The 60,948-nt window shown below is 52.1% G+C and overlaps 2 protein-coding genes across 4 annotated transcripts; one reads left to right on the top strand and one right to left on the bottom strand.

The window, feature by feature from the left end:
• The first annotated feature begins 1,111 nt into the window (after positions 1-1,111).
• Positions 1,112-17,771, top strand: LTBP3 (latent transforming growth factor beta binding protein 3). 2 transcript variants are annotated; one of them, XM_049892477.1, is made up of 28 exons: positions 1,116-1,723; positions 4,616-4,945; positions 5,039-5,241; positions 5,432-5,537; positions 5,747-5,839; positions 6,010-6,132; positions 6,650-6,808; positions 6,888-7,073; positions 7,535-7,551; positions 7,626-7,698; positions 7,853-7,951; positions 11,000-11,125; positions 11,220-11,351; positions 11,457-11,585; positions 11,810-11,932; positions 12,173-12,295; positions 13,827-13,949; positions 14,194-14,313; positions 15,131-15,259; positions 15,551-15,718; positions 15,905-15,988; positions 16,169-16,297; positions 16,388-16,525; positions 16,619-16,759; positions 16,859-17,020; positions 17,111-17,191; positions 17,266-17,397; positions 17,520-17,771. In XM_049892477.1, the coding sequence occupies exons 1-28, from the start codon at positions 1,408-1,410 to the stop codon at positions 17,669-17,671; spliced, it is 3,897 nt and encodes a 1,298-aa protein (XP_049748434.1). In that variant the 5' UTR covers positions 1,116-1,407; the 3' UTR covers positions 17,672-17,771. The 2 variants fall into 2 exon arrangements, with proteins under 2 accessions (XP_049748435.1, XP_049748434.1); XM_049892478.1 differs by lacking the exons at positions 11,220-11,351; positions 11,457-11,585; positions 11,810-11,932 and having other exon boundaries at positions 1,112-1,723.
• Positions 17,761-30,403, bottom strand: SCYL1 (SCY1 like pseudokinase 1). 2 transcript variants are annotated; one of them, XM_049892480.1, is made up of 18 exons: positions 30,220-30,403; positions 29,723-29,863; positions 29,401-29,523; positions 29,098-29,324; positions 28,588-28,678; positions 28,343-28,498; positions 25,708-25,866; positions 24,677-24,784; positions 23,802-23,915; positions 21,140-21,295; positions 20,450-20,638; positions 20,258-20,333; positions 19,813-19,977; positions 19,442-19,584; positions 18,851-18,931; positions 18,558-18,770; positions 18,421-18,472; positions 17,761-18,302 (listed from the first exon to the last, which is right to left on the bottom strand). In XM_049892480.1, exons 1-18 carry the CDS (start codon positions 30,328-30,330, stop codon positions 18,178-18,180), a joined length of 2,430 nt encoding a protein of 809 aa, XP_049748437.1. In that variant the 5' UTR covers positions 30,331-30,403; the 3' UTR covers positions 17,761-18,177. The 2 variants fall into 2 exon arrangements, with proteins under 2 accessions (XP_049748437.1, XP_049748438.1); XM_049892481.1 differs by having other exon boundaries at positions 18,860-18,931.
• Between the last annotated feature and the right edge of the window lie 30,545 nt (positions 30,404-60,948).

The following is a 60,948-nucleotide window of genomic DNA, read 5'->3' as shown; positions in this document are numbered from 1 at the left end:
ACAACACAACAAGCTCCTTCGACAGGTGTGTCTGAAGGCAAGTTCCGGAACTCCCTCCCCCAGTCAGACTGCCACTGCTGGTGCCTTCCAGGAGAGGGTTTGGTGCTGCCCTGACTTGGCAGTGTCCTGCTCCTGACTCTGGTCATCCCCATCTCCTGCTGAGTTCTGTGAGTCAGAGCCTGAACCTGGGGTCTCTTGGCCAGGCCCCCACAGTGGCCTGGGGCCCAGGAGACACAGCCCTCCAGGGCCTCCCTTCCAGGCCAGTGGACAGGCCTGGCTCCTCCCCAGCCTTGAGCAAACTTAGGGCCGCTCCCCAGCCCCTGGCAGCCCCTGCCCTGAGGCCCTGCTCTGTCCTTCTCCAGCCCCCTGGGCCCTCCAGCAGTGCCCCCCTCCTCCAGGCTCTCAGCCTGGGAAGGGGGCCAGGCCCTGAGCTCAGCCCTTGGCGATTCCAGAGTGTCTGAGGCCCAGAGCCAGCCCCGCCAACCCGGCCAGACAAAGTGGGGGAGGGCAGGGTGGGCACCGGGAAGCCATTTGCAGGGGGCTTGGCATGGAGGCTGGGCTGCCAGCTTTGTTCTTTCTGCTCTTCTTCGGTATCCCGTCCTCCTCCCCCGCTTGTCACTTCACCTCACTGAGCCCCTGCCCCAAGAGTGCCCGATCCCCTCCTCAAAAGGAAGTGGGCCAGTGTTGATGAGAAACGGTTTGGAGGCTGTGAGACCCCCACGTGGACAAGGGCGCCTGGGGCGGGGGGAGGGGGGCAGTGAGGGGCCTGAGTTCCAGCCCCACCCGCTCTCTGGTCTGCGTGTGACCCCAGCCGCCCCGCCCCGCAGCCTCGGTTTCCCGCTTCGCTGGGGCCCCGCCCGGAGGAATCTGGCCTGCGGCCGCGGGTCCCAGGTGAGGCCGCTGGAAGGGACCCAGCGCGGCGGCGGCGGCGGGTTCCGGCGGGGCGGGCACCGGGTGGGGACCGCCCCCGGCCTCCCCGCCCGCACACCCTCTCCTCCGGCGGCCGCGACGACGCTTTCACCAGAAAGAGCCGTCTCCCTGGCGGGGGGCCAGCGCCCAGCCCCCGCGCCGCCGCCGCGCTCGGCCGGGAAAACAACTCCTAGCTCTCGCGTCGCCCGCGCCTGCTCAGGCGGCCGCGGGCGGGCAGCGCGGCCGGGGGCGCGGAGGGCCGCCTTCCTGCCTGCTCGTCCTCGCCGCTGGGAGCCGGCCTGAGTTCGGGGCCTCTGCCGGCCCCCGCGGTCCAGCCTCCGTCGCCACCTCCCCCAGCCCCCGCCCGCGCCGCTGTCCCCCGCTGCCCGCTTCCTCTGTGCCTGTCCCCCCGCTGTCCGCTCGACCTCGTTCCCGGGGCTCCGGGCTTTGCGTCCTCCCCGCGCACCGGGCTAGCCCGCCGGGGTCCCGGGGCCCCGGATGCGCGGGCCCCGCGGGGCTGCCGGCGGCCTGGCCCCTGCGATGCGCGGGCCGGGCGCGGCGGGGCTGCTGGCGCTGCTGCTGCTGCTGCTGGGTGAGGGCGGCGGGGCGGTAGGGGGCCCGGCTGGCGAGCGGGCCGGCGGGGGCGGGGCGCTGGCCCGCGAGCGCTTCAAGGTGGTCTTTGCGCCCGTGATCTGCAAGCGGACCTGCCTCAAGGGCCAGTGTCGGGACAGTTGTCAGCAGGGCTCCAACATGACGCTCATCGGAGAGAACGGCCACAGCACAGACACGCTCACGGGCTCCGGCTTCCGCGTGGGTGAGGGCCAGCGGGCACCGACTGGGGGGAGGACAGGCGCCAGGACAATGGTGGGATGCCCCGCAGAGTCTTGGGCATATGAGACTGGGTGCTGGGCTCCAGAGAGCAGAGATGGGGGACTAGGGTCCCGGGGCCAGAGTTCAGGGGAGCTGCGTGGCTGCCTGGACTTCGCATTTGGAGTTAGGGCTGGGGTCCAGGGTGTGGGGGTAATACTGGGGTCCTGGATGACACTGGCTGCTGGAAGGTGCTGTCTTTTCAGAGGGTTGGGGCCAGAACAGGGGTTTTGAAGGATGTGAGCTGGTGTTGGGACATCTGAATCAGAGAAGGGGTAAATATTCCCCCCAAAAAGCTACTTCTGGAAGAAAAAGGACATTTTTTTAAAGATCTAATGTAGGGCCTGCCAGAAGTAGATGCCTGTGTTTCTGAGAGGAGGGGCTGAGGTCAGGGCTGAGGGGTGAGGGGGTTACTGGTCTGGGATGGGAGGGATGTTGAGACCTTAAAAGTGGGGTACAGGATCAGAGGTAGAAACTGATTCGGGTCCTCAGTCCCTCCTTATCCTGGTGCCCCACCTAAGCCTCCTCCTATACGCCCTGAACAGTTTTCTGCCCCAGGGGCCCTTGAGTCCCTCCTGGCCTCTCCAGTTCAGCCTGGAGACCAGCTTTCCCCAGCATCTCCCTTCAAAGGGCCAGGCCTGGGGCTCAGCTCTCCTCCCCCAGGGCCCTGACCAGTAATTCCCGGCTGTGGGCCAGGCTGGGGGAGGTGTCCCATTGGTAATTACCCCCCTGGATAGGGTAATTAGGCTGGGCCCAGGATGGCACCAGCAAAACAGCCCCTTTACACATTCCCATGCTCACCGACCCGCTCACACTCTTGGAACCCTACTCAAGTGTTCATAGTTCTCATGAGATGACAATGATGATGTGTGTGTATGCATGGCACACACACAGGGCATGTGTGGGCTTTGCGGTGGTACACTGTGATTAAGTGCAGGTTTCTTTGTATTGTTATCTTGGGTGGGTGCCTCCAGTCACTTTTAGTGAGTTTATGAGAGTGTTTATGTGAGTTTGTCTTGGTGTCAGAATGACTGTGTGTGTGTGTCCATGTGCACAGCCTCCCAGGCCCCCGGCCATCCTGCCCAGGCTGCCCACATCCCCCAGGCTCGGTGCCCAGGCCACAGTGGGCGGGTGTCACTGGGAGGTCATCCTTACTGCTATGAGTGACTCACTGGGAGGCAGAAAGGAGAGGATCCTGACTCCCCTGGCCCAGGACACACCCCTCCTGTTCTGGGAGGCCTGGGCCCATGAGGCCAGGCAGGATGGGCCAGGCTGGGTTGAGATGCTTTTAGCCAGGAAAGCTCTAGTCTTAGCTCTGGTCTTAGTTCTTGTCCCAGATAGCAGCACCCCCAGCTTCCTGCAGCCATGGGGCAGGCAGGAGAGGGCTGAGGCTGGTCTATCAGCTCAGGACTCCAAGGCTGGAAGCACATGTCCCGTGCGAGTGCCTGTGACAGAGAGACACAGATCCCATGTACATACCTGTGAGTGTAGCATCGACTCATTCATTCATTCATTTTCCTGGCACCTTCTCTGGTACCCAGAGCTAAGGCAGACCCAGTCCTGCCCTCCAAATCACCCTTCATGGTGCGAGGGACAGACATGGATATAATCAAGCCAAGTGCCAGGCAGAGCTGAGGATAGGAGACAGCAGCTCAGGAGAGGGAGCAGGAGTGGATGGGTCACAAGGAAAGGCTTCTTTCCTGGAAGGATAAGATCTGAACATGCGGAGCTGGGGAACACGGCTCAGAGATGGAGAGACTGACATGAACAAAGCCACAGAGGCAGAAGATGTGGCATTTGGCAGAGAAGGGAGAAGAGTCCAACTTGACTGGGGGATGGGGTGCACATGGAAGGAGCAGAAGGGGATGGGGCTGAAAGAAAGGTTGATGCTGGGCCAGGGAGAGCCTTGAATGCTGAGGCAACGAGGCAAGTGGGGAGCAGGGGGGTGACTATGTGAGACCTTTGCCCAAGGCAGATTTTTCTGGGGATACTGAGAGAGTGGACAGGCAGGAGAGGGAGGAAACCAGCCAGGGGCCTGGGTGGCAAGGCCTGAGCCAGGGCAGGGCAGAGGGCAAGAGGAGGAAGGGAGATGGATTAATGGGAACTACAGAGGCTGGAACCTGGGCAGGCTGGGAGCAGGAGAGATGGCGCCTCAAGGTTCAGATTGGATGACTGGGCGGGCAGGGGTGCCCCAGTACTGGTGTGACATCAGGAGGGGGTGGGGACAGGATACTGATTTCTGAGACTGTCCCCTGGGTAGAGGTGCACAGGAGAGGTCTTGGAGGGGTGGGAGGCAGGAGCTGGAGCTGTGAACATGATTGTCAGTGGGGAGGTGTGGGCCCTGGGATGGCAGGTCCAAGGGGGGGAGAGAGAAAGAGGGTGAGGCCTGGATCAGGGGAGAGTTCCTTTAGGGAGAAGAAGAGGCACCAGGGAGAGGTGGGAGACCCAGGAAAGGCTCCAGGGGAGAGCCAGGGAGGGAAAGGCTGTTCCACCTTCTCACCATCATTTGCTACCATTTATGAAGCACCTTCTGCATACTAGACATTATCTCATTTAATACCCAAACAACCCTGTGATGAGATCCCTAGGCCCAGGGAGGGGTAGTACTGCTCAGGGTCAAGTCCAACAGACTCCAGAACCCAACGCACTGTCTGTATGAGGATGTTGGGGGACCCTGGAAAGGCAGTTTCTATGCAATGGGAGGGACGTGTCACAAAAACCAGCTTCCCGAGGGGGATAGAGCCAGTGGGTGGCGAGGAAGTAGGGAGGAGGGAGGAGAGGCAGGATGTGGGTGAGGGGCTGGGCCGGCGCTGATCTGCCTTCTCTCCCCCCTCCCCAGTGGTGTGCCCTCTGCCTTGCATGAATGGCGGCCAGTGCTCCTCCCGAAACCAGTGCCTGTGTCCCCCAGACTTCACGGGTCGCTTCTGTCAGGTGCCCGCCGGCGGGGCTGGCGGGGGCGCCGGCAGCTCAGGCCCCGGGCTGGGCCGGGCCGGAGCCCTGTCCACCGGCGCCCTGCCACCCCTGGCCCCAGAGGGCGACTCTGTGGCCAGCAAACACGCCATCTACGCGGTCCAGGTGATCGCCGACCCGCCTGGGCCCGGGGAGGGGCCCCCTGCCCAGCACGCGGCCTTTCTGGTGCCCCTCGGACCTGGCCAGATCTCAGCGGAAGGTACCAAACCACGGGCCGACCCGGGAGACAGAGCTGGGCGGGGCCAGCGACCCGGGGGCGGGGCATCCCTGAGGTCGTCCGCCCCGCCCTCAGTGCAGGCCCCGCCCCCTGTGGTGAACGTGCGTGTGCACCACCCGCCCGAGGCCTCCGTGCAGGTGCACCGCATCGAGGGGCTGAACGCTGAGGGCCCCGCCCCTGCCCAGCACCTGCTACCGCACCCCAAGCCCTCGCATCCCCGGCCACCCACCCAGAAGCCCCTGGGCCGCTGCTTCCAGGACACGCTGCCCAAGCAGCCTGTGAGTGACCCCGCAGCCCCGCTGGACCGGCCCTTGTTGCCCTGCCCCAACTCACGGGGATTGCTTAAAACTGGGGGCCCAGGGCACCCCATTCCCTACCCACAGGCTGGGGAGGTGAGGAGGAGCCACAGGAGCGAGGCCGGGTGGGAGTAGGGCGCCCTGTGACTGCTTTCCATGCCCCCCCCCCCAGTGTGGCAGCAACCCCCTCCCGGGCCTCACCAAGCAGGAGGACTGCTGCGGGAGCATCGGCACGGCCTGGGGCCAGAGCAAGTGCCACAAGTGCCCCCAGCTGCAGTGTGAGTGCAGGCTCAGCAGGGTGCCCCCACTGCAGGGCGAACCCCCCTCACGCCCCAACTTCTGCAGTGGGAACCCCAACCCAGAGTAGCCTGAGCCCCCTTGCTGCTCACCAGACTCCTTTTCATCCCACACCGCCCATCCCCCAGAGCCCTCCTTCCCCCCCTGCAGGTCTCCAGACTCCCCCCACCATGCCCCCCTCTTTCTGCAGACACAGGGGTGCAGAAACCAGGGCCTGTGCGTGGGGAGGTGGGCGCTGACTGCCCCCAGGGTTACAAGAGACTCAACAGCACCCACTGCCAGGGTATGGCATGGCCCTGTGAGGGCTGGAGGGGCAGGCTGCTTTCACTGCAGGAGGTCCCAAGGTGGGCAAAGGGAGGAGGCAGGGCTGGGGCAGAAAGCTGGGGTCCTTGGAGCAGCTTGCTGTCACCTTATGGCCTCAGCCTAGAGGGACCAAACTCCTGCTCACCACAGACATCAACGAGTGCACGATGCCTGGCATGTGTCGCCATGGGGACTGCCTCAACAACCCTGGCTCCTATCGCTGTGTCTGCCCGCCTGGCCATAGCTTGGGCCCCTCACGCACACAGTGCATTGGTGAGCCTGGGGGCCAGGTCCCTGGGAGGTCACAGGCCTGGGTGGGAAGGATAAGGCTCTGAGCAGCCAGGGTCAGTGTCCACAAGAGGTCAGGGTAGGGTCCAAGAAGGAGCAAGGCCCAGAGCAGGTGGAATCATGTGGGCAGGTCAGTAGGGTCAGGGATCACATGTGACCTGGGGTTAGAGGTCTCATGGGGTCAGGGACTATATGGGATCAGTCGGATGAGATCATGGGTTTGATGAGTAGGAACGGTGAAGTCTAGAGTAGTGGGGCCAGGGGTCCCATGGGGTTAAAGGGTCACATGAAGTCAAGAGCTGAATGGGCAGTAGAGATGAGGCTTAGAGCAACTATGGTCAGTGGTCACATAGGTTTCAGAGGTCACATGAGATCAGGGTAACAAGTTCAGGGGGTCACGTAGGTTCAGGGGTTGTCTGAGACAGAGGAGCAAGGCCTGGAACAGCTGGGCAGAAGGACAGGGGCCATGTTCAGGCCCAGATCCCCACACCCGCCCCTGCAGTGGACAAGCCGGAGGAGAAGAGCCTGTGTTTCCGCCTGGTGAGCCCCGAGCACCAGTGCCAGCACCCACTGACCACGCGCCTCACCCGCCAGCTCTGCTGCTGCAGTGTCGGCAAGGCCTGGGGAGCACGCTGCCAGCGCTGCCCAGCTGATGGCACTGGTGAGCCCGGGGCAGGTAGGCCAGGGGCTGTCTGGGTGCCTGTTCAGGGAACACTCACTTGTCTTTTGCCCTGGCACAGCTGCCTTCAAGGAGATCTGCCCTGCTGGGAAGGGGTACCACATCCTCACCTCCCACCAGACGCTCACCATTCAGGGCGAAAGCGATTTTTCCCTCTTCCTGCACCCCGATGGGCCGCCCAAGCCCCAGCAGCTGCCTGAGAGCCCCAGCCGGGCACCACCACCGGAGGACACTGAGGAAGAGAGAGGTCTGGCCTGATTCTTTCCATTCCCTGATCAATGATGTGCCCTAGACCTGACCCCTTGACCCCTGATGCACAGCTTTGACCTCAGAATCTAACCCCCAGCTCCTAACCTTGACCCATCCACTGCCCTCCAGATGTATCACTCTACTCCTTTGACTTCTTGATCCCTTTGAGCCATGGATCCAACCCAAATGCTGCCCCCAGACCTGGCCCTCTGACCCTTGACCCAGGGATTTAACCTTGGGCTGGAACCCCCTCATCTTTTATCCATAACCCAAGAACCTGGTCTCCTGACCCTGATGAAGATATTCCTTGACCTCAGGATCTAACCCCTAACTCTTGACCCAGAGACCTGATCATTGAACTCTTGGAGACCCTAACCACAGGTGCCCAGCTGCTCTTCCCAGACCCGACTCCCTTCCCCCAGCCCAGCACTTAAACAGCCCCATCTTCTTGCCTTTCAGTGGTGACCACGGATTCAGTGAGTATTCGAGCCCAGGCGGGAGGGGCGGGAAAGCGAGGGCACCACAGGACTCAGGCCGCTGTCACCCGCAGCCAGTGATCGAGGAGCGGTCAGCACAGCAGAGCCACCCGACCGCCACCACGGCTCCTGCCCGGCCCTACCCGGGTGAGCTGGGCACTGCAGGGACGAGTCACTGCGGGGGGGACTTCACAGCTGAGGCTCTGGGAGGTGGTGGAGCTGGGAGGTGACGTTCCCACCGAGGGCCTGCTGGGAGTGGGGCAGCTAGCCCCCGCTTCACCCCCTGATGTCCTGCCTGCAGAGCTGATCTCCCGCCCCTCGCCGCCCACTGTCCGCTTGTTCCTGCCGGACTTGCCCACGTCCCGCAGTGCGGTGGAGATCGCCCCCACGCAGGTCACAGGTAAGGTCCGCCCGGTGAGGCCACGCCCTGGACAGGCCACGCCCCCAAACTTAGTGCTTTCCGCCTTTCTTCTTCCCTGGTCCTTCCATAATGCTAACAGGCTGTTGGCAACAGCGGTAGCTTTTACCCAGAGTCTGCTGTGGGGTCCGGTGCCTGGATGTGGCAAATGGTCGAGTGCCTTGAAAATCTTATGGAGTAGTTCTACTCTGCACACATGGGGTCTTCATGAATCGGCCCCCACTTGACGGCGACTAAACGGCACTGTGGGGTTGGCTTCTGGGTACAGCAAAAGGTTTGTATTTGATTACTAACCTAAAGGTTGATGGTTCAAACCCACCCAGAAGCACTGTGGGAGAAAGGCCTGGTGTTCTGCCGCTGTAAAGATTATAGCCAAGAAAACCCCATGGAGCAGTTCTGCTCTGCTCACATGGGATTGCCGTGAGCCAGAATCAACTTGACAGCAACTACCAACAACCACAACTTGCCGGGTACTGGTTAGGTGCTGGTGATTCAGCAGTGAACAAAATAGACCAAAAATATGTTGTCCTTGTGCAGCAGACAAACAAACAGATCAATAAGTAAATAGTTAGCCTGTTTTATAAATGCTATGAAAGAAATAGAGAAGGAAGTCTGGGGCTGTGATAATATATAGGGTGGTAATGAACGAAGGCTTTCGGGAGGGGTTTTAAAAGACCGTTAAAGGTTAAAGAAGTGGGGAAGGACTGATGAAGATCAAAGACCACAGCCTTCAGTATGGATTACACCTCAACATAAAGAAAACAAAAATCCTCACAACTGGACCAGCAAGCAACATCATGATAAATGGAGAAAAGATCGAAGTTGTCAAGGATTTCATTTTACTGGCATCCACAATCAACACCCATGGAAGAGCCAGTATTGCACTGGACACATCTGCTGCAAAAGACCTCTTTAGAGTGTTGAAAAGCAAAGATGTTACTTAGAGGACGAAGGTGTGCCTGACAGAAGCCGTGATATTTCCAGTCACCTGACTGGCATGCGAAAATTGGACAATGACTAAGGAAGACTGAAGTAGAATTGATGCCTTTGAATTATGGTGTTGGCAAAGGTTATTGAATATACCATGGGCTACCAGGAGAACAAACAAATCTGTCTTGGAAAAAGGACAGCCAGAGTGCTCCTTAGAAGTGAGGATGGCAAGACTTCATCTCACATACTTTGGACATGTTATCAGGAGGGACTGGTCCCTGGACGACATCGTGCTTGGTAAAGTAGAGGGTCAGAGAAAAAGAGGAAGGCCCTCCATGAGATGGACTGACTTAGTGGCTGAAACTATGGGCTCAAACATAGCAGTGATTGTGAGGATGGTGCACGGCCAGGTGGTGGGTGTTTCATTCTGTTGTACATAGGATCGCTATATTTTGGAACCGACTTGGCAGCACCTAACAACAACAACAATAGGGAAGGAATGAGGTGTGCAGGTTAGGGAAAAGGGACATTCCAAGTGAAGTTTCATCTGGTCAAAGTCATGGAAGCATGAAACCCTGGCAGAGGAGGGCGAAACCACACACAGATCAGTGTTTCTGAACATGCGAAGGGCCAGCATATGGGGAGCCTTAAGAGGCTTGGATTCGATCCCGGAGGCTGTGGGAAATGTCTGCAGGGTTTGGGCATTATAATAATTGTTAGCTCTGACCGAACAATTCCTGTGTACCAGGGACTGTCTTTTAAGAGTTTTACATACCAAATATCATTTAATCTTCTTGCACTCTGTTAAGTGGCCACTGCTAAGCCTCGTTTTCCAGGTGAGAAAAGAGGCTCAGAGAGGTTCAGTAACATGCCCCAAGTCACACAGCTGGGCCAGATTCATGCCCAGGTCTGTGTGGACTTCAAAGCCACCAGGGAGCCACCAGCCTCACTGAGCCCTTGGGCCGTGATGAGCTCCTGGAGTGAGGGCAGGAGTGGAAGGTGGCTGCCTTGGAGGCCTGCATAGCCTGGGTCAACCTAGAGCCAGCCCTGGGGGCTATGGAATGTGGAGGAAAGACATATGGTGAGACTTAGGGAAGGGAGTGTTAAAGAGGCCTAGGGGAGAGGATGGAGAGAGGCACTTCAGGTAGAGGGAACAGCCAGCAAGGCCCACTGGGCAGGTGCCTTTGGGAGGTTGCAGGGTCCAGCTTCACAGCCTGGGTTACATGGGAGAAGGGGACTGGAGATGAGGCTGGTGGGCAGTGGGGACCAAGAAGAGAGAGGTAGAAGGCAGGAAGCCCTGAGACTGGTGACAGAAACAGTGACAGGGTCCCTGGATCTAACTGCCTGTGCACACCCCTTGGGCAAGCCAGAATTCACCAGGGAATCAGCTCCTGCTTGTCTTGGGGCGAGGAAGCAATCAACCATTCTGGAATTGGGGGCTCTGGTTCTGGGGCAAGGGCTGTTGGTGTCACTGGGGTAGAAGATATTGGTGTGACTGAGGCTACAGGGTTTAGCGTATGAGGAGAAGGGGGTTTCAGAACCCCTGGGGTAGAGGTAAGAAGCCCTGGTGGCATAGTGGTTAAGTGCTCAGCTGCTAACCAAAAGGTCATCACTTAGGACCCACCAGCTGCTCTGTGGCAATCTGCTTCCCTAAAGATTTAGGGCACTGGAAACTCTATGGGGTAGTTCTACTCTGAATTGCAGGGCCGCTGTGAGTCGGACTCGACTGCAGTGGGTTTGGTTTTTGGTTTGGGGTAGACGTATTGGGATGACAGAGGGCCCTCAGGGGATGGAAGTATGATGGGGTTTGGGGTGACTGGAGCCAGGGTCTTGAAGAGAGGGGGGATGGAAGTATGAAGGGTCCTGGGGTGAAGGAGCTGGGTTCCTGGTTTGGGGCTATGTGATGTCGTGGAATCGGGATTATCTGGGGTAGAGGTGTCAGGATTGGAATATGGGGGTGCAGGGACCTGAGGTCATGATGTGACCAGGCTCAGGTATTGGGATCATTAGGAACGGGATGTCGAGGTCCCTCCCTGGGGACGCGACAGAGGGTGAGGCCTCCCTGCCCAGGCCCCTGACCTGGCTGGCTCCCGCCCGCAGAGACAGACGAGTGCCGCCTGAACCAGAACATCTGTGGCCACGGAGAGTGCGTCCCGGGCCCCTCCGACTACTCCTGCCACTGCAACCCAGGCTACCGGTCGCACCCTCAGCACCGCTACTGCGTGGGTGAGCGCGGGGCGGGCGGCCGGGCGGGTGGTCCCGGGGACAGCCCTGGGCCCGACACCCTCCTGACGTCTTCCCGCCGGCGGGTCGCCCTCAGACGTGAACGAGTGCGAGGCGGATCCGTGCGGCGCCGGGCGGGGCATCTGCATGAACACTGGAGGCTCCTACAACTGCCACTGCAACCGCGGCTACCGCCTGCACGTCGGCGCCGGGGGGCGCTCGTGCGTGGGTAAGCGCGGGGGCGTGGCCGGGCGGGGCGGCACTGGGCTAATTGGCCCCGGCGGGCTCTCCCTGCGCCACCGCGCACCGCCTCGCGCCTCTTCCTCCCGCTCAGACCTGAACGAGTGCGCTAAGCCCCACCTGTGCGGAGATGGCGGCTTCTGCATCAACTTCCCCGGGCACTACAAGTGCAACTGCTACCCCGGCTACCGGCTCAAGGCCTCCCGACCGCCTGTATGCGAAGGTGGGGAGACCCCGTTCAGGACCAAGGGAGTGGGCTTCTCTGTCTCTCAACTTGGGCTGGGGGCAAGGGCCCGAACTCCTGTCTCTGGCCACTTAGACTTATCAGAAGTTGGGGTCGAGGAGCATGGAGGGCGGGTTCCCTTGCTGATCTAACGGAGGGAAGCCCTGCCGAGGACCTTGTCGGTCCACGGTCCCCAGTCGGGTCCCTTTCCTTCTCCCGTACAGACATCGACGAGTGCCGGGACCCTAGCTCCTGCCCGGATGGCAAATGCGAGAACAAACCCGGGAGCTTCAAGTGCATCGCCTGTCAGCCCGGCTACCGCAGCCAGGGGGGCGGGGCCTGCCGCGGTGAGGGCGGGGTCTCGAAGGCCAGTGGGCGGGGGCTGTCGCGGTGGGGGCGGGGCCCGGGTCAGGGTGGAAGGCGGGGCCTCGGAGGCCAATGGGCGGGGTCCGCTGTGAGGTTGTGGGGAGGTGGCGCCCGGTCCGCCTGGGAAGGGGACGAAGGAGCCCGTGAGAGTGGAGGCCCGGGAGTGAAGGCCCCCACGGCGGCGCGGGGTCGGAGTCCGAGGCAAGCCTTCTCCGCCGCAGACGTGAACGAGTGCGCCGAGGGCAGTCCCTGCGCGCCGGGTTGGTGTGAGAACCTCCCAGGCTCCTTCCGCTGCACGTGCGCCCAGGGCTACGCGCTCGCGCCGGACGGCCGCAGCTGCCTGGGTGAGCCCCAGTCCTGCACCCTATCCGGCCACCCGCTCCCGCGCCAACGCTGGGACCTGGGCACCCTGTCTGTACAACGGGTGGGTGGAAGGTGGCTAACTCATGCCCTGGTTCATTGATCGGTCACTCATTCTCTGAGCGCACCTCACCGAGGAAGGTCTGCCAGAGTTTCTACACAGGGTGTTAGGTGGCTAGGCTTGAAGCTGAGTGTACAAAGCACATTACCTGCATTTGAAGGGGAGAAAAATTGATGTCAAAGAACGGGGGGGACGGTGATAGCCACACACCCCCGCACGAATGTTTATTACGCACCAGTAGAGGGGCTGAAGGCAGGGATTCAGAAAAACTGGGACACAGTATGGAGTTCAGGAGTGTGGACCTGGATGGAGCTGGGATGCTCCCAGAAACACCAGCGGTTTCGGGAGGAGGCGGCCTGAGTCGTCTTAAAGGATCAATAGGAATTAGCCAGGCAAAGAAGGGTGAGCGGGACCGACATGCAAGCAGAGGGCTCAGCACAGGCAAAGGCTCATGTGAGAAACTGCACGGAGAGTGCAGGGAACTAACTGTAAGATCTGAGCAGGGAATTAGGGCTGAGGGACAGGTTCAGCTTCATCCTGAAGCATTTTAAGGGGAAGAGTGGGAAGATTCACGATAGTTTTAGAAAGTTCCTTCCTGTTCACGGTCTCAGGGGTGCTAGAGGGTCATCCACTGAAGAGCCCTGGGGTTCAGTCTGTGGAGAGAAGGGGGTCAGGCAGGAGCTGTCAGAGTCGGGGGGCTCAGGAGCATCTCAGAAATCTGAAAGGGAGGCTCCCAGACTCTGTGGGAGAAGGTGGAGCAGAGAACTGCGGAGGCTGCAGGAAGTGGCCACTGAGATTTCCAAGGTGGGGCAGGTCCAGTGAGGAAAAGCCCCCTCTGCTCCTGAGAGTGAGTGGCTGACACTGAGGTGAGGGAAGACTGAGGGGTTGGGGGAAGTGAGGCCAGAGACTGGGCCTGGTTGTCTACATGGAGGTTGAAAACTCCCGAAGAGGGAGTTTATCTGATGGGCACTGACACAATAAAGAGGGTGGGAGGGGTCTAGGTGTGGGCAACGACCAGCTTCTAAGAGCAGTGAAGCTTGTCTTCAGGAGCAAGCCAGGTCCCTTTACGGTGTGAGTGGGAGAAATTATTCTGTGAGAAGAGCAAAGAGATAGGGTGGAGCTTATCTACACAGGAAGAAGGGAGCCATGATGGGTGAGGGGCAGGGGCTCAGAAGTGAGGTTCAAGGAAGGCCAGGGCAGTATGGAAACAGAGGATGGGGGGAGCTTCTGATTGGTGAGGGTGAGTGAAAGGGGTAGGCAGGGCAGGCATCCTAAATGGCCAGAGCTTTTTAGCCTCAACCTGGCCCCAGGTCCCTGACAGCACCTGGCTTGGTCACCTCCTGCTCGTGGTTCTCTTAGCTCTGCGGGCCTCAGCTCTGGTGCCCTAGGCTATGGGGCAGCAGGGACCCAAGACCACCTCCAGCCTGACCCTCTGACACCTCCCTGCCCTGCAGATGTGGACGAGTGTGAGGCTGGGGACGTGTGTGACAATGGCATCTGCACCAACACTCCAGGCTCCTTCCAGTGTCAGTGCCTCTCTGGCTACCACCTGTCAAGGGATCGGAGCCGCTGTGAGGGTGAGGCCTGAGGGGGGGGCTGTCCTGTCCCTCCCTCCCAGCATCTCTGCTGCCGAAGTCCTGAGACCAGGGGCAACCTCAGACAAGCCAGGCACTCCCAGGTCCAGCCCCCACCTAGACCTAAGATGGGGTCTGGGAGTGTGGGACCACGGGCTCTAAGAACACCTTGGCAGTTCCAGGCTGTGTGTGTGTGTGGAAGGGAGTCAGCCCCTGAGAATGTCCACCCCTTCAATCCCCGCACCAGATATTGATGAGTGTGATTTCCCTGCAACCTGCATTGGGGGTGACTGCATCAACACCAACGGTTCCTACAGATGTCTCTGCCCCCAGGGGCACCGGCTGGTGGGCGGCAGGAAGTGCCAAGGTATGGGGGGAGTGGCTGGTGGGCTTGGGAGGGGAAGTGGCAGGGAGCAGTAAGCCCCCAGGCACACTATTGATGTGGCCTGTCATTCCATCCACACATCCGATCACTTCTTCCACTCATTCACCTGGAGTAACAATGATAACACGAATAATGATAGTTAACATTTACGTGTGCCAGGTACTGTCCTGAGCTCTTTACAAATATTAATTCATTGGTCTTCCCCATCAACTGACCCATACGTGTATTCATCCAATAAGTTTACTGAGCACCTACCAAGCACCGTGCTATGTACTAGGGACTAGACAATGATCCAGGGCTCCCAGCTGGGGGAGGCTGAAATGTTAACCAGGTCTCACAGTTCACAGCGCAGGGTGCCCACAGAAGGCTGAGCTAGGATTAATTGCAAAGGAGAGGTGACAGTTGGACTGGGATTTGAAGGGGTTCCAGGAAGAAGAGTGCATGGAATGGTATTCCAAGCCCAAAGAACAGCACGTGCAAAGCACAGAGGTCTGAGAAGCCAGTTGTGTTTTTAGGAGAGAGTAGACACCCGTGCCCCGAGCATAGAGCCGGGGTTCAGCTGGGGTTGTCAGTGCAGGCCACTGGAGGTTTTAAGCAGAATGACAGCAGTGAATATGCATATCTCTACACATACCCGGACTCACACCAGTGGACTTCCTGTTGTGTGTACTTTGAAATCAAAGTGGAAATTTGGGTTCTGAACTTGTGGGAGGCTATGGGGCACACTCCCAGGGACAGAGAAGCTGGGTTTCCTTATCACTGGCTCCTGCTCCTGCTTCTGGCTCTGTACTCCCCGCAGACATAGATGAGTGCAGCCAGGACCCGGGCCTGTGCCTTCCCCATGGGGCCTGTGAGAACCTGCAGGGCTCCTATGTGTGTGTCTGCGATGAAGGCTTCACGCCCACTCAGGACCAGCACGGCTGTGAGGGTGAGTGCTCTCCAGGCCCCTCCCCACACCAGACATCTCCCCTGAGGCGGAGTAGGGGAGATGGATGACACCTGGTTCCACCCTTGGGAATCTGGGGAACAGGAAGAAACCCCTTTTGCCTGGGGAAGTCTGGTGGGACCAGACCTTGCAGGGCCCTGAATGTCACGTTGAGGAGGCTGGCTCTCACAGGGCAACTGAGGGGAAAACGGGAAGAGGGTAGCAGAGGGCTGTGGTGGGCGGGAAGACAGGGCAGTCTGCCTGCCGGACCCTGAGCTGCGCTCTCCCCAGCAGAGATGGAGCAGCCCCACCACAAGAAGGAGTGCTACCTTAACTTCGACGACACGGTATTCTGCGACAGCGTACTGGCCACCAACATCACCCAGCAGGAGTGTTGCTGCTCCCTGGGGGCCGGCTGGGGGGACCACTGCGAGATCTACCCCTGCCCAGTCTACAGCTCAGGTCAGGAGGCGGGCAGGCCCCTTCCCTTCCCAGAGACTGCTTCGTCCTCTGGAAACGGGGAATGGGGGAAATGGCACCTCCCTGGGTGGTTGGAAATCAGGTGGAGAGCGCCAGCCTGAGCCAGACGCCCAGCACGTGCGCTCGTCCTGCCTCCTTCCCTCCCCACCCGCCGCTCTCTCCCCGCAGCTGAGTTCCACAGCCTCTGCCCGGACGGGAAGGGCTACACCCAGGACAACAACATTGTCAACTACGGCATCCCAGCCCACCGCGGTAAGCTCCGCGCGGCCCCACCCACCGAGCGGGACGGCCCCGCCCGTCACATTACGTCATCGCCGGGAAAGCCCCGCCCACTGAGTGCGCTCCGCTCCGGCAGTAACCCCACCCACCTCCCCGGCGGCCTCGGGCGGGGTCGGTAGAGGGCTTGAGCGCCGGCGCCCGGTCCTCCCGCAGACATAGACGAGTGCATGTTGTTTGGGGCCGAGATCTGCAAAGAGGGCAAGTGCGTGAACACGCAGCCCGGCTACGAGTGCTACTGCAAGCAGGGCTTCTATTACGACGGGAACCTGCTGGAGTGCGTGGGTGAGTGGCCTGCCCGAGTGACCGGGGAGCGGAGGCGTCCCCCCCGACCCGGAGCGGCCCCTGCCACCCGCGCTTCTCCTCCTCCCGCAGACGTGGATGAGTGCCTGGATGAATCCAACTGCCGGAACGGAGTGTGTGAGAACACGCGCGGGGGCTACCGCTGCGCCTGCACGCCCCCCGCCGAGTACAGCCCGGCGCAGCGCCAGTGCCTGAGCCCAGAGGAGATGGGTGAGGCCCGGCCGGCCGGCCGGGGAGGCGGGAGGCGGGCGGGGGCCCTGGCCGAGCTGTGACCGCCACCGCACCCACCCCTGCCGCCCGCAGACGTGGACGAGTGCCAGGACCCAGCGGCCTGCCGCCCTGGCCGCTGCGTCAACCTGCCGGGCTCCTACCGCTGCGAGTGCCGCCCGCCCTGGGTGCCCGGGCCCTCGGGCCGCGACTGCCAGCTCCCCGAGAGCCCGGCGGGTGAGGGCAAGGGTCGTCCTGGCCGTGGTCCGGGGCGGGTGGGACGGGGCAGGGAGTCGGTCCGGGCCTCGGACCTCCCCTGACGCCCTTCTCCGGCAGATCGCGCTCCGGAGCGGCGCGACGTGTGCTGGGGCCAGCGCGGGGAGGACGGCATGTGCTCCGGCCCTCTGGCCGGGCCCGCCCTCACCTTCGACGACTGCTGCTGCCGCCAGGGCCGCGGCTGGGGCGCCCAGTGTCGCCCGTGCCCGCCGCGCGGCGCGGGTGAGCCCACCGAGGGGGATGGGGCTTGGGAGCCCGGGGTGGAAGCGGGGTGCCCCGACGCCGCTGAGCGCACGCACCCGCTCCTCCCAGGGTCCCAGTGCCCGACTTCACAGAGCGAGAGCAATTCCTTCTGGGACGCGAGTCCCCTGCTGCTGGGGAAGGCTCCGCGAGGTGAGGAGGCGCGAGGAGGCGGAGGGGTCGGGGCCCCCGCTGGGGTCGGTGCTGACGCCCGCCTTCTGGCGCAGACGAGGACAGCTCGGAGGAGGATTCGGACGAGTGCCGCTGCGTGAGCGGCCGCTGCGTGCCGCGTCCCGGAGGCGCCGTATGCGAGTGTCCAGGCGGCTTCCAGCTCGACTCCTCCCGCGCCCGCTGCGTCGGTGAGCCTGGGCCGCGGCGGGGCGGGGCGGGGCGGGGCGGCCGCAGAGGTCCCGGCTCGGAGAGGTCCCGGCTCAGGGCACTGCGGCTCCGGCGCCCGCAAAGACCTTACTCTCCCCCCTAGACATCGACGAGTGCCGCGAGCTGAACCAGCGCGGGCTGCTGTGCAAGAGCGAGCGCTGTGTAAACACGAGTGGTTCCTTCCGCTGCGTCTGCAAAGCCGGCTTCGCCCGCAGCCGTCCGCATGGGGCTTGCGTGCCCCAGCGCCGCCGCTGACACAACCCTCGCCGGACCTCGGCGACCACTGCGGTTCCCGCCCGAGACTCGGGGCGAGCTGGAACTCTGCTCCTGCCCCGACCCAGGGTTCCAACCCAGGACCCAGGACCCTCAGCCCGCAGACCCATTAGCGAGCTCTGTGACCCGAAACGGCTGCAGGCCCTGTCAGCATCATGGGCTGATGTTGGGTACCCGGGGGCGCGGCCGTCCCTCCTTCCAGGGAGTGGTCCCTAGAAACGGATAAATCGGATCGTCCGCTTTACTCTTGGCTTTTGAAGCAAATGCTACTGTGGTAGGTGTGGAGTTCCTAGGGTAGCATCAGACCCCAGGCCACCTCGGCCCAGAGTAGGCCCAGGACAGGGAGTGTGAAATAGAATTTACTGTGGCTCTGATTATGTACACTCGGATGTGCCTGGCTGGGGCCGGGCTCACATGGTTTGTACAATAAATACACCTGAAGGGCCTGCTCCCCGCACAGCAAGCCAGGGAGCGCCCACACCGGCGGTTCAGTCCAGCTTCCGGGCACCCAGCTTCATGGGGCCCTTGGCCGCCTTCCTCTCTGCTCGTTTGGCCTCCATCTCCCGCCTACGCTCCTCCCGCTTCTTCCTGGCCAGCTCCGCCTTGGCCTGTCCTAGGGGTGGAAAGGGGAGGCCACTCAGGGCATCTGGGTGGAGTCAGGTCTGCTCCCCAGCCCACACCTACCCTAGGGTGGGAGCTAGGCTGACACCCCTCCCAAGAGAGGCACTTACGGTCCACATCCAGGCTCTCCCAGTTGTGGTCACCCCACGACTCTGGCTTGAGCTGAAAAGGGAAGGGTGGGTTGGGGTGAGGGCCAACTGCCGGCCGAGGTCGGCTCCAAGTCTGCACCCAACCCTGCCTGTTTTACCTGGGAGCCTGTCTCCCGACGTGCGGTCAGGGCGGCGAATGGGTCGCCCTTGTCGCTGGGTTCTGGGTGGCCCCAGTTATACTCGCTGGCTAGCCGTGTGCCCTCAGGGGGTGGTTCTGGAGGGCTTGGTTCCTGCCAGCCCTGCTCCCAAGAGCCCTCAGCCTCCCAGCTGCTCCAGTCCGAATCCAGGGATTTGTGGTCAGAGTTGGCAGCCTGCAGGAAAGGAATGGGGAGGTAGTGCCTGCCCTGCTCCCTACATGGACCCCCCCCCGCCCCCGCACCCCTGCACTGACCAGGCTCACCTGCCCAGCCCGGCCCACTTGGCCGCCCGTGCTCCAGTCATCCTGTTGGGCCAGCACAGACTCGGCCTCCTGCTGCAGAGTGGAAAGAAGTTCATGACCCCCACCCCACACCAAAAAGGGCGAGTAACGGGGCACTGGCCTTCAGCTTTTCACTTCCAGTCTCATTCATTCCTTGGGCCCTGCTTCCCACCTCTAAAGTGTATATGCTGAGCCCTGCCATCACCCCTCTGAGGCTGGAGAAAGATCTAGATGCTCCATGCCCCTCTGGTGGGGGGACTGAGACACCCATCTTCATGGATGGGGGAGCTGGGCCCGGAGTTCTGCCCCCATCCCCTTACCCTTCAGAGCAGCCTCACTCGTCCTCATCCTCATCCTCTCAATTCCCACCCTGCTCCCAGGGGTCGTGGAGTTGAGTGGGGGGCTCAGCTGCTGACTACACAAGAGCCACTCCATGTCACCTCACAGGAATGCTGTGCAGATGAGGACAGGCCTGATTGTAGCCAGGCTGCACATGAGCTCACTGAATAGTAGCCTGTACCCTTTGGGCTAGGGTCCCCTGTGAGTTCCCTGAGCCCCACTTACCTCCAGGCTGCCCCAGTCTTCATCATCCCATCTGTCGGTAGAGCTGGTGTCCTCTGCTGTGTCCCTGCCCTCCTCCTGTGTCTCCCACTGGCCCGAGGCAGAGGGGGCAGCAGGGACAGGGGTGGGGGCTGGGGCAGGCAGTCCTGGGAAGCAGAGGCTCAATGAGCACCCCAGACTGGGCCCCAGAGAGGTCTCGGTCAGGGCAGAGGTCGGTGCAGTGTGTGTGGTGGGGAGAGGGGCACCATGAAGCCCATGGGGTGACTAGACTGTGGCCCCATCCCTTATGCCCCCATCACCACCCGAAGCAGCTCCTGGGTACCCGTACCCTGAAGCCCTCTCAGCCATCAGTGTAGACAGTCTAGGACACTCACCCTCGGGCACTGGCCGCTGGGGGACATTGGTCTCAGTGGGGGCAGCCGTGGGATGTGCACGGATCAACTTGGAGGTGAGCGAGGAAACCCCCGTCACAGCCCATCCTGCCCAGCTGGCTGCAGCTCCTCCCATCCCGGGGCTGGAAGCCGCATGGACATCCTTCTCTGGGCAGTGGCAGGAGAAAAAAGTGGGTGTGACCTCAGCTTCCGGTGAGGAAACTGACACAGAAACCAAGCGACCCAGAGCACGCCCCTGCCCTAGCTAGGCCTGGGTTCTCCCATCTGTGAGTGACAGTAGGGAGGGCAAGGGGGCAGTGTCGAGCCTGCTCTTTAAGGTTCTCCCAGCTTTCTCATACTCTACCTGGCGGGAGGGGAGCAGGACAGGGAACGTGATGGCCACTGGTGTGGCAGGAGGACAGGGGAACATGACTGTGGGCCTACTCACCCACTTCCGCCAGCTGGGTGGGATCTTCTGACACCGACTCCAGTTTGGACAGGAAGCTCCGGATGGCCTTGAAGGCCTGAGGGGGAGCAAGAGGCAGAGCTGGGTCTCAGGCTCCCAAGGGCCTGCCAGGCCAGCAGGCCTGAATCCCCCTCCGCCAGCCCTGGCTCCAGGCCCTCCCCTGCCGTGCCTTACCTGATCCCGCACAGATTTCTCGGGGTCCACAGTGAGGCTGCACAGCACAGGCAGGATCTTGTGCGCACAGTCACTCATCGAATAGAGGTTGTGGGTGGCAGCGAAGCCCAGGACGCCCGCAACCCGGGACGGGGCAAATGGGTCCTTGGTGGCCCGACTGAAGGCGGAGGTGAGAACCCTGTGTCTGGTCTGGGATGGGGCAGGAGAGAGGACTCCTGAGCAGGCAGGGTCAACCCTGGGGACCAAACTGCCAGGCCTTATGCCCCAGAGCAGAAGCTGCCCACAGGGCCCCAGTCTGAAAGATAGGCACTCATCACCAACAACTTAAGATGGGAAGAGGTGACAGAGGTCCTGGCTTCTCCTCACAGATCACTGGGCGCCAGGCTGCCTCAGGGCAACGGGGACATCTGCCTCCCTTCTTCCCTGCCCTGCTGGCCTGATTCACTGATTCCTATTACCTGTCTGGACACCTCAGGCATGAGTTTACAAACCCCGGCTGAGAAGGTCCACACAGGCCATGGGGCCAAGCAGGCCTGGGTTCTAATCTCAGACCCACTATCTACTGGCTGTGTGACCTGGTGCAACTCATTCCACCTCCGCAAGCCCAGACATCAGGCCTTGGTCTCTGGGAGGATGGCGGTTCACCCACATAGGGTGCCCCGCCCAGAAGTGGCCCAAGTGGGCACTCACGCTGGCACTGAGGTAGGAGCCGATCTTGCCCAGGCAGACCGTGGTATTGCAGCGGATGGGGCCCTGCTCGTCCTTGGCCTGTAGCCGTGCAAAGTGCTTCATCAGCTCCACGTTGAGGTTGGTCTCGTTCAGCTTTGGGGCCAGAAGCAGCATGGACTGTGGGGTGGGAACAGCAGAGATTGTGGGCTGGGCCAGTGGGTGGGCAAAGGGCCACATGCAGGAGTAGCCTCCTGGTTGGGTACTGAGGCCCCTGGTAGCCCTCAGCACTGAGCAGGCCAGCCAAAGCCCTGCCTGGAGCCCAGTGGCACCTGCCACAGGGATCAAGTCCGCACTCCCCAGCCCAGCGCTCAGGTCTGCCCTCCATTCCGGCCTCACTCGTTTCCTAGGCCCTGGTTACTGCCTGGCCCTCTGCACATTTGTTCCCTCTGCCTGTGATCCCCATCCCACACACACAACTCTAAATCTCACTCACAGTGATATGCAGCTAGGGCCCCATGTGCCCACAGGCCACACACATGAGCCCTGCCCTGCTCTGCCAAATGTCTCTCAGGACTGGTACTCCTGAGAGTACCCTCGTCCTCGTTGTGGGCCCTGAGCCCCTTTGCCCTTGGACCACAGCTGCTGCCTCTCCCATCATCTCCCACCAGGATCACCTCCTTCCACATCTATGGTCTTGGATCCCAAATCCATCCTGCACCCAGCAACAGCTGGAGCAATCTATCCCAAACACCTCCACAACCTCCCTACTCCCCCCTATAACCCTACAATGACATCCCCATGCCCAGAGTCTCACAAGGCCCTGCAGGTCTGACCCCTACCTCCCTGGCCTTCCTATTCCTCTGATAGGCCAGAGGTCACAGTGGCTGCTCTGACCTCAGCCATGCAGCCCCCACTGCCACCACAGCCACCTTCTGGGAAGTCTGCCCTGCTCTCTAAGCCCCTGACCCTGCCCACCCATGTGTACCCTGCGCCCACCTCACACTTCCCCATCCCAGCCTTTCACCTGCTCCCAGTTCACACTCAGCATCCTCTGCCAGACTCAGCGCCCCTTCCCCCAGCCCCCTGTCAGTACCACCTACCACCCAGCCCAGTCCTGGCCCCTACCCAGAACGCTGAGGAAGGGGCTGCCCCACTTCTCTGGTCTTTAAGCCTGTCTGCACTCACCATCTCCTGTTGCTCTCTGTTCTCTGCTCTCTCTCGGGCGCCCTCCACCCCGACTTCACGCACCCCCCACTCCACCACACTGGCTCAGGCTGAAGTCCCCTGTGACCTCCACATAGCTAAATCCAATGGCTAATTCTCCATCCTCACCAAACGTGACCCCTCAGCAGCTCTGACACTGCCGAGCTCTTGCTCTTCTTTGAAACGCTAGTCTCTGGGCTCCCAGGACACAGTCCTAGTTCCCCTTGACCCGCTGGCTGCTCCTGTCTCCTCTTGCTGCTTCCTCTGTTTTGACTCAAACTTGTCCCACACCAGACAGTCCAGCGTCAGGTCTCTGGCCTCTTCTCTTCCATCCCTGCACTCTCCCAGGGGATCACGTCCATTTCACGGCTTTCAAAGCCCTCTGTGAGCCGACGACTCCCAAGTGTGCACCTCCAGCTGACTTCCCTAAACTTCAGACACAGGTAACCTGTGGCCAACCTGACCACGCCACTGGCTAGGTGCCGTGTGACCTCCTCCCAGTCTGCTCAGTAAACAGCCACTTCGCTTCCCATTTGCTCAGTCCAAAAACCTCGGAGCCATCCTTGACTCCATACCCAGTCTGTTAAGCTCAGTTGGCTCCACCTTCCGTATAGGGCCCCTTCTTTCCACCTGCTGCTGCCGCTCGGCTCAGAGCTGCCGTCATCTCTCACCTGGGTCACTGCAACAGCCCCCAACAGTCTCCCAGCTTCCACCCTTGGCCCTGACAGTGCATCTCCACACAGAGGTCTCCGCCACTCCTCTGTTCAGGCCCCCAGTGGCCCATCTCACTCCCAGTGACTGTACCAGGTCCCTGCCACACCCTACCAGGCCCGCCCCACCCATTACCCCTCTGACTTCAACTGTTCTCCCACAACCGCTCCCCTTTGTCACACCAGACTTCCCGTGCGACTTCTACACTCCAGGCCCATTCCCACCTTTGGGCCTTTGCACTTGCTGTTCCTGCTGCCAAAAACACCTCCTTGAATCGCCAGGAGGCTTGCTACCTCACCTCCTTTCCATAAACGACACCTCCTCAGCAAGGTCTTCCCTGACCATTCTTCATAAAACTGCAAACCCCTGTCCCCACACTCTCCATCTCCTTTCCCTGGCTCAGGTGGTTTTCTAACATAAAATAAACATTTCCTAACTCTGCCTACTGTCTGCCGGGCCCACTCCCAAGCAAGGGGAGCTCCCTGAGAGCAGGAGCGTGGCCTGCCTTTGCACGCTGTGTTCTGCATGACATAGGGCACAGGGCTGGGTGCTCAGTGTCTGCTGAGTGGAGGACCGTGAGCCGTGCTCCCCGCTGCTTCCTCCCAGCTCAGTGGCTACACCTCCTGTGCCCACAGCCTCACCCCACACTGCAGGTGACCTACATAACCCGCTCTAGACCTACAACCAAAACCTGGCCATGTGTCCTGGGGTGATTCCCCCCAAGCCTTGGAACACCAGGGGCGGCCACTTTGGGCCTGGCCATGCCCACCTTGACCGTCTGCTCCCGGATGGCAGGGTTGGTGTCCAGAAAGCCATGCACGACGTGGGGGAAGATCTGGCTGTTGACTGTTGGCTCATCGAGGTACTGGATGAACTGCTCCATCTGCGGGCCAGGGTGGGTAAGAACACGGTCAGCCCCTCCTAACCCCCTTAACCCCCACAGGCCACTCTGGGCTTGGCTTCTCCAGGCAGGCACTGGCTGGCCAGGTCAGCCTCCTGAGCCCCTCACCCCTCTGCGGCCTCAGGTTCACACAGAGGGTTGAGAAAAGGCTGGGCAGGTGCTGGAAGAGCCAAGATGGGAGTTGGGAGGCCTAGCTTCTGGCCCTGCTCAGTTGGCAGACTGAGCCATGGCCCCTCTCAGAGGCCCCTGCTCCACACCTCCCTGCCCACACAGTGCTGTGACAAGGGCCACTGTGTGTGGCAGGAGAGGGAATAAACACCTGAGAGTCGCCAGTACTTCCTGGCTCCCCCCTAAATTCCATCCACCTTGATCTGGCCCTCAGCTGCCCTGAGTTGGCAGGAGAAACTAGCCCCGCTCTAGAAGTGAGAGAATGGGGTCTCCGGGGCTGAGTGACCTGCCAGAGCCTGGGGGTGTCAGAGTCCTGTGGCCAGGCAGGCTGGGAATTCCCCAAGCTGCCAGGGAACCCTTGGATGACCTCCCTTCCCTAAGAGCCCAGCCTCACTGAGCCCCTCACCTGTATGTGCTGGGGGGAGGGGTTTCGGGGCCCCTATGCAACCAGGGAGGGATCTCTAGCCAACAGCTGGGGCATAGGCAGGGACTTCCAGGGCCAAGTAGACCTTCCCCAGCAGCAGGGTGGGGTCTGCACAGGGTATAGGAGGGCAGGGTCCGGACAAGGCACCCACCTGCTGTAGGAGTCGGATGCGCATGGCCCGGTCGGTGGATGAGAACATCTTCACCACAACGGGAATAACCTTCTGTTGATACTCCTCTGCGCTGAGGAACTTTCCCACCTGAAGGAGGAGCAGGCTGGGGCTCAGCTACCTCCACGGGCGGTGGAGGTGTGACTCCAACAGGCCCACCTGACTTCCATGTGCTCCCTTCCTGCCAATTTCCCAGGGCAGGAACAGAGTGACAGCAGAGCAGGAACAGGGAGGGACGGGCCTTTCCTCAGCAGCCCCTCTGCTCGTGCTCCGTCTCCGTGAGCCCTGCCCTCAACCTCTTCTGGGTCAAGGCCTCTTTCAGAAGGCCAAGACAGACTGCGTCCCTCTCCAGAAGCAGGCGCCCATATACCACAGGTGCCCACACCACACGTGCCCACACACACAGCATTCTGCCTGTACTTTCTCAAGGTTCCCAGCTAAACAGGATTCTCTTGTCTCCTTCTCACACCACCCCTGGCAAGGGGAAGGACTCTCCCAGGGTGGGCAAAGCAAGGGATATTAGGTGCCCACATCAAGGGTGGGCTGGGGCCTGAAGAAGGGGCCAAAGGATCCAGCTTCCAGAAGCCAGGTGAGCTACTGCTGAGGGGTCAGGTGGAAGAATGGGAAGTGGGGTGGTGGGCAGGTGACCCTCTGGGCCCTGGGAACCGGGGTGACAGCTCAGGCCAGGGTGGCCATCTCAGGGAAATGGAGGAAGGGCTGAGGGCTCTAAAGCAAGGGGTCTGTAGAGGAAGACCTTTGGAGGCACACAATCTTTTGTCCCCACGGGCAAGAAGTCCTCACAGCCTCCCTAGCAGCTGGCCAGGTGGCCCTGGCTGGCCAAACCACCAGGATACCAGCTTGAATCTGCCCCAACCAGGCTGCCGCTGCCCGGGATGGCCCTGAAGGACTGTCCCCCATACCAGGGCCTTCCCTTTTGCACCAGCTCTCTGAACCCCAAGCCCAAAGCCCCTGGCCTGTTCGGTGTCCCCAGCAAGGCTCCTGGCCCCACTTACCTTGAAGAGGGGTGTGAGGACCACAGCTCCAGCACTACCAAACTCAAAGGCAGTCAGCAGCTGGGGCAGCACCTTGTGCCGGCAGAAGTCCTCAGGGAATGTGTCCAGGCTCTTGCTCAGCTCTTGGAAGAACTTTTGCTTCTCAGCTGGCTCTTTGATCTAGGGGAGCAACGAGAGGGCGCAGGGAGGAAACAGGCCTGATCACGGGCCCCCGAGCCATGGGCGAGAGTGGGGTTGCCCCCAGCCAGAAGGAGCAGAAGTGAAGCTTGTGGGTGCTGAAGCCCAACAGCCTGGGTTCGAACCCCCACTCCCCGATGTACAAGCAGTGGAACCTTAGACAAGTTCCTACATCTGTAAAATAAGACAGTAACTGTACCACCTGTTGCTGAAGACTCAAGGAGAAAATCCATGTAAATTCCCGGCACACAGCACGTGATTGGTCGTTTAGATGTTGTCATTCTCATCACCACCTCCACAGCACCTGATCCTTGTCAGGAGGGGAGCCACTAGGGGACCAGCCCCTTTATCACTGTTGTGTCTACTCCTCACAACAACCCTAAGGTGTGAGTACCACTAACCCCATCACACATGTGAGGAAACTGAAGCTCACAGAGGCAAAGTGGCTTCTTCAGTTTCCCTGGCCCCTGCCAGTGCAACTCCACCATGGGGGTGAAGAGGTTCACGACAGGCTATGAGAAGGCGGGGATCAGACCCAGGTCACCCCCAGACCCATTCCTCCGGCAGGGCCAAAACGGACCAGGCCATCAGCTCGAAGGTTGTCTTTAATCTTCCTCGCTCTCCTTTTACACCTGTTGCTGCCGACTTGATTCCGAATTCATAGCAACCCTATAGGACAGAGTAGAACCGCCCCGTAGGGTTTCCACGGAGTGGCTCATGGATTCAAACTGCCAACTGTTTGGTTGGCAGCCAAGTGCTTAACCACTACACAACCACGGGCCCCCTCCTTTACAGAGACGTTCTCATATAATCTTCCAGACAACTTTACGAGGTAGGTGCCAACATAAGCCACATTTGACTGAGGAAACTGAGGCACAGGGTGAGGAGCTTGTCCAAGGTCACACAGCTAGCTAGCAGTCAGGGGAAGGTGTGACCCAAGGCTCTGGCACTCACTTGGATCCCCATGCTGTGCTGCACCCTGTGAAAAGGTGCTATCGCCTCCCCATTCGCAAGGAGGAGGCTGAGGCTCAGGATCACCCAGTTCTGTACGCTTCCAAAGTCCCTGTGCTCTCTGCTGTACCCTTGGCCACCACCTGGCCCAGGACAGGTGACCTCTGGCTGGGGAAGAGGAGGGCCTGGCTGCCCTCGAGCAGCTCATCCCAGCACGGGAGGCAGGCAGGCTGGGTGCTCTGACTGCAAGGTTCCTGGGGAGCCATGGCCCACAGGGACAACCCCACCCAAGATCCCACATTGAGAGCCACAGCCCAGGATCTCTCCACCACTCCACCCAGTGACAGACAGACAGTGTCCTCCCAAGTCTTTGGGGCTGGCCAGAAACAGCCCACTTCCTGTGGACATTTTAAGGAGAAAGGCAGGTGTTTCTTGGGCTATGGCCAGACAGCCCTGCAGGCAGGGCCAGCCATGTGAGGAGAACTCCAGGTAACAAAGCTCCCACTGCCCCACACCACCCAGGAGGCCACAGGGCTCAGTGTTCCTGGTCGCTTCCCCTTCAAGACACAGTTCAGGTCCCCCACCTTCGAAGGGCCTGCTCCCTGCCTGCATCGGGACTTCACAGACCCTGCTCCCTCAGGGTTTGTAGACTTGTCATTCTCCGCCCTCACCCCAGATCCCCAGCCCCTCAGGAGCTGGGGCTGTGTCTGCCACCTCTCTGTGTGCCTCACACATGGCTGGGTCAAGCAGATGTGGCCTCTCCCACTCCCCACAACAATCCTAAGGGGAAGCAAATACTACCCTCATCCCCACTATACAGATGTGAAAACTGAGATTCAAAGGAGTTATGTAGAGCATTCCCTCCTCACCATGCTATTCTCTCTGCTTGGAATGCTCCTCCCCCAGCTGCCATCCCCAGGGCCCCCACCTTCATGTCCTTCAGAGAGCCCTTCCCTGAGTACCCCACCCCTGTGTTTTCCTACCCCCCACCCAGAGCACAGGTTTCCTTATGTGTGTTTTCTGTCCCCAAAGTGAGTCCGCAAGGGTAGGAGCCTGGTCCATTCACTCCCTGCCCGATCCTTGAGGGCAGTGCCTACATGACTCTCCTTCCTCAACCCTGCTGCCCACGCCCCAGCCCAGCACATGGCATTGTACACGTCTGGGGGCCAGAACCAGATGCATCTGTGGAATTCACGGAGGAACAGGAGCAGCCACTAAGGACCTACTACGTGCCGAACACTATACTGTGGACTTTACTCACTGACACTTCACCGTGCTCCTTTGAAGTAGGCACCATTGTTATTATTATCCCTATTTTAGAACCAAGAGACCTGGCTTGGGCCATGAGAAGTCACATAGCAAGTAAGAATTAGAGGCAGGAATGTGAACCCAGATGGGCCTAACTCCACAGCCTGTGCTTGTCTCCAGAGGGTACAAGTATGAAGGACCCACAAGGGAGTGGGATGGGGAACAGACGGGCCAAAGCACAGGTGGGGTGCAGACTCACCTGAATCTCTTCCAGAAAGAGGTTGGTCTCCACGAAGCGGTTGCTCATGAAGCCGCCAGGTGCCCGGCAGTTCTGCAGAAAACGGGCCGGGTTGGGGCGCACCTTGGGGTTGGCTCCAACCAGCTCGCAGTAGTGCGGCACCAGTGATTTGGGGATCTACGGAAGAAGGGTCAGGGTCAAGGGGGGGGTGGCTGGCTGACAGGAAGGACTGGGGCAGGAAGAGTAGCCAGAGGCTAGACACTCACCTTCCCGGGGTTGCGCAGAGCAGCTGCCCGCAGCAAGGGCCCATTGAAGACCTCCCAAATGAGGCAGCCCAGGCGCCACATGTCAGCTGACCTGCAGCAGTGACCCAGAGCCGTTCAGGGTCCCACTGCCCACCAGGGCAGGCCTGGCCTCCAACTTGCCTTGGGCAGCAGGCCATGCCACTGCATGGCAGGCAGCCCTGGGCTGGGTCCCTCAGATGATCCTCCCATCAGCCCCAAGAAGCAAATTTTATTAGCCCCATTTGACAGACGAAGAAACTGAGGCTCAGAGAAGCAAGGACATCTGCCCCAGATCACACAGCTTTCAAATTCAGAAGCATCTGATCCTGTCACCTGTTGTTCATCCTGCCCCACCACCCTGAGGATTCTGGGAACAGAGGAGTGGGCCCACCCTGAGGACCCCAGTGCCCTTCCCAGATGGGCAGCAAGGGGCAGGGAGCTCAGGAACCTACAGCACAGGGTAGGTTGGGGAATGCCCCCCCAGTCACCCACCACTTTTCCCCGACTGTTCTGCCACTGCTGTCAGCCAACTCTGGGGGGTCGTACTGTTCAAGCTCAGGGACGCCCTTGCGGGGGGGCCCCCCGCCATCGCCCTGGGCTGAGTACATGTAGTCCAGACCCCCAAGCTTCCACTCCCCTGCGCGGTCCACGAACACCGCCGCCATGCAGACATTGTTGTGGACGAGGCTGCAGTCGTTGACCAGGAAGCTGAGGGCTTTCTGGGGGCAGAAGGAGTTGTCACCCCCAGCACCTGCAGCCCACCCCTGCCCTTGTTACCCCTGCCCGCCAACTCACCACAATCTGGTGCAGCCCCCAGGAGAGCTCCAGCTCCTTCAGGCCACCAGCCTCCACTCGTGCCTTGAGATACATTCCCAGTGGGGTCACAGCTTCTGTCACTATGTGGAGGCATTTCTCTGTCTGGGGAAGCAGACATGGGGATATCAGGGTGGGGTAGGGGGAGAGAAGAGGAAGGTGAGGGAGAGGCGGAGAAGGGGAGCCAAATCTGGGGGCTGAGACAGAAGAGGTGGAAACCAAGGGACAAGAAGAGAGGAGACTTTGAGGGGCTGGAGACTGGGAAAGAGTTAGGGGCAGAGGGGGACAACTGGGCAGCAGGTACCTCCAGCCCGTCGATGTAGGCCAGAATGTTGGGGTGTCGGAGGGTCTTGAGGCGCTTGAAGGCAGCTTTGGCCACCTGCGTCTGCTCTTCCGCGCCGGGCTTCACGTCATACACGAAGATGGACACCGGGCTGCCTGTGGCCTGTGGGGGGCATGGGGGCCAGGGAGCATGGGGGCCTGAGGGCGGGGCGCGCTCGCCAGTTCCAAGTGTCCTCAGCCTGTTTGGGACCGGAAGTTAAGGGCCGCCGGCCGGGTCTCGCCCCAGGTCAGCCACTGGGGACTTGGTCAGTCCACGTGACTCGGCCCCGTCCGCCTGGCCGTCCCTCGGTCCTTCCGCCCGCCACGTCGACGCTGCCAGGCCTGCCCGCCCCCTCCTCCGGCCCGTTGCCCGGGAGGCTCGGGGGCCACGTCAGGCGGGACGCGACGCAGCGGGGCCGGCGGCGAGGACTAGGCGAGGCCGGGGTTGGGCCTCGGCCTGCAGAGCGGGGCCGTGCTCACCTTCTTCCGGCCGCGATGCAGGGCCCAGAGGCCGGGCGGGCCGCCCTCGAGGGGCTCTGGGATGAGCTCGAACGGGAAGTCCCGGACCGGGTCCCGGGCGAAGAACCACATCCTCCCCGCCGCCGCGGCGGGCTCGGGCGCCTTCGCTCCGGGTCCTCCGGCCGCCCGAGCCGGGGCGGGGCGGGGGCAGGGGCGGAGACTGGGCGGGGCGAACGACCGAGATGGGCGGGGCGAATGGGGCGGGGCGGGGCCGGTGGGCCGTCCCAGGCGCTGAGACCAACCCACCGCCTCGGTGTCGGGGGCTCGTCTCGGCAAGCGCCGCCAGTTACACCTCTCCGAGCCTGTGTCGTTATCTCTAAACTGGGGGTGATAATAGAACCCACCTCCTAGCGTTATTATGGTAATGAGAGTTTGAGAGGGGACACACAGATGGGGAAACCGAGGGAAAGAGGCGGAGAGAGAGGGAGACAGACGAAAAAGGAAGTTGACCGACAGACATGGAGGGATGCAGTGAGGAGTGCGGTAGACTTAGGAAAGGAGATTGTCCCCAAGCCGACCCTGTCTGCAACCAGCCTGTGGGCATCTCCAAGTCCAGGCTGGAAGATTCCGTGGTGGGCCCTCAGGGCTAGGTGTGTGGTCAGTGCTGGTGGAATGATGGAATGACCAGGGGAGAGGCACAAGGAGACTGAATGCCTGAAAGAGAGTGTGGGAAGGGGCAGAGAGTGCAGTGAAGGTCCAGGGGAGGCCCAGGCACCGTGGGGAGCTGGGAAAAGGAGGAAGGAAAGACTGAGGAGGGAGGAGGGAGTGACCCCAGGAAAGAAGAAGGGTGGAGGAGGAACAGCCAGATGAATCTAGAAGAGGCCCCATGGCCAAGAGGGCCCCTGCTCTCCTGGGCTCAGCAGCCATGGCCTCGGATTGGCAGGGCCAGCATCTCTTTCAAGGGTCCTCCAGGGCCTCTGGAGGCAGAGAAGCATCATCTCAGCAGCCCCAGATCTGCTGGTCACGCTGGTTGGGCCCATCCCCTTGGTTGGACAGAGTCCCATGTCCAGCGGGGACTTGAGGTGCTGGCACCTCTGTGGGAAGGATCTCCAAGCACCCCAGGCTTGGTGACAGACACACTCTATGGATTGAGATTCTGGAACTGATTATGAAATCTCTGGCCAGATGCCTTTGGAAGCAGATACAGGCATGGAATTGCCAAAGTCAGGCAGAGCTGGGTTTGGATCCTGGTTTAACCCCTCACTGGTCCTGGATACTCACACAAATCAGTTACCCTCTGGGAACCTCAGTTACCCCACCTGTAATTTGGGGTGACTTCAAAGAAGAAAGGAAACCCTAGTGGCATAGTTGTTAAGAGCTACGGCTGCTAACTACAAAGGTCAGCAGTTCAAATGCACCAGTTGCTCCTTGGAGACTCTATGGGGCAGCTCTACTCTGTCCTATAGGGTCGCTATGAATCAGAACTGACTCAACACCAACAGGTTTTTTTTTTTTTTTTTAAGGAAGAAATCTGCAGTGGTCATCTCAATAGACACAGAAAAGGCTTTTGACAAAATTCAACACTGCTTCATGATAAAAACATTTAACAAGCTAGGAACAGAAATGACCTTCTTTAACCTTATAAAAAGCATCTACAAAAATCCTGCAGCTAACATCACACTTAGTAGTGCAAGACTGAATGGTTTCCCTCTAAGACAGGGAAAAAGACAAAAACTTCTGCTCTCACCACTTCTAGTCAACGATGTACTGAAGGTTCTAGAAAGTGCAATAAAGCAAGACAAATAAATCATATAAATTAGAAAGGAAGAAATAAAACTGTCTCTAGTTGAAGATGATTGTATAGAAAATCCTGCAGGATCTGCAAAAAAGGCTTTAGAAGTAATAAGCGAGTTTAACGATATTAAAAAAAATTACAGGATATAAAATAAGGCCAATAACAAAAATCAATTGTCTTTCTATGTACCAGCAATGAAAAGTCCAAAGCAGAATAAAATAGAAGGAAAATAAATGTTTTCTGGAAATAACCCAAACATCCATCAACAAATGAATGGATATGCAAATTGTGGCATATCCATCCCTGCAATTGAATACTAAAAAAAGAACTACCCAGCAACAAAAAGAAACCAGGTACTGGTATACCAACGTGGCTTTTTACAGAAATTCTGCTGAGTGAAGGAAGTTGGTCACAAAAGAGGACATAACGTTCAGTGGGCTCTGGAGTTCCAAGAAAAGGAAGCTAACCTGTGGCGACAGAAGGCAGGCTAGTGATTGCCTGGGGCCAGAGGTAGATTAGATTGACCACCAAGTTGTGGGAGGATGAAATGTTCTGCCCCTTGACTGTGCGGGTGGTTAAAATCCATTGCTGTGGAGCAGATCCCAACTCATAGCAACCCTACAGAACACAGTGGAACTGCCCCATAGGGTTCCCAAGGCTGTAATCTTTACGGAGGTGGATTGACACAAGGCTGCAATGATGGGCTCAAGCATAGCAAAGGTCTCAAAGACGGTGCAGGACCGGGCAGTGTTTTGTTCTGTTGTAAGTAGGATCAATATGTATTGGAACCAAATGGACAGCACCTAACAACAACAGTCTTTACGGAAGCAGACTGCCACATCTTTCTTCTGTGGAGTGGCTGGTGAGTTCAAACCACCAACTTTTCAATTAGCAGCCAAGGGCTTTAAGCACTGCACCACCAGGGTTCTTTGTGCTTGTGGTTACATGGGTGCATATATTCACCACAACCCATCGACCCGTATACTGAAGAGGAATGAATTTTGTTGTATGTAAATGATAACACTGTAGAGTTGATTTTAAAAAACCCAGCAACATACGCTTCCTGATTCAAAGAGGAAATTCAAAATATAACCAAATCTTCGCAAAACAACACATTGGCTAGAGTTTTACTCAGCCTAAAGGAGTTTTACATTTACTCACAGCAGGTTGTGGTGTATAATGAAGAGCCAATTTCTCTGCTTTTGGCTTATCCCATGGTGCTTGTTTGTAGAAGAAATCTTTCCCAACAGGCGATTCATGTGGGAAGGCTTGGAAGGAGCCTTTGATTTGAGGTGGAGAAGATGGAACCAGGAGGTGGGCACGAGCAGATTGCAGGAGGCCCTTTGGTTCAGTTATGGAGGTTAACTATCTGGAAGAAAATATGGCTGCTGAGAGAGGTGGCACAGTCAGATTTGCACATTAGAAAAGAGGCCAGAAAGGACCAGAAGAAGTAAAACTGAAGTCCAGGGGACCAGTCAGGAGGAGTTGTGGATGGCTAGTGAAGGGAGCTAGTGGCTGGGCCCAGAAGAGAGGTGGTGGCCTTGAGAGGCATGGACAGTGCGGAAGGAGTATGAGGTGGAAGGGAAGGACCTCGTGCTAGATGCTGGGGCTGGGGGAAAGGAAGGAAGCCTCCATCAGGGCTCAAGAACAGAGGAGGAGAGGCCATCCAAGGCAAAACAATTGGTCTCTATTCACCTGGAACAACATAGGAAGAAGGAGAGTTAGGAATAGGAGGAGGAAATGGAATGTGGGGCTAATTGCCTCCATGAATAGCTGCCTCTTTTACCACAAGACCAGAAGAACTGGAGGGTGCCCAGATATCATTACTGAACATTTTGATCTATGATTCTATAGAAGAATCCTGATCAAAAGGGGGAAAATGTAAAACAGAATTTCAGAACCTCCTTGAATCCAGACTTTCTGGAGCCATGAAGGCTGGATGAACCCTGTCATGGATTGAATTGTGTCCCCCCAAAAATAACGTGTCAACTTGGTTAGGCCATGATTCCCAGAATTGTGTGGTTGTCCTCCATTTTGTGATTGTAATTTAATGTTGAGAAGGTTAGGTGGGAATGTAACACTACCTTTACTCAGTTCACCTCCCTGATCCAATGTAAAGGGAATTTCCCTGGGGGGTGGCCTGTACCATCTTTTATCTCTCAAGAGATAAAAGGAAAAGGAAGCAAGCAGAGAGTTGGGAACCTCATACCACCAAGAAAGCAGCACCAGGGGCAGAGTGCATCCTTTGGACCCGGGGTCCCTGTGCCTGAGAAGCTCCTCGACCAGGGGAAGATTGAGGACAAGAACCTTCCTCCAGAGCCGACAGAGAGAGAAAGCTTTCCCCTGGAGAAAACCCAAAAAAAAAGACACTCTGAATTTGGACTTTTAGCCTACCTTACTGTAAGGAAATATATTTCTCTTCATTAAAGCCATCCACTTGTGGTATTTCTGTTATGGCAACACTAGATGACTAAGACAAACCCCTAAAACTATTGTCTGTGATAATCTTTAAACCTTAAGCCAAAACTATCTCCTGATGTCCTGTTAAAACCAACAATAGTTTCGCTTAACTAGTAAAAAATGCCTTCCTTGAGCATTGTGCTCTTTTAAGATTTGTTTATATGAGATCAAATTGACAACTGCAACTCACAAGATTAGATAAGAAACTTAGGGGGTCAGTGAGATGTTAATGGCAGAGGAACAACTTGGAAAAAGAGGGTGAGTGGTTGCACAACTTGAAAAGTGTAATCAGTGTCACTGAATTGTACATGTAGAAACTGTTGAATTGGTGTATGTTCTGCTCTGTATGTTCTCAATAACGACAACAACAAATAAAATAAAAAAAAAAGAACTGTGGAGGAAGAAGGAGGCTACAGGATGGGGTGGAACAGAGAGGCAGGAATTTCTGTGGGAGACATTGAGGGGCAGCTCTGAGGACTGGCTGCCCCAGAAGCTGGGGGAATCTGAGATAACAAGTTCTTCATACTTGGGAGGCTTTCCTCTGGAGGCCTCATGAGACTCAGACCCATACCTGTTGCCGTGGAGTCAGTTCCAACTCATAGTGCCTCTATAGGACAGAGTAAAACTGCCCCCATAGAGTTTCCAAGGAGCGCCTGGTGGATTCAAACTACTGACATTTGGGTTAGCAGCTGTAGTACTTAACCACTATGTATGAGACTCAGATGAAGTAGAAATGTTTGTGAGGGGTGTGGGGCACATTGCATAGACAGATGGCAGACTGATTAAAAGCAACTACCAATTCCAAAGGACATCTTCAAGGTGCCGAGGGAAAGCAACTGTCACTTAAAATACCATACCTAGCTAAGCTATCACTGAGAACTGAGCCTAAAATACATTTTCAAAAACTCTCAGAATTTACCACTCAGAAACCTTGCTCAAAGAACTTCCGGAGGAAGAACTCTAGGAAGGACCTTGAGCCCAGAAGGAAGAAACAGGATTCAAGAAAGCAATGGGGATTTGGGGGCAGAGCCAAGATGGCGGACTAGGCAGACGCTACCTCGGATCCCTCTTACAACAAAGACACGGAAAAACAAGTGAATCGATCACATACATAACAATCCACGAACCCTGAACAACAAACACAGATTTAGAGACGGAGAACGAACTAATACGGGGAAGCAGCGATTGTTTCCAGAGCCTGGAGCCAGCGTACCAGTCAGGTACGGCACAAGCACAGACAGCTGCTCCACCCCCCTGAACTAACCCCGGGAGCGGGACCAGCTGGTTCCACGGGCGGCATGGGACGCAGCCGGTAGGAGAAATCCCCGGGAGGCAGTGACTGGTCTTGGAGCAGAAAGAGCAGCGTCCGAGCCGGGGAACCGTCCCGCAGGGATTTGGACTGGACGCAGGTACGGCATAAACATGGAGAGTTGCTCCACCCCCCTGAACTAACCCTGGGAAGGCGGCGTGGGACTCAGCCGGTAGGAGAAGTCCCCGGGAGGCAGCAACTGGTATTGGAGCGGGGAGAACAGCATCCCAGCCGGGACACTCGGTCACGGCACAAGCACGGGGAGCTGCTCCACCCACCTGAACTAACCCCAGGAGGAGGCCCAACTGGTTATTGGGGGCGGCACAGCCACGCAGCTGGAGGGACGAGAAGTCCCCGGGAGGCAGCGACTGATTTTGGAGTCGAGAGTGCACCGTCCCAGTAGGGGAGCCTTGACGCTGGGCGTGGGGCTGGAAGCAGAGGATCTGACCGTGACTCCAACGGGCCAGACCCCCCGGGGGCAATCTCCACACAGCCAGCACACATAGGCGACGCGCCCCCGGGAATCTCAGATATAATAGTCATTCCAAGCAAGACAAGCAACTCTGGCTATATTCTGAGGTGCTACTCTCCTATCTCTCTGTTCCCTCCCCCACCCTCCCCAGGCGGCTTCATTAACATCTGAATAGCCTGAGCCAGAGGGAGAACTCTGATAGGGATCTGACTGCATTTTTTTTTTAGCGGATTTTCTGGAAAAACTAGTTTCCCAGTGATGGCTCGGAGACAACAATCCATATCAAACCACTTAAAGAAGCAGACCATGACAGCTTCTCCAACTCCCCAAACAAAAGAATCAAAATCTTTCCCAAATGAAGATACAATCTTGGAATTATCAGATACAGAATATAAAAAACTAATTTACAGAATGCTTAATGATATCACAAATGAAATTAGGATAACTGCAGAAAAAGCCAAGGAACACACTGATAAAACTGTTGAAGAACTCAAAAAGATTATTCAAGAACATAGTGGAAAAATTAATAAGTTGCAAGAATCCATAGAGAGACAACATGTAGAAATCCAAAAGATTAACAATAAAATAACAGAATTAGACAACGCACTAGGAAGTCAGAGGAGCAGACTCGAGCAATTAGAATGCAGACTGGGACATCTGGAGGACCAGGGAATCAACACTAACATAGCTGAAAAAAATCAGACAAAAGAATTAAAAAAAATGAAGAAACCCTAAGAATTATGTGGGACTCTATCAAGAAGGATAACCTGCGGGTGATTGGAGTCCCAGAACAGGGAGGGGGGACAGAAAACACAGAGAAAATAGTTGAAGAACTCCTGACACAAAAATTCCCTGACATCATGAAAGACGAAAGGATATCTATCCAAGATGCTCATCGAACCCCATTTAAGATTGATCCAAAAAGAAAAACACCAAGACATATTATCATCAAACTCACCAAAACCAAAGATAAACAGAAAATTTTAAACGCAGCCAGGGAGAAAAGAAAGGTTTCCTTCAAGGGAGAATCAATAAGAATATGTTCTGACTACTCAGCAGAAACCATTCAGGCAAGAAGGGAATGGGACGACATATACAGAACACTGAAGGAGAAAAACTGCCAGCCAAGGATCATATATCCAGCAAAACTCTCTCTGAAATATGAAGGCGAAATTAAGATATTTACAGACAAACACAAGTTTAGAGAATTTGCAAAAACCAAACCAAAGCTACAAGAAATACTAAAGGATATTGTTTGGTCAGAGAACCAATAATATCAGATATCAGCACAACGCAAGGTCACAAAACAGAACGTCCTGATATCAACTCAAATAGGGAAATCACAAAAACAAACAAATTAAGATTAATTAAAAAAAAAAAATACACATAACAGGGAACCATGGAAGTCAATAGGTAAAAGATCACAATAATCAAAAAGAGGGACTAAATACAGGAGGCATTGAACTGCCATATGGAGAGTGATACAAGGCGATATAGAACAATACAAGTTAGGTTTTTACTTAGAAAAATAGGGGTAAATAATAAGGTAACCACAAAAAGGTATAACAACTCTATAACTCAAGATAAAAACCAAGAAAAACGTAACGACTCAACTAACATAAAGTCAAGCACTATGAAAATGAGGATCTCACAATTTACTAAGAAAAACGCCTCAGCACAAAAAAGTATGTGGAAAAATGAAATTGTCAACAACACACATAAAAAGGCATCAAAATGACAGCACGAAAAACTTATTTATCTATAATTACCCTGAATGTAAATGGACTAAATGCACCAATAAAGAGACAGAGAGTCACAGACTGGATAAAGAAACACGATCCATCTATATGCTGCCTACAAGAGACACACCTTAGACTTAGAGACACAAACAAACTAAAACTCAAAGGATGGAAAAAAGTGTATCAAGCAAACAATAAGCAAAAAAGAAGAGGAGTAGCAATATTAATTTCTGACAAAATAGACTTTAGACTTAAATCCACCACAAAGGATAAAGAAGGACACTATATAATGATAAAAGGGACAATTGATCAGGAAGACATAACCATATTAAATATTTATGCACCCAATGACAGGGCTGCAAGATACATAAATCAAATTTTAACAGAATTGAAAAGCGAGATAGATACCTCCACAATTATAGTAGGAGACTTCAACACACCACTTTCGGAGAAGGACAGGACATCCAGTAAGAAGCTCAACAGAGACACGGAAGATCTAATTACAACAATCAACCAACTTGACTTCATTGACTTATACAGAACTCTCCACCCAACTGCTGCAAAATATACTTTTTTTTCTAGCGCACATGGAACATTCTCTAGAATAGACCACATGTTAGGTCATAAAACAAACCTTTGCAGAGTCCAAAACATCGAAATATTACAAAGCATCTTCTCAGACCACAAGGCAATAAAACTAGAGTTCAATAACAGAAAAACTAGGGAAAAGAAATCAAATACTTGGAAAATGAACAATACCCTCCTGAAGAAAGACTGGGTTATAGAAGACATCAAGGAGGGAATAAGGAAATTCATAGAAAGCAACGAGAATGAAAATACTTCCTATCAAAACCTCTGGGACACAGCAAAAGCAGTGCTCAGAGGCCAATTTATATCAATAAATGCACACATACAAAAAGAAGAAAGAGCCAAAATCAGAGAACTGTCCCTACAACTTGAACAAATAGAAACTGAGCAACAAAAGAATCCATCAGGCACCAGAAGAAAACAAATAATAAAAATTAGAGCTGAACTAAATGAATTAGAGAACAGAAAAACAATTGAAAGAATTAACAAAGCCAAAAGCTGGTTCTTTGAAAAAATTAACAAAATTGATAAACCATTGGCTAGACTGACTAAAGAAATACAGGAAAGGAAACAAATAACCCGAATAAGAAATGAGAAGGACCACATCACAACAGAACCAAATGAAATTAAAACAATCATTTCAGATTATTATGAAAAATTGTACTCTAACAAATTTGAAAACCTAGAAGAAATGGATGAATTCCTGGAAAAACACTACCTACCTAAACTAACACATTCAGAAGTAGAACAACTAAATAGACCCATAACAAAAAAAGAGATTGAAACGGTAATCAAAAAACTCCCAACAAAAAAAAGCCCTGGCCCGGACGGCTTCACTGCAGAGTTCTACCAAACTTTCAGAGAAGAGTTAACACCACTACTACTAAAGGTATTCCAAAGCATAGAAAATGACGGAATACTACCCAACTCATTCTATGAAGCCACCATCTCCCTGATACCAAAACCAGGTAAAGACATTACAAAAAAAGAAAATTATAGACCTATATCCCTCATGAACATTGATGCAAAAATCCTCAACAAAATTCTAGCCAATAGAATCCAACACCACATCAAAAAAATAATTCACCCTGATCAAGTGGGATTTATACCAGGTATGCAAGGCTGGTTTAATATCAGAAAAACCATTAATGTAATCCATCACATAAATAAAACAAAAGACAAAAACCACATGATCTTATCAATTGATGCAGAAAAGGCATTTGACAAAGTCCAACACCCATTCATGATAAAAACTCTTACCAAAATAGGAATTGAAGGAAAATTCCTCAACATAATAAAGGGCATCTATGCAAAGCCAACAGCCAATATCACTCTAAGCGGAGAGAACCTGAAAGCATTTCCCTTGAGAACGGGAACCAGACAAGGATGCCCTTTATCACCGCTCTTATTCAACATCGTGTTGGAAGTCTTAGCCAGGGCAATTAGGCTAGACAAAGAAATAAAAGGTATCCGGATTGGCAAGGAAGAAGTAAAGTTATCACTATTTGCAGATGACATGATTATATACACAGAAAACCCTAAGGAATCCTCCAGAAAACTACTGAAACTAATAGAAGAGTTTGGCAGAGTCTCAGGTTACAAAATAAACATACAAAAATCACTTGGATTCCTCTACATCAACAAAAAGAACACCGAAGAAGAAATAACCAAATCAATACCATTCACAGTAGCCCCCAAGAAGATAAGATACTTAGGAATAAATCTTACCAAGGATGTAAAAGACCTATACAAAGAAAACTACAAAGCTCTACTACAAGAAATTCAAAAGGACATGCTTAAGTGGAAAAACATACCCTGCTCATGGATAGGAAGACTTAACATAGTAAAAATGTCTATTCTACCAAAAGCCATCTATACATTTAATGCACTTCCGATCCAAATTCCAATGTCATATTTTAAGGGGATAGAGAAACAAATCACCAATTTCATATGGAAGGGAAAGAAGCCCCGGCTAATCAAAGCACTACTGAAAAAGAAGAAGAAAGTGGGAGGCCTCACCTTACCTGACTTCAGAACCTATTATACAGCCACAGTAGTCAAAACAGCCTGGTATTGGTACAATAACAGACACATAGACCAATGGAACAGAATTGAGAACCCAGACATAGATTCATCCACGTATGAGCAGCTGATATTTGACAAAGGACCAGTGTCAATTAACTGGGGAAAAGATAACCTTTTTAACAAACGGTGCTGGCATAACTGGATATCCATTTGCAAAAAAATGAAACAGGACCCATACCTCACACCATGCACAAAAACTAACTCCAAGTGGATCAAAGACCTAAACATAAAGACTAAAACGATAAAGATCATGGAAGAAAAAATAGGGACAACATTAGGAGCCCTAATACAAGGTATAAACAGAATACAAAACATTACCAAAAATGATGAAGAGAAACCCGATAACCGGGAGCTCCTAAAAATCAAACACCTATGCTCATCTAAAGACTTCTCCAAAAGAGTAAAAAGACCACCGACAGATTGGGAAAGAATTTTCAGCTATGACATCTCCGACCAGCACCTGATCTCTAAAATCTACATGATTCTGTCAAAACTCAACCACAAAAAGACAAACAACCCAATCAAGAAGTGGGCAAAGGATATGAACACACATTTCACTAAAGAAGATATTCAGGCAGCCAACAGATACATGAGAAAATGCTCTCGATCATTAGCCATTAGAGAAATGCAAATTAAAACTACGATGAGATTCCATCTCACACCAGCAAGGCTGGCATTAATCCAAAAAACACAAAATAATAAATGTTGGAGAGGCTGCGGAGAGATTGGAACTCTCATACACTGCTGGTGGGAATGTAAAATGGTACAACCACTTTGGAAATCTATCTGGCGTTATCTTAAACAGTTAGAAATAGAACTACCATACAACCCAGAAATCCCACTCCTAGGAATATACCCTAGAGATACAAGAGCCTTCATACAAACAGATATATGCACACCCATGTTTATTGCAGCTCTGTTTACAATAGCAAAAAGCTGGAAGCAACCAAGGTGTCCATCAACAGATGAATGGGTAAATAAATTGTGGTATATTCACACAATGGAATACTACGCATCGATAAAGAACAGTGACAAATCTCTGAAACATTTCATAACATGGAGGAACCTGGAAGACATTATGCTGAGCGAAATTAGTCAGAGGCAAAAGGACAAATATTGTATAAGACCACTATTATAAGATCTTGAGAAATAGTAAACCTGAGAAGAACACATACTTTTGTGGTTACGAGGGGGGGAAGGAGGGGGGGAGGGAGGGAGGGTGGGAGAGGGTTTTTTATTGATTAATCAGTAGATAAGAACTGCTTTAGGTGAAGGGAAAGACAACACTCAATACATGGAAGGTCACCTCAATTGGACTGGACCAAAAGCAAAGAAGTTTCCGGGATAAAATGAATGCTTCAAAGGTCAGCGGAGCAAGCGCGGGGGTCTGGGGAACATGGTTTGCGGGGACTTTTAAGTCAATTGGCAAAATAATTCTATTATGAAATCATTCTGCATCCCACTTTGAAATGTGGCGTCTGGGGTCTTAGATGCTAACAAGCGGCCATCTAAGATGCAGCAATTGGTCTCAACCCACCTGGAGCAAAGGAAAATGAAGAACACCAAGGCCACACGACAACTAAGAGCCCAAGAGACAGAAAGGGCCACATGAACCAGAGACCTACATTATCCTGAGACCAGAAGAACTAGTTGGTGCCCGGCCACAATCGATGACTGCCCTGACAGGGAGCACAGCAGAGGACCCCTGAGGGAGCAGGAGATCAGTGGGATACAGACCCCAAATTCTCATAAAAAGACCAAACTTAATGGTCTGACTGAGACTGGAGGAATCCCGGCGGCCATGCTCCCCAGACCTTCTGTTGGCACAGGACAGGAACCATCCCCGAAGACAACTCATCAGAAATGAAAGGGACTGGTCAGCGGGTGGGAGAGAGACGCTGATGAAGAGTGAGCTAATTATATCAGGTGGACACTTGAGATTGTGTTGGCAACTCTTGTCTGGAGGGGGGATGGGAGGATAGAGAGAGAGGGAAGCAGGCAAAATTGTCAAGAAAGGAGAGACTGAAAGGGCTGACTCAAGAGGGGGAGAGCAAGTGGGAGTAGGGAGTGAGATGTATGTCAACTTATATGTGACAGACTGATTGGATTTGTAAACGTTCACTTGAAGCTTTAATAAGAGTTATTAAAAAAAAAAAAGAAAGAAAGCAATGGGACACAAGTAGGCAAATCTAAATAACCACTGACTGTGTATCACTTATTTGGAGAGAAATAAAAACAAGATGGAACTAAATTCACAACAATACCATGTTAGGAGGCAAGGGGTGTTCTGAGATTCCAAAGGACACCTTCATGGTACTGAAGGAAAGCAACTGTCACCTAAAATACCATACCCAGCTAAACTATCACTAAGTTAGCTTTGGTTTTAAGTATGCTATTTACAAACGTAAAGGTGACACCAAGACATTACAAACAAAAACATCAAACTTTCAAACCAGTATAAAAAGAAAAAGAATAAAGAGAAAGTGAGGGTGGGGAAGCCTTGGGAAAGGAGGCTGGGGTGGGGGACCTGGGCATCCACGAAGCCTAATGCCATTCCTCAGTTCCAGCCTGTCCATTCCCACTGCCCATCAGACGTCCCATTGGCCCCTAAACTCGACAGTCTAAAACCATTCTCACTGCCCTCCCCCACACCTCCCAACCTGCTCATCCCTGCCTTGTGTGCTTCCTCTCAGGAAGGGTACCTCCAACCCCCACACCCCTGAAGCCAGAAACCAGGGAGCCTCCCCTAAAACCAGTCTCTATCTCACCCCCAGGCTGGGTATCTGGACCTGTTGAAGGGGTCTCTCATGGATTGAATTACATCCCCTAAAAATTCAACTTGATTAGGCCATGATTCCCAGTATTCTGTGGTTGTCCTCCATTTTATGATTGTAATTTTATGTTAGAGAGGATTAGGGAGGAATTGTAACACCTTTACCAGGTCACATCCCTGATCCAATGTAAAGAGAGTTTCCCTAGGATGTGGCCTGCGCCACTCTTTATCTTACAAGAGATAAAAGGAAAAGGAAGCAAGCAGAAATTGGGGACCTCATATCACCAAGAAACCAGCACCCAGAGGTGAGCACATCCTTTGGATCTGAGGTTCTTCCACTGAGATGCTCTCAGACCAAGGGAAGGTTGATGAAAAAGACCTTCCTCCAGAGCCAACAGAGACAGAAAGCCTTGCCTGGAGCTGACGGCCTGACTTTAGACTTGTAGCCTACTAGACAGTGAGAAAATAAACTTCTCTTTGTTAAACCCATCCACTTGTTGTATTTCTCTTATAACAGCACTAGATGACTAAGACAGGGTCCCTTCTTCAATGCCCTGGTCTCAGGACCTCCAAACCCAGCTGCTTTCCCTTTCCCTGCTCCAACATTGGGCCCAAAATCAACTTTCTAAAATGCGGTTCCCAGCACCCTAACTTCTCTGTGTTTCAGGGCCTTCGCCACCAGGCTCCAGCCTTCATTCCAGTTTCCTCTGCCTCTCCGCCTCCCAGCCTTCCCTCTAGCCACTCTGGTTGCTCCTGCCGGTGTCCTCACACCTCCATGTTGGAACAGTTGCCTCTCTCCAGCCCTCCCAGGATCCTTCAGGCAGAGAGCCTTGCCTCCGTGCTTCTGTAGGGAGTGATTCCCAAGCAATGCTGTTGGAGCCTTTGATTAAGCTGGTGCTTGGTGTTTTATGTGTATATCAGCCCTGTGCCTTATGACAGCACCTTGGGGGTGGTAGTATTGTGCCCAGTTTTCAGAAGAGTAAAACAAGGTTTAAAGGGGTTAAGTAACTTGCCCAAGTGTACCCAGCCAGTTTGTGGAGGAGCCAGGATTGGAGCTTGAATCTCACATTGTCATGTGGAGATGTTTTATAATTGTTTAACTTTCTCTACTTCAAGACTTGGAGCTGCTGAAGAGAGCCCGTGGCCTGTTTCTGTGTACTGCCAACACCTTCTCAGTATGGGCACACAATAAACCAGGTGCCATCGAGCTGACTCCAACTCATGGCGACCCCATGTGTGTGAGAATAGAACTGTGCTGTGGTTTTCTATGGCTGGCTTTTTTTTTTTTTTTTTAATAATTTTTATTGTGCTTTAAGTGAAAGTTTACAAATCAAGTCAGTCTCTCACACAAAAACCCACACACACCTTGCTACACACTCCCAATTACTCTCCCCCTAATGAGGCAGCCGACTCTCTCCCTCCACTCTCTCTTTTTGTGTCCATTTCGACGGCTTCTAACCCCCTCGACGCTCTCATCTCCCCTCCAGGCAGGAGATGTTTGGCTGGCTTTTAAGAAATAGATCGCCAGGCCTTTCTTCCAAGGTGCCTCTATGTTTACTTGAATTTGCAACCTTTCAGTTAGCAGCTGAGCACATTAACTGTTTGCACCACCCCAGGGCTCCTGGTATACAATAAAAACCAAAAACCAAACCCACCGCCTAGGAGTTGATTCTGACTCATAGTGACCCTACAGTTCAGAGTAGAACTGCCACATAGAGTTTCCAAGGAGTGTCTGGTGAATTCAAAATGCTGACCTTTTGGTTAACAGCTATAACTCTTAACCACTATGCCACCAGGGTTTCCTGGCATACAATAGGTGTCCGTAAGTACTCGTTTTGGTGTAAAGCTTTCGAAGCTTTATTGATATACAATAAACTGAGACTATTTGAAGTATCCACCATTTAATGAGTTTAGATACGTGTATACACACACCCATGAACCAACACCACAATCAAGGCAACGGACATATCCATCATTCCCAAATTTTCCTTGTGCTGTTTGTAACTGATAGTCTGCTTTCTATCATTATAGATTAGTTTTCCTTTTCTAGAATTTTATGTAAATAGAATCATATAGTATGTGATGGTTAAGATTGTGTGTCAGCTTGACTGAGCCATGATTCTCAGTGTTTTGGCAGTTGTATAATGTTGTGATCACTTTCCTGTTGAAATTTGATATGTGATCACCCCCATGATGGAATCTGCTGAGTGGTACTGGCAGGGGTGGGGCCCATAGTGGCTCACTGCCCCCTCAGCCTTCATTTCTCCGCCTTCCACCACCTACTTCGTTCCTGCTCGCCTTCCAAAGGTTGTTGGCTTATTCTGGATCCAGCAGCTGTCTCTTGTCTGGCCTCTGGTTCTTGGGACTTGAGCTAACAGCTTGCCTGTCCATCTTGGGATTCCGCAATCTTCACGGCCTGCAAGTAAGAGTCCTGCTCACCGATCTGCCTTTCTGGGGTTCGCTAGCTCCTGCATCTACATGACTCAGGAGAAATCTTGAGGTCTTGCCTGCTGATATTGGGGATTCCTCAACTGTCACAACCTGTGAGCAGGAGCCCTGCTCACCGACCTGCTCATCTTGGGTTCACCAGCTTCTGTGGCTCCGTAAATAAGGAAAGGACTCTATCCTGATCCAAGGACATGGGATGTTCCAACCCCTATAATCGCGCAAGTTGTTTCCTTAATATAAATCTTTCTATGTATATTTATACACATTACTCGTTTTGCTTCTCTAGAGAATCCAGCCTAAGACATAGTATGTACTCTTTTTTTTAACTGACTTCTTTCCCTCAACATGATTATGCTGAAATTCCTCCACACTTTTTGTGTATAAAAGGTTCATTGAAAATTTAAAATTTCTTCTGTTCAAAAGATACTCTTATAAAAAAAAAAATGAAAAGGCCATTCACAGACTGGGGACCAAATATTTGCAAAATATAGACTTGACAAAACTTTTGTATCTAGAATATACAAATCTCTTAAACTGAACAATAAAAAGATAAACATTCCAATAACAACACCGACCAAAAAAATTGAATAAACACTTCATCAAAAAAGATACATGGAAGCAAATAAGCACATGAAAAGATGTTCAACATCATTAGTCATTGTGTTGTTCTTGGGTGCCATTAAGTCCATTCTGACTCATAGTGACCCAATGCACAACAGAACAAAACACTGCCCAGTCCTGCGCCATCCTCACAATCGTTGCTATGTTTGAGCCCATTGTTGCAGTCGCTGTGTCAATCCATCTTGTTGAGGGTCTTACTCTTTTTGGCTGACCCTCTACTTTACCAAGCATGATGTCATTGTCTAGGGACTAGTCCCTCCTGATAACACGTCCTCACTTCCAAGGAGTGCTCTGGCTGTACTTCTTCCAAGACAGGCTTGTCTGTTCTTTTTTTATTCTGTTTTAGGTGAAAGTTTACAACTCAAGTTAATTTCTTATACAAAAATTTATACGCATCGCCATCTAGGAGCTCAACTAAGTCCAGGTATTGATCATTGATGTGGTATCTCCAATCTCCAATCAAAAGGAGGGAATGATTTAGGAAATAATATTACAGTCATTATTCCCTGTCCTTGAGCGTAGAGAATATGACTCAGCTGGAGTTGGACTCAAGAGCACTCACAAGGACACATCAACTGGGCCCTGAGGTATAAAGACAATAGAATAATCTTGGAAAATATCTTGTAGGGAAACTTTCACATAAGCCAGAACACAAAAGATTTTCCACTCTTGTCTTTTTCTATTAACATTCAGTGAATAGAAATTTGTTGGACCAATGAAGACCCTCCTGACTGTCGTTACTGAAAACTGTACCAATGATTGTTAAGAGAGGCAATTCAAAATGTCAGATCACAGTTTCTAGCCAATCTGTGAAAAGGTGAAGCTTTCAATGGTTTTGCCCATTTGTAATGTTAATATATACTGATGACCCTGTAATCTTCCTTAAACTTGGGCAGACATGCCTGTGGCAACATGCTTGTCAGTTTTCCCACTTTTGTCTATTCTGTAATTTCCTTGGACTCAGACAGACATGGCTGTGGTAGCGTGCTTTTCCCTTTTCCCGTTCTTGCTTACTGTGTAATATTTCCTTGGATTTGGGCAGACATTAGCTCTGGCAGCATGCTTGTCCACTTCCCACTTCTATTTTTTTTTAACATATGCTGAATAAAACTTTCTTTTTGCCTTAAAAAAAATTATACACATATTGTTGTGTGACACTAGTTGCAATCCCTATAATGTGACAGCACACTCCCCCTTTCCATCCCAGGTTTCCCGTGTCCATTCAACCAGCTCCTGTCCCTTTCTGCCTCCCTATCCTGCCTCCAGACAGAAGCTGCCCATATAGTCTCCTGTACCTACTTGTCTGTCAGTTTGTCATACTGTGGGGGCTTGTGTGTTGCTGTGAAGCTGGAAGCTATGCCACCGGTATTGAGATAACCAGCAGGGTCACCCATGGAGGACAGGTTTCAGCTGAGCTTCCAGACTAAGACAGACTAGGAAGAAGGACCGGGGAGTCTACTTCTGAAAAGCATTAGCCAGTGAAAACCTTATGAATAGCTGTGGAACATTGTCTGATGTAGTGCTGGAAGATGGGCCCCCCAGGTTGGAAGGCACTCAGAAGATGACTGAGAAAGAGCTGCCTTCTCAAAGTAGAGTTGACCTTAATGACGTGGGTGGAGTAAAGCTTTCCGGACCTTCATTTGCTGATGTGGCACAACTAAAAATGAGAAGAAACAGCTGCAAACATCCATTAATAATCAGAGCCTGGAATGTACAAAGTATAAATCTAGGAAAATTGGAAATTGTCAAAAATGAAATGGAACCATAAACATCAATATCCTAGGCATTAGTGAGCTGAAATGGACTGTTATTGGCCATTTTGAATCAGACGATCATATACTCTACCGTGCTGGGCATGACAGCTCCAAGGGGAATGGTATTGCATTCATCGTCAAAAAGAACGTTTCAAGATCTATCCTGAAGTACAACGCTGTCAGTCATAGAATAATATCCATACGCCTACAAGGAAGACCAGTTAATACGACTATTATTCAAATTTACACACCTACCTCTAGGGGCAAAGATGAAGAAATAGAAGATTTTTCTCAGCTGCTGCAGTCTGAAATTGATCGAACAAGCAATCAAGATGCATTGATAATTACTGGCAATTGGAATGCTAAATTTGGAAAAAAAGAAGGATCAGTAGTTGGAAAATATGGCCTTGGTGATAGAAACAATGCCGGAGATCCAATGATAGAATTTTGCAAGACCAACGACTTCTTCATTGCAAATACCTTCTTTCACCAACATAAACAGCAACTATACACATGGACCTCGCCAGATGGAACACACAGAAATCAAATTGACTACATCTGTGGAAAGAGATGATGGAAAAGCTCAATATCTTCAGTCAGAGCAAGGCCAGGGGCCGACTGTGGAACAGACCATCAATTGCTCATATGCAAGTTCAAGCTGAAACTGAAGAAAATCAGAGCAAGCCCACAAGAGCCAAAATATGACCTTGAGTATATCCCACCTGAATTTAGAGACCAACTCAAGAATAGATTTGACGCATTGAACACTAGTGACCAAAGACCAGACGAGTTGTGGAATGACATCAAGGACATCATACATGAAGAAAGCAAGAGGTCATTGAAAAGACAGGAAAGAAAGAAAAGACCAAGTTGGATGTCAGAGGAGACTCCGAAACTTGCTCTTGAGCGTCGAGCAGCTAAAGCAAAAGGAAGAATTGATGAAGTAAAAGAACTGAACAGAAGATTTCAAAGGGCCTCTCGAGAAGACAAAGTAAAGTATTATAATGACACGTGCAAAGAGCTGGAGATAGAAAACCAAAAGGGAAGAACACGCTCGGCATTTCTCAAGCTGAAAGAACTGAAGGAAAAATTCAAGCCTTGAGTAGCAACAGTGAAGGATTCCATGGGGAAAATATTAAACAACACAGGAAGCGTCAAAAGAAGATGGAGGGAATACACAGAGTCATTATACCAAAAAGAATTAGTCGATATTCAAGCATTTCAAGAGGTGGCATATGATCAGGAACCAATGGTACTGAAGGAAGAAATCCAAGCTGCTCTGAAGGCATTGGCGAAAAACAAGGCTCCAGGAATTGATGGAATATCAACTGAGATGTTTCAACAAGCAGATGCAGCGCTGGAGGTGCTCACTCGTCTATGCCAAGAAATATGGAAGACAGCATCCTGGCCAACTGATTGGAAGAGATCCATATTTATGCCTATTCCCAAGAAAGGTGACCCAGCCGAATGTGGAAATTATAGAACAATATCATTAATATCACACGCAAGCAAAATTCTGCTGAAGATCATTCAAAAACGGCTGCAGCAGTATATCGACAGGGCACTGCCAGAAATTCAGGCCAGTTTCAGAAGAGGACGTGGAACCAGGGATATCATTGCTGATGTCAGATGGATCCTGGCTGAAAGCAGAGAATACCAGAAGGATGTTTACCTGTGTTTTATTGATTATGCAAAGGCATTCGACTGTGTGGATCATAACAAACTGTGGATAACGCTGTGAAGAATGGGAATTCCAGAACACTTAATTGTGCTCATGAGGAACCTTTACATAGATCAAGAGGCAGTTGTTCAGACAGAACAAGGGAATACTGATTGGCTTAAAGTCAGGAAAGTTGTGCGTCAGGGTTGTATTCTTTCACCATACCTATTTAATCTATATGCTGAACAGATAATATGAGAAGCTGGACTATATGAAGAAGAACGGGGCATCAGGATTGGAGGAAGACTCATTAACAACCTGCGTTATGCAGATGACACAACCTTGCTTGCTGAAAGTGAAGAGGACTTGAAGCACTTACTAATGAAGATCAAAGACTACAGCCTTCAGTATGGATTGCACCTCAACATAAAGAAAACAAAAATCCTCATAATTGGACCAATGAACAACATCATGATAAACAGAGAAAAGATTGAAGTTGTCAAGGATTTCATTTTACTTGGATCCACAGTCAACACCCATGGAAGCAGCAGTCAAGAAATCAAAAGACGCATTGCATTGGGCAAATCTGCTGCAAAGGACCTCTTCAAAGTATTGAAGAGCAAAGATGTCACCCTGAAGATTAAGGTGTGCCTGACCCAAGCCATGGTATTTTCAATCACATCATATGCATGTGAAAGCTGGACAATGAATAAGGAAGACCGAAGAAGAGTTGACACCTTTGAATTGTGGTGTTGGCGAAGAATATTGAATATACCATGGACTGCCAAAAGAACGAACAAATCTGTCTTGGAAGAAGTGTGGCCAGAATGCTCCTTAGAGGCAAGGATGGTGAGACTGTGTCTTACGTACTTTGGACATGCTGTCAGGAGGGATCAGTCTCTGGAGAAGGACATCATGCTTGACAGAGTACAGAGTCAGTGCAAAAGAGGAAGACCCTCAACGAGGTGGATTGACACAGTGGCTGCAACAATGAGCTCAAGCATAACAACGATTGTAAGGATGGCGCAGGATCGGGCAGTGTTTCGTTCTGTTGTGCATAGGGTCGCTATGAGTCGGAACTGACTCGATGGCACCTAACAACACCACCACCTACCTGAGTTAAGAAGCACACCTTTCACAAGTTTTATAGTCCAGTCTATTCTTTGTCTGAAGAGTTGGCTTTGGGAATGGTTTTAATTCTGAGTTAACAGAGCCTGGGGGCCATATCTTCGAGGGTTCCTCTAGTCTCAGTCAGACCATTAAGTCTGGTCTTTGTACATGAATTTGAGTTCTGTGCCCCACTTTTCTGCTGCTGCATCAGGGACTGTGTGTTGTGTTCCCCGTCAGGGTGGTCATTGCTGGTAGCCAGGCACCATTTAGTTCTTCTGGTCTCAGACTGATGGACGTTCTGGTTTATGTGGCCCTTTTGTCTCTTGGGCTAATATTTTCCTGTGTCTTTGGTGTTTTTCATTCTCCTTTGCTCCAGGTGGGTTGGGACCAATTAATGCATCTTAGATGGACACTAGCAAGCTTTTAAGACTCTAGACGCCACTCACCAAAGTGGGATGCAGAACATTTTCTTAATAAACTGTGTTATGCCAATTGACCTAGATGTCCCCTGAAACCATGGTCCCCAGATCCCAGCCCCCTGTCCCTCAAAGTGTTTGGCTGTGTTCAGAAACTTTGTAGCTTTTGATTTAGTCCAGTTGTGCTGACTTCCCTGTATTGTGTGTAGTCCTTCCCTTCACCTAAGATGATTCTTGTCTACTATGTATTGAATTCCCTTCTCCCTCCCTCCCTGACCTCATAACCATCTGTGTTTAAACCTTTTCTTGAGTTCTTATAATAATAGCCTTATACAATATTTGTCCTTTTAGGACTAATTTCACTCAGCATTATGCCTACCAGCTTCATCCATGCTGTGAGATATTTCTCAGATTCATCATTTGTCTTCATTGTTTCGTAGTATTCCATTATGTGTATATAACATAATTTGTTTATCCATTTGTCTATTGATTGGCACCTAGGTTGTTTCCATCTTTTTGCTATTGTGAACAGTGCTGCAATGAACATGGATATGCATATATCTATCATGTAATGACTCTTATTTCTGTAGGATATATTCCAAGGAGTAGGATTCCTGGATCATATGGCACTTCTATTTCTAGGAAGCATCAAAATCGATTTCCAAAGTGGATGTACTATTTTACATTCCCACCAGCCGTGTATAAGTGTTCCAGTCTCTCCACGACCTTGCCAACATTTATTATTTTGTATTTTTTTGGAATAGTGCTAGCCTTGTTGGGGTGAGATGGTATCTCATTGTAGTTTTGATTTGTGTTTATCTAATGGCTAACGACTGTGAGCATTTCCTCATGTATCTGAATGTCTTCTTTGGTGAAGTGCTGTTCATATATTTTGCCCATTTTTTAATTGAGTTATTTGTCTTTTTGTTGTTGAGGTTTTGCTGTGTCTTGTAGATTTTAGAGATTAGACCATGATCAGATATGCCATAGCCAAAATTTTTTTCCAAGTCTGTAGGTTGGTGAAGTCTTTTGATGAGCTTAAGTGTTTGATTTTTAGGTGCTCCCAGTTATCTAGTTCCTTTTCTAGTGTTTGTGCATTGTTAGTTATGGCTTGTTTTTTGTTTGTTCTTCTGAAAGTCCATGGTATCTTCAATATTCTTCACCAACACTAATTCATTAGTCACTAGGAAATCAAAATCACAATGAGATAGATATCTCTTCATACCCATAATCAAAACCAAATCCATGAGTCAATTTCAACTCATAATGATCCTATAGGACAGAGCAGAACTTCCCTATAGGGTTTCCAAGGCTGTAAATCTTTTATGGAAGCAGACTGTCACATCTTTCTCCTGAGTGGTGGCTGGTGGGCTCAAACCACCAACCTTTCGGTTTGCATCCAAGTGCTTAACCACTGTGACACTAGGGCTCCTATGCCTGCAACAATGGCTAAAATTTAAAGCTCTGACCATAGCAAATACTGGTGTAAGAAAAGCATGAGGGCAGTGTCTGGCCTCCTCCAACTTCACAAGGGGGAAGGAGAATCAAGATCAACAGTGCAAGGCTGATTCCTATGAGGTACAGGTCAGACATGCCTCCTCTCTCCACCATCTTTACTAATTCCGAGACCAACTGTCTCTCCCACAGTTTGATAATTTCTTGCAATGCCCACAGCAAACTCACAGATAATACTCATGATTATGGGGTTTATTAGGGAAGTAATAGGTTACAATTCAGGTTCAGGAATGCTCAGGATACAGCTCTTCCATCAGGACAGTCTCCTTCCAGCCTTGCTTGCAGGTACTTCTTTCTGGCTCTCCTCGCCTCTGCCCTGCTCAGGCTAGCGTTACAAAGTTCTTTTAGCTCTGCCAGTAAGTGCCCAGAGGCACTCTACTCTGCCAGCAAGCCTCCTGCCCAAAGGCACTCAGCTTTCTCGCTCTGTGTGATCTGCTGGTCTCTCCTGCCACCACTTTTCACCATCTTCAGGGTTACAGCTCGCTCTCCCTCACTCTCAGTCTCCTGGTTCCAGGTGCTTCTCAGCGCAGGGATCCCAGGCCCTTCTCAGCGCAGGGATCCCAGGCCCAAAGGATGCTCTCTGCTCCTGGCTGTTCCTCTTTGGTGATGGTAGGATCCTCTCCCACCTCTGGGATGGCTCACCTCAAGCCCAGTGGGATGTCAAAATTGGCCAGTCCCTTTAGTGGGCCATGTCTTAGGCTGCATTCTCTAGAGAAGCAAAACCAGTAAGGCATATAAAGACAGAGATTTGTATCAAGGAAATGGCTCACGGTTGTGGAGGCTGGAACATCCCAAGTCCGTGGGTCAGAACAGAAGCTTCTCCTGATTCACGTAGCCACAGGGGCTGGCGAACCCAAGATTGGCAGGTCAGAGAGCAGGGCTCTTGCTCACAGGCTGCGAAGATTGATGAATCCCAAGATTGGCAGGTAAGACTGCGGGTAAACCTGCTAGCTTAAGATCCAAGAACCGGAGTTCAGACAAACAGGAACCAGCTGCAGGATGCAGCGTGGGGAAAAAGCCCAGGTGCCTTGCCAGAATGTCCACTTATATTCGATGGAGGCCACATGCCCAAAGAAACTCCCTTTCAACAGATCCCATCATGGAGGTGATGACAACACCACATGACTCCCAAACCACTGAGAATCATGGTCCAGCCAAGTTGACATACAACCTTAACCATCACAGGCCATGGTTACCCTGTTTTCACAGTCCTGCCCAATCACTTGGGTAGGATTTATAAGACCATGGCTAGAAAGGCCATACAGTGATCCGTTGCACCACAGTCGGTAAAGATGTGAAGCAACTGGAACTCAACCTGCTGGTGGGAAGGTAAAATGGCACAACCACATTGGAAAAGTTTGGCAGTTTCTTAAAAGAAATAACCCAGCCATGCCACTCCTAGGTATTTTCCCAAGAAAACTGAACTGAAAGCATGCTCACACAGACTTGTACACAAGTGTTCATAGCAGCTTTATTCATAATTGCCAAAAAAAAACCCCAAAAACTCAAACTTCCATCAACAGGTGAATGGATAAACAAATTGTGATATATCCACACAAAGGAGTACTGCTGCTGCTGTTAGTTGCTGCTGTTAATTCTGACTCAGGGCGAGTTCATGTATGCAGAGTAGAACTGCTCCATAGGGTTTTCAAGGCCGTGACTTTTGGAAGCAGATCACCAGACCTGTCTTCCACGGCGCCTCTGGGTAGGTTTGAACCATCAACCTTTAGACTAGTAGTTAAGTGCTTAACCCTTTACGCTACTCAGCAACAAAATTAAATGTTTGTTGAGAATCAACCAAAAATGTATGTATGCTGCATTCCTTCACTAGGTGGCGACAAAGCCCAGTCATTTCCAGGCCCATCTGATTCCCGCTTCTCCTTGCTGTGGCAGGCAGAAGCAAAAAACCAAACCAAACCCACTGGCATCGAGTCGATTCCGATTTATGGCTACCCTAATGGACAGTTCTACTCTCCTTTAAAAAAAAAAAAAAAATTTAAAGGAGAGTAGAACTGTCCCATAGGGTTTCCAAGGAGCGCCTGATGGGTTGGAACTGCCGACCTTTGCTGTTAGCAGCCATAGCTCTTAACCACTACCCCACCAGGGTTTCTGTAGCAGGCAGATGAGGACATTATCTCCATTTAACAGGTGAGAAAACAGGCCTGGAGAGGGCAGGAAGCACCCCCAAGTTTGCCAGCTTGATGGGAGACGGAATCTTATCCTGCCTGCTAGGTTTCTGGTCTTCCAAATCAACAACCCAGGTGACCCTCACAGGTCTCGCTTTTCCCCACACCTACTCTCCTAGCTTCCCCCTTTAGTCCATACCAACTAACCTGGACCCTGCGTTTGGGATCTACTTTACAGATCAGGGAACTGAGGCTTGAGGGAGGGGCTTGCAGAGACTGGCGAGTGGTGGAGCTGCGGCTTGAATCCAGGTGTGTCCTAGCCACTTATTGGGACTATCAGGCAGATGAAAGCACAGTGAGCTTTTTGTACAGTGGTAGTAGATAAAGGACATGCCCAGGATGTGCTTACATTTTCAAGGCCTAGCCCCTTGACTTAGACATTCTCGCCCAGGGAACTTTTACATTGACCCCCTTGCCCGTCCCGTTTTTGTGCTCAGAGGTAGAGGTGACTTCCGGCCTACTTGTCTGCCCCTTCCTGTCACCCACACTTCTGATCAGTGTCTGGTCTTTACTTTTCCAATCCTGGCCAGCTTTGAACCTGCTCAACCCCAGTACCATGTTGCTCCTGCTCTCACCCGTTTGCTCCCTAATCCAGTCCTTGTGCTTCCAGGGAGACCTGAAAGAACATGTGAGACCTTTCTCCCAAAGATGCATTTGACTCCTATGCAGAACAGCACTTAAGTATGTCCAGGGCCATGCAGTGCCTAGTTCAGCTTCCGTGAGCAGGACTCAGCTGCCCCACCTCCACACCATGTCCATAGCTTGCACAGGCTGGTAAGTTGGGGGTCAGTCTGTTGACCTCTGGCAAGTCCCTTTTTCTGTCTGGGCTGTTGCTTCATCCCTGGGAACCCACACACTGAGAAACAGGGACATGGTCCAGGGGTTGGAAACTGAGGCTGAAATTCCAGCTCCAGCTGCTTTGGACAAGTGTCTCAGCCAGTGAGGACATTCCACCTGCCACCCCGGGTCCCCTGAGATGCAGGGCAGTCCTTCCCACAGCTGAATGCTGCTGGTACCCTGGCAGAACTTTACTGATCAACACCACATGACCAAGGTGCAGTCTTGTCTGGTAAGGTAAAATTATGTCAACAAGGACATCTCAGAGGGGGTACCAGAAAGCTATTTTATCCTCTACTGCAATAAAAAGTTGATGTCAAGTCCATTGCGACTCATAGCAATCCTACAGGACAGGGTAGAACTGCTCCATGGTTTTCAAAGAGCACCTGGTGGATTCTAACTGCCATCCTTTGACCTTTTGGTTAGCAGCCTCAGCCGTATGTCTTAACCACTATGCCAGTTGGGTTTCCTATTCTCTACTGAAGCTTGTAACTGCTTTCAAAGCATCAGTGAGGACGGTCCCCCTCCCTGAGCTGTTCCTCCCCATGCAGGCCAGCCCAATCCTCAGCTGTAACCTCCACGGCTACTTTGTAGATTGCTTAGGGGGAGTTGCCAGTTTTTGACCCTGTCAGTGAGTACTTTGGGCGTGGTCACTCACCCATTGATTCCCCCCCCTTCTTTGCCAAGTCCCTAGCCTACTTGAAGACTCTTGTGATCAGAGGTGCAGTGTACTTATCCAACAGGTTAAACACGAAGGGCAAGCCCCACCCTACACAAAACACCTCAACTGCTCCCATCTACTCAGGGAGATGAGCCTTGGTCCATACACAAAAGAACCACACCAATGAAGAACTTGTCAACTTTTATTTTCAGAAAATCTTAGGTTTTTAATGGTGAGGCTTCTGTAAGCATTAGCTGCGTATGAATTCCTGAAATTAAGAACAGGCAGTTACATAGGTCACCAAGTAGCATTTCATAGCAACAAGCACAGGCTTCTGACAAGATGTCCAGTTCTAACTTACTTCGCTATTTTCTTCCCCCAACCCAAGTCCAGAGCCCGACACCTAAGAAAACGAGTCAAGCAAAGACGCTGCAGGGATTTGAACCCCGTCCTGGAAAACAGGAGTGCCAACCACCAGCATCTTTTGCTTTTTTTTTTTTAAAGCTAGGAAAAGGCCAAAAAGCAAAACCTGAGAAAACAAAAGCTTTTGTTTTCTCAGGAAAAGAAAAACCTTTACAGCCCTACTGAAGAGCACGGAAGGATCTGCTTCAACTAAGATGCTAGCTTGGTCAAGTCTGCGTTATTCACCTGAAAAAGTCTTAGCAGAGAATTTTTGCAATCCCACCCACCAACAGCCCTCAACAACTAGAAAGCCTGCTTTCTATACTCCCTCCCCAACATCAGGCTCTTGAAACACATTACTTCTTTTACTACTTTAAAGTGGTTTTAGTTGCTGGCTAAAAGTGTTACATATGTAAACATCTCAGGATTATTTAGCTGTGGTTTTAATAATAACATTCTGTTAATTCACAGGCAAATTAATGGGCTTCTCTAGCAGTGCAACCCGCCAAAGACCTCGGCACCGTTGTTACCTTGAAACTGATTAGGGGTCATGCCCATTAGGATCCAAGCTACCAGCTGCATCGAGGTGAGGGGTGAAGGGTCTGCGCTAGGCCAAAGGCAGGGATGGCGATGTGGCAGAGAAGTCACTTGAGGGGAGACCTTGCTTTTAACAGGCTTCTGGAAAAGCTAGGGAAAACTGGTTGCCCGCTTTCCCCCTTTCCCTCCCCTTCAAGCTGTTTGAGGTCTGGGCTTTTGTTAAGAGCTGCTATGAAAACAGCTCATTTAAAGGTTAAGACAGCCCAAGGATGGATACACAAGGTCCTACTGGGGCATTCAAAGGAATGCTTCGTTCCAGAAAGTGCCTTGGTGCAGGTCTGCAGAGGCAAGTCCTCATTGTTAACAGAGGATCGGCTTATGAAGCTGACACCAGTTTGTCGACCTTAGCGTTAACAGTGCTTTGTTGTCTCTCTTGCCACAGGAAGGCTCCGTGGTTGTCCTACTTTAAGCCTTCGGTGCCTTTAACTGAGGGGTACCTGGAAAATCTTAAAAAAAAGGCTTAGCGCCCACCTCACCCCTCCACCCCCATTGTCAACACACAACTTGCTCACGTGCTGTCAGCATTAAGCTGAACAGTCTAAGGCTGGAAATGGTTTACCCGTAACTGATCTGACTTTGTATGGAAATAGAGAAAAAGCTTGTTCACCTGTTGTCCTCATTTTGTCCACTGGTGAATTCAACTGGACGCTGCTCATATTAAAGTCTGAAGGATACCATCTGAAAGAACTAGTAGTTCCCAATCCCCACATTGAACATGGACTGTTTGGTTGGATGCTTAAATGTCTTAAATAAATGAGCTATTTTTCCTTACTGGGTCTGGCTTCTCTGGCCCTTCGCATTACCGTCTGCTGTTTGGAATGTTCCTGCATGTAAGAATTAAGACCAAGGGAGGGGAGAGAGAAACCCACACAAAAAGACAATACGCTAAGACCACTGAACTGTTAAAACGTTTCACTTGCCAGTTAAATCTCTTGAAGATTCGCTTGTTTGGGATTTATTTCTTGTCACTGTTTTTAAAGTTGCATCTGGAAAAGACTAAAGGCTTCAGTGCCCCCCCACCCCCCTACCAAAAGGGAACGAAAAGCATTTTACCTAAGGAAGCACAGCAAAGGGTATTTTGTTTTCAATCGCAAACACTGCTTAAAGCTGCAGAAATTTCCTCAACACTCAGCCTTATCACTCAGCTGGATTTCCTTCCACAATCACTACTCCAAGCATGAGGGAAAACACAACTTTGACTCATACTCCAGTCGTTTCACAACGCATCCTAATAGCAGCAGGTCAGAACAGTACTGCGGATTACTTGCCAACAGAACACAGACCTGAGGAAAAGACAACTGCATTCTCTGTGTACTCTGTAAAAAAAAAAGCTAGAACAAGTGAGCCCCCCTCCCTCCCTCCCCTCCACATTTAAGGGGAAAACTTTACTTGAGTACGCTGATAAACTCACTGCCAGGTCTCACACACACTAGAAGAGCAGAGCCAAGCACTTAGAGGCAAGTCAACATTCTCAACAGTTTCCTGAGGGATGGAATGAAGCCTCTGCAAAGGAAACTTTAAAAACCCACATGCCCCACAAAAGACTACAAAACGTCAACAGTGTGAACATTGGCTAACGCTAGATGAAATGATCAAAGCACTTAACATGCAAACTTTGGAAACGCGGTTACTACTTTACTTTTTTAACCACTGTCAATTCATAGCCCTCTGACTTTCCAGAAACAAAATGCGCAGTTACCTGTTTCTGATTATACCATCTCCCACCTGTCTAAGAGGTACTTAGTCCTGATTTAGAGGACCTCTACATTGCCATGTGCCTGGAATTATTAAATGCTCATCACTTTACGAAGGAGTTAAGTTTTGTCTTTCCTGCCTTAAAAAAGTTAAATTCCTTCTTCTGCTCAATTCCTGATCTTGTCCGTTAAAGAGTGTTCGCAGACAAAGTTTCTGAAAGATTAGAGAAGAATCCCCCCAAGATTGCCCAACACTAACTACAAACATTTTATTTAAATAAGGAGACAGTTTCTAAAAGCATACATTCTCTAATGAAATGTTTTTATTATTTTGAACGATTTAATGGTTTTCTGCACAAATACTATATACAATGCAACACATTTAAATTTTATCAAGATTAACACATCTGATTCGTTGACACAGTATGCTATTTTTCATAGTGATTTTTGATTCAATTTAAGCAAATTTCCTACCATGTAATTAAGGCCACTAACCTCTTAAGAGGCTCTGAAGAATTACTTGCCTCTGATGGACGTATGCGATTCCATCAGCATGGAAACTCATAGGCTCAAGATCTAATAAAAATCCCACAATCCTGGAATCCCCTAGGGAAGGGGTCAGGAATCCTGAAGGCCTCCACAGCTCTTAAATAAAAACAGGCACTTGGCCTTAACATGCAATTCTGCAGATTCAAGTTAAACTTATCTGTTACAGCTGCCTGTTGTTGTCTGTTCCCAGATGAAATGAAGAAACTTCTGATAATTACGAAGAGAAACCTGTCTGAGGCAAAGGAAAGATTGGCACACAGCACAGCCTCCTTCTCAATCCACTTGATCCCACTCATCTCTGAATTATTTCAGCGTCTTTTATTCCAAGATTAATGTGGAAAAATCATTTTCATTTCGCTTCAATTTTTATTCTGCTTTTGTAAAAGCAGTATTTTGAGATGAACATTAATCTTCATTGTAAGATTTCTCATCAATTCACTTTTTTTTTGGGTGGGTTTAGCTCGATAAGCCAACTGTAACTTTAAAATGGCAGATTCCGTAACTTTAAATTGATAGCTTTCATTTGCTTAATTTTTTGCATATGCAGACAAATAGGTTCTCTGTGTTCATCAGTGGTAAACATCTGGTTAGGCTTTTTCCCCAATGGAGTAGGACATAAAATCTTTTCTGCCTTTACTTATCATTCACCAAGGAGCTGTTCCCTCTCCATCTAGGCCATCATATTGCCAGGCTGGTTATGACTCAGAAGATGTTATCTGAAAAAAGTCTACAGAAAAAAAAGGTTTCCCCTCCCTCAACAACAAAAGCCCACCCTCTGCAGACATTCAAGCTGAACTATCAGTTCTTAAATTTACAAACATTTCAGATGCAAATTTAAAACACAATTTACATTTTGAGGCATACCTTAACATCTTGTTTTGCAGCCAAAGGAAAAGCAATTTTCCTACACTAAAAACCACAACTTGCTTACACACACAACTGAAAATAGAATCTTACTTGATAATATATAATCTACCATCAGAAGAAATCCCTTCAGGATCATTAAGCCACTTCCTTTGCTCTGAAGTTCCTAGTATTAAGTTATATTAAATCACCTGAAAAAAATTCCAAAAGAGAAC

The sequence above is a fragment of the Elephas maximus genome, chromosome 7, assembly GCF_024166365.1.
Source record: "Elephas maximus indicus isolate mEleMax1 chromosome 7, mEleMax1 primary haplotype, whole genome shotgun sequence".
NCBI classification, from domain to species: Eukaryota; Metazoa; Chordata; class Mammalia; order Proboscidea; family Elephantidae; genus Elephas; species Elephas maximus.
The sequence above is the reverse complement of the archived record's forward strand: the minus strand, read 5'-3'. Positions and strand labels throughout refer to the sequence as shown.

Excerpts from the sequence above, each read along its gene's own strand:
- SCYL1 (XM_049892480.1), bottom strand. The coding sequence starts at position 30,330 with ATGTGGTTCTTCGCCCGGGACCCGGTCCGGGACTTCCCGTTCGAGCTC. Across the intron at positions 23,916-24,676 it reads GCATCCGACTCCTACAGCAG|ATGGAGCAGTTCATCCAGTA; the intron begins GTGGGTGCCTTG and ends CCTGGCCCGCAG. Across the intron at positions 18,771-18,850 it reads GGGCTGGGCAGGTGAGCCTG|GCTGCCAACTCTGACCACAA; the intron begins GTCAGTGCAGGG and ends CCTTTCCTGCAG.
- LTBP3 (XM_049892477.1), top strand. The coding sequence starts at position 1,408 with ATGCGCGGGCCCCGCGGGGCTGCCGGCGGCCTGGCCCCTGCGATGCGC. Across the intron at positions 11,352-11,456 it reads CGGGGGGCGCTCGTGCGTGG|ACCTGAACGAGTGCGCTAAG; the intron begins GTAAGCGCGGGG and ends CCTCCCGCTCAG. Across the intron at positions 15,989-16,168 it reads CGGCATCCCAGCCCACCGCG|ACATAGACGAGTGCATGTTG; the intron begins GTAAGCTCCGCG and ends GTCCTCCCGCAG.